The sequence below is a fragment of the Mytilus galloprovincialis genome, chromosome 1 (genome assembly GCF_965363235.1).
Source record: "Mytilus galloprovincialis chromosome 1, xbMytGall1.hap1.1, whole genome shotgun sequence".
In the NCBI taxonomy this organism is placed as follows: Eukaryota; Metazoa; Mollusca; class Bivalvia; order Mytilida; family Mytilidae; genus Mytilus; species Mytilus galloprovincialis.
The window spans coordinates 115,073,235-115,145,323 of record NC_134838.1 but is presented as its reverse complement, the minus strand read 5'-3'; the positions used below and the strand labels follow the sequence as shown (position 1 = coordinate 115,145,323).

The 72,089-nt window shown below is 32.4% G+C and overlaps 2 protein-coding genes across 2 annotated transcripts; both read right to left on the bottom strand.

Moving 5' to 3' along the window:
- Positions 1 to 17,916: 17,916 nt before the first annotated feature.
- Positions 17,917 to 30,919, bottom strand: LOC143052691 (uncharacterized). Its single transcript, XM_076225766.1, has 9 exons — positions 30,712 to 30,919; positions 29,804 to 30,197; positions 28,913 to 29,062; positions 28,420 to 28,606; positions 26,468 to 26,652; positions 25,342 to 25,593; positions 21,477 to 24,231; positions 19,796 to 19,919; positions 17,917 to 19,417 (listed from the first exon to the last, which is right to left on the bottom strand). The coding sequence occupies exons 2-9, from the start codon at positions 30,140 to 30,142 to the stop codon at positions 19,222 to 19,224; spliced, it is 4,188 nt and encodes a 1,395-aa protein (XP_076081881.1). The 5' UTR covers positions 30,143 to 30,197; positions 30,712 to 30,919; the 3' UTR covers positions 17,917 to 19,221.
- A 326-nt stretch (positions 30,920 to 31,245) lies between these two features.
- On the bottom strand, positions 31,246 to 53,179 carry LOC143052683 (von Willebrand factor D and EGF domain-containing protein-like). Its single transcript, XM_076225753.1, has 9 exons — positions 52,882 to 53,179; positions 43,512 to 43,715; positions 42,165 to 42,329; positions 41,570 to 41,635; positions 40,202 to 40,476; positions 38,367 to 38,453; positions 33,557 to 33,940; positions 32,483 to 32,632; positions 31,246 to 31,584 (listed from the first exon to the last, which is right to left on the bottom strand). Exons 2-9 carry the CDS (start codon positions 43,654 to 43,656, stop codon positions 31,360 to 31,362), a joined length of 1,497 nt encoding a protein of 498 aa, XP_076081868.1. The 5' UTR covers positions 43,657 to 43,715; positions 52,882 to 53,179; the 3' UTR covers positions 31,246 to 31,359.
- Between the last annotated feature and the right edge of the window lie 18,910 nt (positions 53,180 to 72,089).

The following is a 72,089-nucleotide window of genomic DNA, read 5'->3' as shown; positions in this document are numbered from 1 at the left end:
GACAGTCAAACTCATAGATCGAAAATAAACTGACAAAGCCATGGATAAAAAAGAAGAAAAGAAACAGACAAATTATAGTACACAAGACACAACATAGAAAAGACTAAGCAACACGAACCCCACCTACAACTGGGGTGATCTCAGGTGCTCCGGACGGGTAAGCAGATCCTGCTCCACATTTGGCACCAGTCGTGTTGCTTATGTTATTACAAATCCGGTAAATAGTCTAATTCGGTAGGTCACATTCGTGAAAAGGAAGAAAATATATTGATAATTAAGAAATCAAGCATCTTGATAATGTCAATTTCAGATTTTTTTTTGTTTGAATCCGAGTGATTCTTTACAAAGTAAGGTTTATCCCTTTTCTACGTTTGCCATTCTTTTTCGTGAAACAATGGAATACCAACTCTTTCAATTTGTCTTATCGTTTGGAATGGGGAATACTTGTGTTAAGTGTAGAAAAGTCAAATGTTTAATATTATTGAAAGATGAAAGAGTCTTAGATACTCTTAAAAATGTTTGGATTTTTTTAGAATCCACATCTGATTCACGCCACTTCTAGAATAGGCATTTTCACAATAACTTTGAAGCCCGGCTTTGATTGCTGATCAATAGATGTTAATAATTTAGAAAGAGTTTTCGTAGAGCATTTGGTAGACCCAGCAATATACCGTTGTTTGTAAGGACACTTATGCAGTTAGGTATCTAATACAGTGATGAAAGATCCAGTTCTTCATCTTTGGTTGAAATTCAAATAGAACATAGAACAGACCTATGATTATCCAGGATTTTCTCTTTGTTAAGTGTCGTGAGGGTATATGTTGAGTTTCCAAGTGAATTGTCAATACCTTATTCATTTATTAAGCAGTTTATGTAATGAGATTTACACACAGAAACGATGCTTTTGGGGCTTTATCTGCGGGGACAGCAACATATTTGTCATGGAGGTAGGACAAGTGGTTTGCAAGATTTTGGTCTTCAAAGATTGACGTAGCAAGGGTATTCGTAGACCAAATCAGTTTCTTTATTCTGATTTGTATCAACGACCTCACAGCCTTTATCCATTTGGAAAGAGTATCAACGTCTTCTTTCAGCATGTTCAGTAATTGTCGTTTGTTTATGTGGTTCATAAGTTTTTCTCGTTTCTCGTCTTTTATTAGGATTAGACCATTAGTTTTCCTGTTTGATTGTTTTTTTTACTTGTAAATTTTAGGCCCCTTCATAGCTAGCTGTTCAGTGTGAGCCAAGGCTCCGTGTTGAAGACTGTTCTCTGACCTATATATTTATGACATCCGGTTTGATATGGTTTGGGTTCTTTGATATCCTGAATCTAAACACGTATTTAGATTTTCGATTATGTGCCCAGTTTTCAAGTTGGTCCCCATTTAGGTTAAAAGTGTCCAAAATCTAACTTTTATTTGATTTCATGCAAACTTGAATTCTTGGGGTTCTTTGATATGCTGAATCAAACCATGTATTTATACTTTAGATATTGGACCATAATAGGTAAATTTAAAAGTTTTAAGTTCTTATACCACATTTATTCTGTGTCGGAAACCTATGCTGTGTCCAATATTTAATCACAATCTAGATTAAGAGTTGTATCAAGCTTGAATGTTGTGTTCTTACTTGCCCTAACTGTTCAGGGTACTACCTCTGTGGTCGTATCATGCTGTGCCCTGTGGAGTATTTTATTATAAGAATAGTACCATGATGATTTTCCCCATATATATGCATCTTTAGGGAAAACTTTGGGGGATTAAAAACATGTAAATAGCAAATATAATCAGCAAGACAATAAAAATAATGTGTATGCCCCATTTATGGGCATAATGTTTTCTGGACTGTACGTTTGTCTGTTCATCTGTCCCGCTTCCGATTAAAGGTTTGGTTTTGGCAGTTTTAGTTTTTTCTGTCATAGAAACGATCGAATGATCAGGCTGATTAAAATGCTGGTAAAATGTCGCTTGCATTCAGTAATAATTGATACTGATAATTTTAACAAAATGTAAGCTAAATGATGTTTTCCTGTGGAACGATATACACACCTCTATGATATTCCATTCATTGAAGATTTTGTCAAGAATATCAAAATAAATAAGAAAAAATAAAAGTTAATTTCATATTCACTTACCGAAGCAGTATGCAGAATTCGCTGTGGTATTTTGAAGACGATAAACATAAAATCCTTGTGAGCAGTTTACAATTTCTATAGCAATCTTGTCCGAACAGATACCTTCCACAGTTTGTAGACATGCCTCTCGGGTCACGTTCACTTCATCTATGTCAGGTAAAGAACCTGTAACAATAAAGTGGAAAATAAAATACTTCGACTCGAGGAATATGTATTGTATTACAATATGCACGGTTAACTCTGAAATAAAATTAAGAAAGGAAATGGAGAATGTGTCAAAGAGACAACAACCCGACCATGGAACAGACAACAGAAGAAGGTCACCAATAGGTCTTCAATGCAGCGGGAAATTCCCGCACCCGGTGGCGTCCTTCAGCTGGTCCCTAAACATATATATATACTAGTTCAGTAATAATGAACGCCATCCAAATTATACACAAGAAACTAAAATTAAAATTAAATTATTACAAGACTTACAAAGGCCAGACTACTTTTGCATCTGATGTTTTGTTTTTTATACTCTTAAAGTTTATAACATATCATGGGTTCCTGCTTTTTTAGGTGTAACACCACCAAATAATGGTATGTCACATCCGAAAATAGGTCAAAAAAAAATATTCCCTTGAATTTGACAGTTGTAGGTAATTACTCCTACATTTTATTGCAGTAAAAGATTTCTGGGCCATGAACATTTGTCTTGGGTATTTTAAAGCAAATATATATAAATATTTTTATTTTTTTGGGGGGGGGGGGGGGTTCTATAGAATATTTTGGAAACTTGAAGTTACATGGTTACTAAAGCGTATACACATGTTAAATAAGAGGGGAAATTTGATTCGTTAACTTCCAGCGATGGTTATTTTCTTTCAAGCAATGAAATGTTATTTGAAATTTTTTCTATAGTACTGGACAGGATAAAACTTTACTCATGCAAGTATTTCTTTATTTGAAACAAAGATAAATTCTGCACAATTTTTTGAAAAGTGCAAATTTATCAAAGACTAATAGAGGAAAATCAATGGTGGTATTACACCTTTATATTAAAACTTGAAAAATCTACGTGTGCCATCATGACTTAATCTACAGTTGATTGGAATATATGTTTTACATATGAGCAACACGGCTGGTGCACCCAGTTGCGCAGGATCTGTTTTCGAGCACCTAAGATGAACGGAATATATATTACCAGGCCATCAGTAATTTTTATTCTAAGATTTCTTATTTGTTGTAAATGAAAACCAACCACTTTTCTCAAACTGTGACCGTTTTTATATCAAGGCGCTTTTTTATTCTCGTTTTAATTTTTTCTCGCTGTATAAGCTGCTTGGTTACCTACCATTGAGCCATATGGGATTAATTGTACCACAATGCAATATACCAGGAGGATACGTAGGCATTTTTTCTCCATTGTCACTTATTACTCTGTACCATGTTTCATTTAACATTTCGTCGCTAATGATATCATCCGTTAATTCGTCAGTAGCGTACCCTGTAGATCTCTTCTCTTGGTCTTGGATTATGGAATACTGATTACATGGACCTATGGTTGTTAAAATCAACATTAATAATTAATAACAAGTTATAAACAAATGCAGTTAGATTTGAATAACATCGTTGATGTATCTTCTCGAATACATATAGTATATGAAGGTTCTTGTTTGGGTTTTTACCGAACAACTGTATACAAAAAAAAAACTTATATAGGCGGTGTACAAAAATTAATAAATAACATTAACATGAGATAATCAAAGTACTGAAGTACTGAACAGCGGATGACCGCAAATTCTGGTTGATAGTCACAGGCACTTGTCTCAGAAAAGATAAAATATCTCAATACCTGAAAGTTAAGTTAAGGTACATACTAGATTTTTTTTCAGAGACAAGTTCCAGTGTGGATAATGAATTAAACCTCATCGTAATAATTATTATATTGTAGTGACATAATTATGGGGCAATCATTTGTTTTCTTTATAATCCGGTTTGTTGTTAAGTATTATTCTAATACGTGTACAACAGTTATTTATATAGCAGATCATCTTTATAACTCTACCGGCAATTTTTCATCCATTTATAGTACCATCATTCTATTCTATTCTAATGATAATAAAGAATCATGGTGGACTCTGTTCTGTAATAATTTGTTTTTCTGATAGGTTTGATTTGAGTATAAACATTCAAATTTCTCCGGCTAATGCATATTTATTGATGCAAGCGATCAATTAAGTATCTTTGATGCAAACTGCTGGTTGAACATGACCCCGACATTTTCTTTATCATATTTATGTTATGTTTAACTTACCTGCTTGACAAGTTTTGACATAATCAGGACAGCAATCCCCTGCGATTAAACAAATCTCGTCACAACAGCATGAACCTTGGTTTGTGTTAACCTGGCAACACGGACTTCCAAGGCAGCATTGCTCTCCTGGTCTCGTTGCACAAAATGATTGGTCAGATCTTTTATACCTGTTAAGATAGTGGTTGAAATACATCCCTCGATCTGTAAATAATATGAATAATGGAGTATTGCTGCACAGTATAGTTATAATAAAAAAAAATATAGATATTGAAGTCAATATTTATAAAACAAATGTTTCCAACACGGACATTACCCATTAGCTCAAAAAAAAATTACGTAATACCAGTGCTAGATTTCTCCGTTGACTAGGTGTTGCGATTTTAGGTTCAATAGCTCATGTGACGTGGGTTTGACCAAACGTTGCAAATTAAGTGTTTGTTTGAAGTCATGAAAAATAAGTGTCGTTTAGTCCATCATAACTGCAATAAATGGAACACGTATTTGACAATTACAACTTTGACGTCGTTCATGTTATTAAGTTTTGTTGCAATGGTTTCATGAATTCAAAAAAAACTTTTCCTAAATTTTTATAAGGTGAATATTGATTTTTTTTAATATAAATTCTAATTTTTTTAGTCTGGAATATTAAAATTTATGTAGTGAATGTCGAATATTAATTTTTACATATCAAATCAAACTATATGATATATTAAATACTTATGAGCTGCACATATGATACTTTAAATTTAAGCACAAAGAGAAGCGTTAATCGTTGTGTTTTGTTGCTGTATATATCATGTCTTCGTTCGCTGTCTTGTACATACATGAGGCAATTGAGTTTTTACTTTGGATTGTTTTACTTTTCATCATGTCAGGCCGTTTTAGAGCTTGCTATCTGCTATTAGGTTTGCAAAATGTTGAAGACCCTTGTCTTATTCGCAATCAAAACATATTTCTTTATTTTATGTAAATATCAATATACTATTTACATTCGTACAGTTTTATAACAAAAACACAACTAATCAAAACTTGCCCTAAATATTTATAAATATATAATGATAAATGATATTTAAACTATAGTTGTATCTTGTTTTGTTATATAGTAGTAAAACCTACCGTTTCCTATTGAACAAACCGTCAAAAAATTTCCAACGCAAAGTAATAACCATATGCTGGTACCTGTCATTTTAGAAATCTTTAGGAAAAGTGAATTAGGAAGCGATAATCTCAGACTTTTAAAGATTTGTCTGTTGAACTTTAATCCGGCATGCAATCATAATAAATAATCACGAAATATACCCCTACATACAAATTATATTACTATGATATTCAAAATCATATATGTATTACTGATGTAAATGTAGATAACATTTAATGATTATTGCGCATAATCCAGTAACAAATGTGCACCTGCATTTGTATTTGTTTAGACTATAGGGTCCTTGTTGAAGAGAATTTATTATAAGACCAAGGCATCTACACAGCATTGCTTCCTCGTGCGTTTAATTTGACCTGACGTAATACATAAACATTTTATAAAGGAAAATTAATCTAATCCCCGATATATTGAATGATTTTAACCGAAATGGAGGGGGTTGGATGGATATGTGATAATAATTGTTCCTAAGAAACTAATTTATTAAATCAAATCAAAGAAATATATTCAGTGAACGTATACATTAGGTTTATTCGACAAATTCTAAAATAAATTGTATTTAACTGACTCGTGACCATAGTTATTTCATTGTGCATTTCTTTTTTGAGAATAAATAGAAAAAATCGCTCCTGCTCTATATATATGCTCGTTATATTTTAGTACCCCAGTTTTTTCTATTCTATATATTTTAGTACCCTATTAATCTCTATTCTTTACATGTAAGCATCCCATTATTCTCTATTTTTATCATATTATTATTTATTCTTTTTTATGTCCATTCTGTAGCCTATGTCCATTATTCTCTGTTATATCAACAACCCATTCAGACACTCATTCGTGTATATGGCAGGCATCATTATATGTCTTGTTATATAACAAACAAAAAAAGAAAGAAAGTGATTTTCATTTATTAGTCTTTTAGCTAGCTGTTTACATATAATTCTCTTTTTCTATCCGCATGATTATTTTTTATTCCCTTTTTGTGTCCATTCTGTGGTGTCTATTATATAAACACCCCATCCAGAACTTGTTTCGTGCATATGGCAGAGCAGACACTATTATTTGTCGAGTTATATGGAAAATATTTAGAACGAACATTAAATCATAGTCTTTTTGCTTATAGTTTACATATTAATTGAATTTAAAGGAGATACTACAAAGCTAATGAAAAATACTTCAATTTTCAAAATATTAGTTCAAATAAATCCTAACAAAACAATTTAAACTAGGCTAAAATGAGAAGAAAAGAGTGTATATTAGATCTTCTTGTGAAAATACATTTGTGGATATATTTTTAATTTAAAAATGGTTGAGGAAGAGCAAATATCGTCAAGTGTGTTTTTGTTGGCAATCAAATATGGTTTTAATCGTATATACCACTTGATCCATTTAAATTTAACCAAACAAAGCAACCCTATTTATCTTCCTTGTTGAAGTAAATGTGCGACAGGGAAAGTTTATATTCAGAAAAGATATAACCTTTATGAAGTTCATCAATTATGATTGGACAATCTGTAGTGAGCCACAGTTTTATAGTGTAATGCGTGTTTCTTTCTGATATTTTTTCATGTCTATACATCCAAGTATTGACACGCGGTAAGAGTACTTATCAGATCCATAAATCAAAGTATTAATCGAAATTGCAGGGTACATATCACTAATTCACAAAAATGAAACTCATTAAATTCGTTGTTTATTATGCATGGTTACTATTGTAAGTATGCCACTGTTCCCTGGGATATATATAGTATCTTGTTGATCAGTTACATGTAGCACGTCTGTTTATTAAATCTTGCTAGAAATACTGATAAATTCAATAAAAAAAAATCAAAAAGAAAATGAAGACATGAATTGCAATATATCCACAATATGATACTAGATACAAAGAAAAAAAGAACAACGTTCGTTTTAACGACCCTCTCCAAAACACAAAATTACAAAACAAACGATAAAAAATGACCCCAAAAAATGCATCTTTTACCTGAATTAGAAAAAAAACAGGGACCCGTTTCACGAAGATATCCTAAGACCTGTCATGAGATATATCTTAGGAAATGTTCTATGATCCTCTTATGACTATCCTAGGACATATCTCAGACCTCGTCTCGAAGCTGTTTTAGGATGATTTTAGTAAGGATATCCTAAACATGTCACAAGTTCTTTTATTTTTCAAATATTAACATGGATTTATAGAAAAAAATCATGTAAATCTAGTATATCTCTGTCATAAATTTTTTAAGCGTGTTAATAATTAAATAATTTGCAAAATTAATACAAAATATAAACTTATGTAATTTATATAAATAATGTATTAATTCTTTACTAAAATACGTATGAACTTCAAATACAAAATTGAGAAAAAGGAATAAAATTAGAACATTTTTTTTGTACAAGTGAGTTTAATTCAATTTATCACTATCGGTTATAAGAAGGTTAAAGGATAAAATCCTTGATACCAATACGTCGAATGTTCATCGTTGACAATTTATGATAACCCGTCAACCAATAAAGATCAGTTGTGAGACATAATAGTGTCCTGTCAGGGGGCTGCTTTTCAAAAGTATCGTAAGATATGTCACAAGGTATACAAGATATATCTAAGGACAAATCTTATGACCATCATATGACTATCGTGTGATATGTCATAGAATGTAAATCAAAGCTGTCCTAAGATAGGCATACCTATGATGGTCTTAATATGACTGTCATAAGAACATATTTACTTTATTTTAAATAACGAATAAAAAATGGTAAAAATATATAAGAATAATTAATGTGAACATATTAGTACTTACCATTTTAATAATTTACGAATGTTTCATTTTTTTTCTCTCTCATTACAATGAGCATGATATAATATATGAAAAGGAATTACAATCTGATTAAATAATTTGTTTAAGGTTCATCATAACAAATGGACAAATATGGCCGTATTCTCACCTCAAAAACTACTCTGTGTACAGGTTTACCTGTGCAGTTTGGAAAGTTTTAAGGCCTGGCATCCACTAGATATAATTTTATAACAGTTAAATTTATTTTGCAAATCAGAAAGATAAAATCGATTTTTTGAATTTCGTTGGGCATTTTTTTCCCTTCCTGCATAAGGTGTAAAAATTAACTAAGTTGGGATACAACTTGAGATGCTCCCTCTCAGGTTTGTATTGTATTGATTGTCTTTGATTGGCATATATAATAGATATCTAAACGTCCAAAGGGCCGAGTTCACTTGAAACTCTAGACTTGGGTTTCAACAATCCAAGTTTACTCGAATCACTCGAGTTAACCGCTCTTACTCCGGTTCCAACCCTGCGTTGGGTGTGTACTGATAGATAATTTAGTGCTAGATGCATGTTGTTTGGTTGTTAGTGACCTTGAACTAGCTGTCAGTAACTTTAAGAAACTCTTAGATAAGTACTTAGTGTATTTCTATTGTTGGAAATACAAGTACCCAGCCACGTCCACTCTGTTTTTATGCACCACCTACAATAGAAGAGGGGCATTATGTGTTCTGGTCTGTCCGTCCGTCCGTTCGTCTGCCCCGCATCAAATTAAAGGTTTGGTTAAAGTTTTTTGTCAAGGAAGTTTTTGATGAAATTGAAGTCCAATCAACTTGAAACTTAGTACACGTATTCCCTATAATATGATCTTTCTGATTTTAAGGTCAAATTATAGTTTTCACCCCAATTTCACGGTCCACTGAACATAGAAAATAATACTGCGAGTGTTTTTTACAGGTATTTCTATGTGTATCCTTCTGATGAGTTACGCCTTTTTCAACTCATTTTTATAGTTCGTTCGTATGTTGTACTATTACACCACTGTCCAATGTTAGCGGGAGGGTTGGGATCCCGTTTACATTTTTTACTCCGCCACATTCTGTATGTATGTGCCTGTCCCAAGTCAGGAGCCTGTACTTCAGTGCTTGTCGTTTGTTGATGTATTACATAGATACATATGAGGTATGAGTGCCAATGAGACAACTCTCCATCCAAGTCACAATTGATTAAAGAAAACCCTTATAGGTCAAAGTACGGTCTTCAACACGGAGCCTTGGCTCACACCGAATAGCAAGCTATAAAGGACCCCAAAAAATTACTAGTGCAAAACCATTCAAACGGAAATTACAAATTTGTTTTTCGTTTAATACTTATACATTAATAAGGTCGTTAGTTTTCTGTTTGAATTGTTTTACCTTTGTCATTTCGGGGCCAATTATAGTTGACGATGCGGTAATGGCTTTGCTCATTGTTGAAGGCCGTACGGTGACCTATAGTTGTTAATTTCTGTGTCAGTTGGTCTCTTGTGGAGAGTTGTCTCATTGGCAATCATATCACATCTTCTTTTTTTATACCCACTACAGCGATCCCTACCACATATTATATAGAAGTGCTCTCTCACTCGTGTAAAGACGTATTTTTAGAAGATGTGGTATGAGTGCCAATGACACAACTCTCCATCCAAGTCACAAAGTAAACAATTATAGGTCAAAATACAACCTTCAAAATTGAGCCTTAGCTCACACCGACCAAGAAGTAAAGGGCCCTACAATGACTAGTGAAAAACAAATCAAACAGGAAAACTAAGTCTAATCTATAAAAATAAGAGAAACGAGAAACACTTATAAAATATAACTGCTAAAGGTCAGTAACTGAAATCATAAAGAAATACATCTCGTTGTCATTTATAAATTGTCTGCATAGTAACCATTTACGAGTGTTAGCGGTTAAATTTTGAGATCATGTTCCTGAAATGGATGAGCACAGCTGAACGTATTACATATTTACACTTATACCTTGATATGAAAGATTGTCGGGCTTACAATGATTTTGTATGATCAGAGTATAAACCCTGAGGTGTACTGAACCGGTACATTGATTCTTAGAATACCCTTTTAAAGGGTACTTAACCGATAGACACGTCAGTCTACGAGAACAAATTATACTGACTGACCAGTGAATGTTCTTACTCCTAAATGCCGCGTGCCTAGCGGAGATGCAGCAAAGACGTATTTCCAAGTCTTAAGTTTTACCTGGCCGGGGTGAGAACCCACAACTACCACACTCGAGGGGAGTACGCTACAAAAATATCACGAGGCGGTGACAGAAAAATTTAATTGTAATACAATTGTAAATGTGTTGCCATTTGTTTTACGACTACCTATAATGACATTAAAATCACCTAAAATATACTTAAATATATCAAATAATTAAGAGTTCCATTTTGCACTCGATAACATCAGTGTATTCACATGTATACGCAATAATGCGTGTTTAAAAGCACACAGAGAAATGGCTCCATGACATAACTTCGGATTCCCTGTAGTGTTATGTTGATAAATAGAGGCAACAGTAGTATATCGCTGTTCAAAAGTCATAAATCGATTGAGAAAAAAAACAAATCCGAGTTACAAATTTAACCTGAGGGAAACGCATCAACTATAAGAGAACTACGACATGTAACAGAAACACAACATTAAAATGTAACACACACAGAAACGAACTATAATATAACAATGGCCATTTTCCTGACTTGGTACAGGACATTTTAAGAAAAAAATGGTTGGTTTTATGGCATGCCAAACCTCCCGCTTTTATGGTTAGTATTTTGTTATGGCAATGTTAAATATAACAGTAAAATGACAACATTACATGACAGGACTACAATACAAATAAATGGGAGAAAATATAGGACAGAGAAACACACGAATAATAGCCAAGAAAAGGTACCAAGGTTAAAAAATTCAATACGCCAGACGTGCGTTTCGTCAACAAAATACTAACCAGTGACGCTCAGATGAAAAAAGTTTGAAAGCGAAAACAAGTACAAAGTTGAAGAGCACTGAGGACCACAAATTCCAAAAAGTTGTGACCAATCCGGCTAGGGTTATGCCTGGGATAAGAACATCCTTATTATTTAGAATAATTCATACTTTTGCACACATTAAATTTTATAAAATGACTATATAGTAGAGCTTTGTCATTAGTATGTATTTGTCACAACTTGCCCCAACCTATGTCACATCCTACCCCACATATGGGGTAGGTTGTGACGTGCGTCGACCTCTATTAAAAAGTCAGCTGTGACCAAAGAAGTAGCTTTAGATGACCCAAACACTTCTCAAAAAATGCATAAAGTGTTGGTTTAGGTTGCGGGGTCTTGCGAAAAAAACTGCGAACAATCAATTCCAAGGTATAGACAAAACAATGAAAAGTGTCTCATTCAACCCCGGTCTCCCCTACATGATAAAACCGAAGTGGTGACTAACTACAGAATGAAAAAGGATACATTACATAAAACAACCTAAATACCAGCACCTTGAAATACACAGCCGAGTTAGCCAAAGCCAGTTCAACGCACAAAGTGACGTCACATTTAAATTTCTAAAACGATTTCCCAAAAATAAAAAAGAATTAGGATATAATTCAAGATTAGATTTGTAAGACTTATGGCTTATATAACATTTATTAATAACAATGAAAATTACAATACTAATTATTATTGCATAGCAATATAATATTTCCCACAGAAATTAGGGAAGGTGCAATATTTATCAAGCAGGGGGGACCGGTGCAAATCGCAAAACCTGTTTGAAAAAAAGTATTGTCCCATGCTGATGTGATAGGAAAAAAAGTTATGTCCCATGACCTCTATTCATTAAAAAAGTATGTGTCCCATGAATATCATGAATATATTGAGTGAATAAAAACACAATCTGTACCTTAAATAACGTAAAGCAACAATATTTATTGTGATATAAATGTTTTTGACAATCATTTTAACATTCTCGACTAGTCTTGACCTTCAAATTTAGTTTTGACTGGTGTAAATCAGCCCAACTAAATTAAATATTGATCTTACAAAATTCAAGCTTATTAGGTAGTTTGATTTATTGCTGTGAAATGAAAGAATTTAATTTTACAATTATAGGTAAAAATAAAAATTATTTATATATAAATTCAGATAGGCATCTTTAATTTTTTTTATAACTTTTTCAAATCAACTTGGATTTTCATCAAACTATGCAGCTATCTTAGATATATATTAAGCTTACTGAATCCCATGTCATTTAGTTTTTTGTTGTATTGCTGTAAAATTTAAGAATTAAAGTAATCTTGGTAAAAAAAAGCTAGGATTTGCTATTAAGATAGGCATCTTTAATTTTTTTAATAACTTTTTCAAATCAACTTGGATTTGCATCAAAATATGCAGCTATCTTAGAGATATATTAAGCTTACTGAATCTTAGGTCATATTTGTTTTTTGTTGTATTGCTGTCAAATTTAAGAATTAGATAAATCTAGGTCAAAAAAGTTAGAATTTGCAGTTCGAACAAAATAGAGATAGTACACTTTACAATTTAATTGTTAAATTTGACAGCAATACAACAAAAACAAATATGACCTGAGATTCAGTAAGCTTAATATATATCAAAGATAGCTGCATAGTTTGATGAAAATCCAAGTTGATTTGAAAAAGTCATTAAAAAAATTAAAGTGTACTATCTCTATTTTGTTCGAAATACAAATTCTAGCTTTTTTTACCTAGATTAATTTAATTGTTAAATTTGACAGCAATACAACAAAAAACAAAATGACCTGGGATTCAGTAAGCTTAATATATATCTAAGATAGCTGCATAGTTTGATGAAAATCCAAGTTGTTTTGAAAAAGTTATTAAACAAATTAAAGTATACTATCTCTTTTTTGTCTGAATTGCAAATCCTAGCTTTTTTTTACCAAGATTACTGTAATTCTTAAATTTTACAGCAATACAACAAAAAACTAAATGACATGGGATTCAGTAAGCTTAATATATATCCAAGATAGCTGCATAGTTTGATGAAAATCCAAGTTGATTTGAAAAAGTTATTAAAATAATTAAAGTGTACTATCTCTATTTTGTTCGAAATGCAAATTCTAGCTTTTTTTTACCTATATTAATTTAATTCTTAAATTTGACAGAGCAATACAACAAAAAACAAAATGACCTGGGATTCAGTAAGCTTAATATATATCTATAATAGCTGCATAGTTTGATGAAAATCCAAGTTGATTTCAAAAAGTTATAAAAAAAATTAAAGATGCCTATCTGAATTTATATAATAATTTTTATTTTTACCTATTGTAAAATTAAATTCTTTCATTTCACAGCAATTAAGCTTGAATTTTGTAAGATCAATATTTAATTTAGTTAGATGGGCTGATTTACACCAGTCAAAATTAAAATTGTTTATCATATTCTGTTTCTGTTAAGTGTTTGCATGTTTCTTGTTTGTATTTTTGGGCTAATTAAAATAAAATGTTTACTACTTAAGCATTTGAAAAAAGTGTATGTCCCATGCATTAAGATAATGAAAAATCATCAGGTCCCACTACTTTGCACGTTGAAAAAAGTACATGTCCCCTTACCAATTGCACCGGTCCCCCCTGCTTGATAAATAATGCACCGTCCCTTAACCAAAAGTTAGCTTCCAATAAATTCCAATATTGCACTAGTGCAATAAACCTTAAAAATTCATGACGTCATCAACGACAAAATATTAGTTTAAACCAATTTTTACTTCCAAACATTATATTGCTATACAATAAAAGGGTTATTGCATGAATATTGGGGAATATTGTCCCTCATAGAACATATATTGCATCAAATTGTGGTAGTAATTAAATAATTAATAGTATTATCTAGCTATGTCGGTGTTTCTTTCTGAATCAAACTGTGAACCAAATATATATCGGAGTAGGTCCGGTAAGGACCGATTTTGGCCTCAAATTTAAGGTTCATCCGACGAAAGATTTTGACCACTTTTTAAACACTTAAGTGTCTATTTTATTTGAATTAATTAGTTTATGTGAAAGATTTTAACAGATTTAGTCATTAAAAACGATCCGATTCAAGCTCAAACATGAAAAATCTACCTAATATGCCGAAAAATGTCACTTTTCAGATGGTTTTTGGTAAAAATGAAAGTGTCCGCATCCGTGTTCATCCTCAACCTTTATATATGTTATGTATTATCATAAAATACAACTTACATTTCAATATTAAGGATGAACACGAATGCGGCCACTTTCGTTTTACTCGAAAACCGTCTAAAATTTAACTAAAATGCTAGAATTGTGAGGATTTCAGTAATTTAGCATGACTTAATGGTGCTAGTACCGGATATATGTGCATTGTATTGTCAAAAACAGCCCATATTTATGTAGCAGAAGCATTCAACTGTACAATAAATAACTAAAGGTTTACATTTTAACAATTTTGTAAAACTGCTATATTTTGGGGCCAAAAAGGGGTCTTACTGAACCTACTCTTTTCGTTGATCCATACTAAAATCTAATAAATGAACTGGATGATTAATTATCCTTACCATAAAATATGAATAGTCACTGTGATAAAAAAAAATATCGTTGAAAATTGTTGTAATATGATATAACTCTTAGAAACTGAATTCAATTTTGAAAAGATATATGCTTATAACTTAAATCCAAATTTAAATGTTATTGGCACTATAGACTTTAAACAATAAGTTTATGACAAAGGACAAGGTATTTAAAGGCCTGTTTTTGGCCCCCCTATTTTCTCATTTATCAAATTCTGCTTTTGAAAGCTACATATTGTGTTAAAATATTCCCTGATGCTTGAAGTTTGTTAGAATGAACTTCAAAACCACTAATTTGAGAAAATGGATGGGTTGAGGGGGTAAACTTTCTGTTATTATTCAAATATTGTAATTATTCTTCACTTTTCAGGTGTTTTGTACAACATTTTTTCAGTTTTTGATTACCTGCGCCATTTGACTTATTTGTAAATCTTACTTTGCTGAACATTATTGCTGTTTACATTTTATCTCTATCTATAATAATATTCAAGATAATAGCCAAAAACAGCAAAAATTCCCTAAAATTACCAGTTCAGGGGCAGCAACCCAATAACGGGTTGTCGGATTCATCTGAAAATTTGAGGGCAGATAGATCTTGACCTGATAAACAATTTTACTTCATGTCAGATTTGCTCTAAACGCTTTGGTTTTTAAGTTATAAGCCAAAAACTGCGTTTTACCCCTATGTTCTATTTTTAGCAATGGCGGCCATCTTGGTTGGTTGGCCGGGTCACGCCACACATTTATTTAACTAGATACCCCAATGATGATTGTGGCCAAGTATGATTTAATTTGGCCCAGTAGTTTCAGAGGAGCAGATTTTTGTAAAAGTTAACGACGACGGACGACGACGGACGACGACGGACGACGACGACGACGACGTGACGACGGACGCCGGACGCCAAGTTATTGGAAAAGCTCACTTGGCCCTTCGGGCCAGGTGAGCTAAAAATGTGTGGCGTGACCCGGTCAACCAACCAAGATGGCCGCCACGGCTAAAAATAGAACATAGGGGTAAAATGCAGTTTTTGGCTTATAACTCAAAAACCAAAACATTTAGAGGAAATCTGACCGGCGTAAAAATGTTTATCAGGTCAAGATCTATCTGCCCTGAAATTTTCAGATGAATCGGTAAACCCGTTGTTGGGTTGCTGCCCCTGAATTGGTAATTTTGAGGAAATTTTGCTGTTTTTGGTTATTATCATGAATATTATTATAGATACTAAAGATAAACTGTAAACAGCAATAATGTTCATCAAAGTAAGATTTACAAATAAGTCTGATGACCGAAATGGTCAGTTGACCCCTTTAGGAGTTATTGCCCTTTATAGTCAATTTTTAACCATTTTTCGTAAATCTTAGTTATCTTTTACAAAAATCTTCTCCTCTGAAACTACTGGGCCAAATTAATTCAAACTTGGCCACAATCATCTTTGAGGTACCTTGTTTGAAAAATGTGTCCGATGACCTGGCCATTCAACCAAGATGGCCACCACGGCTAAAAATAGAACAGGGGTAAAATGTAGTTTTTTGCTTATAACTCTGAAACCAAATCATTTAGAGGAAATCTGACAAGGAGTTAAATTGTTAATCAAGTCAATATACATCTGCCCTAAAAATTATTCAAATGAATTTGACAACCGGTTGTTGGATTGCTGCCCTCCAATTGGTAATTTTTAAAGAAATTTTGCTGTTTTTGGTTATTATCTTGAATACTATTATAGATAGCGATAAACTGTAAACAGCGATAATGTTCATCAAAGTAAGATCTACAAATAAGTCAACATGACCTAAATGGTCAATTGACCCCTTAAGGAGTTATTGCCCTTTATAGTCAATTTTTATCAAAATTTATGTAAATTTTTACCAAATATTTTTCTCTGTTACTAATGGGCAAAATTCATTATAGATATAATTGTAAGAAGCAAGAACGTTCAGTAAAGTAAGAACTTCAAACACATCACCATCACCAAAATACAATTTTGTCATGAATCCATTTGTGTCCTTTGTTTAATATGCACATAGACCAAGGTGAGCGACACAGGCTCTTTAGAGCCTCTAGTTCATCTTCTGATATGTTACATTTAAGGAATAATATGTGCTCTCTGAGAATATTGGAATGTCTTTTTTTTTCTAAACTTAAAGTATGGTCCGTTATTGTTAGTTTATTTGTTATTAATTATTTTCTTTTAATGTTAAGTTTGGCTCCTAAAATAGTCTTTAACATTTTATTTTGTTTAAGTTCTTTTAAAAATAATTTTACTCTTTCATCATTTTGTGCATTTCATGATGAATCTAAGTTTCAAAGCTGTTTTAGAATTATATAACTTTTAAATGCATATTTGTTTGTTAGGTATGAACTAGGCATGATCTTTTAGTATTTGTGCAAAAAGTTAATTTTAAAAAGTTCACATTCACTTATATATGCAGCGATAAAATATTTCCTTATGCATTCAATAACGTCAGTGTATTCACATGTATATATATTTAGTAATGCGTGATTAAAAACAATGACAGAAACTCGACCATACATTACGTCTGATTCCCTTACGATAATCCGAGTAAAATCTAATTTGGAAAATGAAATACTTTTAGCATTTGATCGCAACTATAAATTAGTTTCGTGTAGAAAATTCTTACCAAATTTAGTGCTCTGTAGTTACCATCTTTTCTTTACAAACGCAATCATAATATATACTTCCTGTACATGTCTTAACTTTATATTACTTTGATATGTCATAGGATGTAAAACAAAGCTATCTGATTCTCAAACTTAAATATTTTATCCCCATGTGTAGACCATTTTATGCTAAGTAATTCATATATTTACAGAGAAGTATATAAAATAGATTTATGATATTTTTTTATATACAAAAAAAGGAAATTTCGACAGTTCTATTATAACAGAAAATAGTCAGTGACAAAACGACACGATACATAATTATATTACTGCTGACAATAGAATATAAAATAAGTTAAAAAATACAAAGTACCAGCTAGCACTAACCAATATTATGTGTGAAAGGAGGGTGCATGTTTAATTAAAAATATGTATGGTTTAAAAACAATTGATACAAAAAATTGTTATTGGTTTCAGATGGGAGGTAAAAAAAACAATAAATGCTTTCAGGAATTATTAAAAAAAAATTGAGGTTACAAAAAACAAATCAATATGGTTTTCAAGTATCAAGTATCCAGAACGGTGACAGAACACTTACATTCAGATACAAGGAAGGATTTCTGTTTACATATTTGAACTTTGTATGCAATTGTGGAATCGTCTGATAGGCAGATTTCATCCGTATATCTTGATATTATGAGAAATTTTACCCCTGTCAGATTCAATTTATAAATAAGGTTATAACATGTATACTATCCGTACAACCCAGAAAAAAGCATGTTTTCTAATACATTTTTGACACCATTTTAAAAGAATGTTTCTAACTGGATTATAAGTCAGTGAAAGGTTAGAGTGTCCAATTCCTGAATTTTGAGCTTATCAATTAAAACATGTCTTAATGCAGGTAAGAAGTGTACAACAAAATGTAAAATATTAACATTCACAAATTTTATTTTTAACCTATACGTAGTTGTAACGTATACTTTGTACGTAGGAATCAACCATTTAACTTCATAGGGGGTAAGCTTTTTAAAGCGTGAACATTTTTATTTAGTTTTTCGACGCCATCAATAAAATAATTTTAATTTCTTCAAAATTTAACACTAAAATGGGGAAAATCTGGATTGAAAATATTTTTTTTTTTGTCAAATTGATTAGGATATATTTTAGGAAAACATCATAATCATAATAATTTTTGAAGTTAAATGATTGTTCCCTTCACCAAGAGGGAGCAAATATGTTTTGAAATAAAGCTCAAAGGTAACAGTCCACTCGAACACAAACATATGTTATTTTACTGGGGCACATGCTTTTTTCACCGGTACCAAAACGTAGAAAAATAGTTTATACCTCCTTCAACTCGAAAGGAAACAACAGCAATCATTAAAGCAACACGAAAAGAACATCAACCTGAAGTGGAGGAGAGTGATGTGAACATCTACCAGCGTAGTAATCTTTTCCAAATTCGTTGCTTTGTCGAGCAAGTACATACGAAAGACCATGATGATTGGCTATTGGTATCATATTGCATTATGAACAACAAAACATTTCAGCCACCCTCAGTGACCCTTCAAACTAATATATAAAACATAAATGATAATAATTATAAAATATCACACTTGTACAATATCCAGTTAGGCTGTTGTCCAAGAATCTTGTTTTAGTTGACTGAAAATGTCATCCCTCTCACTTGTATTATGTCTAGCTGCGCATCGAAAATTCAATGAATTCTCTGGAGTTTTCTTTAAAAAAGAACCAGGCTGTCCATTATAAATGCTCCACCTTTTAACTTGATATGAAGAATCATCAGTGTCCATTTCGTCTATATTCCTGAAAGAAGTTAAATGTAACTAAGGTTTGTAAATTGACATCTATAATGTGTTTTATATATACCTTTAGACTTATATAAGAACAAAACAACAAAAGTAAATGAAACCCTACTTGAATCATTTGTCTTATCTTTCACTGCTACTTTCTCTTAAATTTAACTACGTAACATGTACCAATGATGTTCATACTTTTCTTCATTTATTTTGAGTAAATTTGATTATCTTTTAATAAATAGTGACATACTATTAGGCTACTGTTCTCTATTTTGTTTGCCAAATGATAATACACTGTCTTTTATGTTTATTAACTTTTTGAGCGATTTCATTTTTTTGACGTATCTTTACTCTAATGTATTGTATGTTCTATTTTATTTTTTACCTTTTCTGTAAGTTTGTTTTCTTTATCTTCCAGTAAATAAACACTATGATAGCTATCAGAATAAAGATAAATACTGAGCATCCCATAACTATTGGTCCGACATAAGCAACAGCCTCATCTCTATCTGTAAATATAGTTTAATATCTTTACACACATAAAAAAACAAGCAGCTATTTATAATTACGCACTTATTGTTGTTTTTTCTTTTTTCATTATGGTGAGATCTTTTTCAATTTATTATATAATGTCCGATATAAAGTCATAAATCCTTTTGCAACAGGCAAAAATCGTTTGACGAAAAAATCTTCTAGTAAATGATTAACACAACACTTGAAAGAATTTATATGACACCAGCTGTGTATCTTGATTCTCATTTAATAACTTTGCTATAATATAGAATTGAGATTGGAAACGGAAAATGGGTCAAAGAGACAACAACCCAAAGAGCAGAAAACAGCACAAGACCACCAAGGGGTTTTTATCGCAGCAAGAATTTCCCACAACCAGATAATGCTTCAGCTGTCCCGAAGCATTAACATATACTAGTTTTTAAGACCGCTCTGATATTTATACAAATTTATCCATGTCGTTGTCAGTTTATTTTGATCCATGAATTTGACTGTCCCTTTGGTATCTTTCGCATCTCTATTAAGGTTTAAGACCCCTTCTGTAGCCACGTGAACTACGAAATTTTCAAAATGCAATAGTATCAAAACAGCAAAAATAATGAATAATGAAGATAGACCATTTTGTAAATACACCATGGTGAAACTTCATGCAAAGTATTTTTATTTGTTACTTCATTGCGTTTAATAGAAAAATGGTATTTCGTGGACAAGAGTACCAGGGAAAAGGCTTAGATTTTCTATAAAATTTCAATATGTTCAGCATTGAAACAACACAAGGGTACACAATCCTTAAAAAGCCCTTGACGACAGATTTTACTTGTGAATCTTACGTGTGCATAACGATATTCTTTTTTTGTTGTTTCACGTATGAAAATTAGTCATCAACCTCTGAATAGTCTGCCCTTCCACGAAATACTGAAAATCACTATTTTTATATTTTTTAATTAACCATGACAAACAATCTGAAAAATATTTTTAGCTGATAAAAGGTCTCAGAGTACATTGAATAATGCTGTAAAGATGATAAATATAACTATCGGGGAAGGATCGTAATGATGTCATATTGATAAATTTATGATGGTGCCCTACAATGACTTCTATCCTCACGATTGGATATAAAAGTTGGCGTTATTATAACGAAATAGAATCCTGCCTGAAAAGCACATTCCTAACACAAATAGTAATTCTACCGAAATAATGGAATGCACTGTATTTCAAGTGTTTATTAATTCTTTGTGTATTATGGTTATTGTTTACCACCATCTACAATTTCCAATCCTCTTAAAAAGTAGAAGAAAATAAGAACTATATGAATTTGCATGATATCATAAGAACCAACAAAAACCACTGAATAACTGGCTTCTGACTTGAGACAGATACAAATCAAATGCTTGTGAGGGCTCAGTTTTATTTTTATCATGATACAGGTACACACCTTATTTACAACAAATGTCCTTATATCTGCCGTACTGATTGCCGGATGGTGTGAGGTAATTACCACTTACCATGATAAATCTTGAGCCGATAACATTATAAATAACATTCAAACTTACCAGAAACCGAAGGTTTCGCTGGGGCTGGAGAATCTGATGATTTTATGTTAATATTTGTTGTTACTTCAGATGTAGCATCCTTTGTGGTTACACTTAGCGTTGTTGTCGGCCGTGTGGTGGTAGTTATCGTGTCTTGTTCTACTGTACTTAGCGTTGTTGTCGGTGGAGTGGTGTTTATGGCTGTTTCTTGCTCTGTTGTGCTAATCTTGGTGGTCGGTTGATCGGTATTAATGGTTATTTCACGGTCTGTTGTGCTAAGATTAGTGGTCAGTTGATCAGTATTAATTGTTGTTTCTTGTTCTGTTGTGATAAGCTTAGTGGTCGGTTGGTCAGAATTAATGATTGTTTCTTGGTCTGTTTTGCTAAGCTTGGTGGTCGGTTGATCGGTATTAATGGTTGTTTCTTGTTCTGTTGTGCTAAGCTTGGTGGTCGGTTGATCGGTATTAATGGTTGTTTCTTGTTCTGTTATGGTAAGCTTAGTGGTCCGTTGATCGGTATTAATGGTTGTTTCTTGTTCTGTTGTGATAAGCTTAGTAGTCGGTTGATCGGTATGAATGGTTGTTTCTTGTTCTGTTGTGCTAAGCTTGATGGTCGGTTGGTCGGTATTAATGGTTGTTTTTTGTTCTGTTGTGCTAAGCTTGGTAGTCGGTTGATCGGAATTAATGGTTGTTTCTTGTTCTGTTGTGCGAAACTTGGTGGTCGGTTGATCGGTATTAATGGTTGTTTCTTGTTCTGTTGTGCTAAGCTTGGTTGTCGGTTGATCGGTATGAATTGTTGTTTCTTGTTCTGTTGTGCTAAGCTTGATGGTCGGTTGGTCGGTATTAATGGTTGTTTTTTGTTCTGTTGTGCTAAGCTGGGTGGTCGGTTGGTCGGTATTAATGGTTGTATCTTGTTCTGTTGTAATAATCTGGGTGGTCGGTTGATCGGTATTAATAGTTGTTTCTTGTTCTATTGTGCTAAGCTTAGAGGTCGGTTGGTCAGAATTAATGACTGTTTCTTGTTCTGTTGTGCTAAGCTTGGTTGTTGGTTTATCGGTATGAATGGTTGTTTCTTGGATTGTTTTGCTAAGCTTGGTGGTCAGTTGATCGGTATTAATGGTTGTTGCTTGTTCTGTTGTGCTAAGCTTGGTTGTCGGTTGATCGGTATGAATGGTTGTTTCTTGTTCTGTTGTGCTAAGCTTGATGGTCGGTTGGTCGGTATTAATGGTTGTTTCTTGTTCTGTTGTGCTAAGCTGGATGGTCGGTTGATCGGTATTAATGATTGTTTCTTGTTCTGTTGTAATAATCTGGGTGGTCGGTTGATCGATATTAATGGTTCTTTCTTGTTCTTTTGTGCTAAGTGTGGTTTTCTTTTCAGTGGTTTTAATTGCTGTGTGTTGATCTGTCTTTTGATTAAAAATAGCGGTTGTTTCTTGTTTTGTCCTTAAAGTTGATGTCGGCTGAGGGGTGGTACTTGTTAAATCTTGTTCTGTTGTGCTTCCCGTAATTGTCAATTCAGTCTTGGCTACGGCTGTGGGTTGTTCTGTTACAAAGAGTTTTGTTGTCGGTTGACTTGTATAAGTAGTTGTTTCTTGTTCTGTAACACTTAGTTTGGTTGTCGGTTGATCGGTAGTTATGGTTTTGTCTTGTTCTGTATTGCTAAGTGTTGTTGTTTGTTCATTGTTGGATATTGCTGTGTGTTGTTCTGTTGAACTTAGAGTGGTTGACTGGTCTGTAGTTGTTATGGTTGATTCTTGTTTTGTTGTACTTAACGTGGTTGTTGGTTCAGTGAATATAAAGCTCTTTTCACCCTCTGTACTTTGCTTAGATGTTGTCTGTCCATCGATGACAATTGTTGTTTCTTGTTCTGTTATGCTTAGTGTGTTCATTGTTTCAGTGTTTGTAACGGATGTGTCTTTTGTTGTCGAAGAAACAATATCGTTCTTCTTTCGATGCTCTGTAGTACTTTGTAAAGTTGTCGGATCATTTGTGGTGGTTGCCATTTGTTTTGTTGTCTTATCTGTAGACATCAAGTTAAAATTTGTCGTTTTCTTCTCGTTTGTTGTTTTTTCTGAATGATCTGTTGTAAGCTTTTGGTTGATAGCAGTTTCTGTACTTGTCAATTTGATATTAGTAGATGTTGTTGATGGTGTTGTACTTTCTTCTGTTGATATGAAACTGTCTGTAGTTATTGGTTCAGATGTGTCATGTATTGTGTTTGCTCTTTTTATATCCGTTGTTATCAATTTGAAGCTTGTAGCTGATGATTGTTCGGTCTGTTTTTCTGTAGATTTCGTCGTTTTTGATTTTGTTGAAATTTCCGTGGAGATTGTTGTTTCCTGTCCTTCATTGCTGTATATAGTAGTCGATTGCTTGGAAGTGCTTTCTATTTCTTTAATTGTTGGTTTAAATACAGTAGTTGTCTCATCCTTTTTATGTGTGGGTTCAAATGGAGATGTAGTTTCGTCCTTTGAAATTTCTTTGCTAGTAAGAATTGTGTATACTTCTGTTAGTGGCTTTAATGTGGTAGTTACATGTTTTACCATTGTCGTCAATGTCAATTCGGCCGCTCCCTCTCTAGAAGATAAGTCTGAGGTAGATGTTGTGAGTACGCTTGGTGTTGCCTCTCCTGAATTCGACATTTCAGATGATGTCATGGCAGTATTAGATGTTATTTCTGCTATTGACGTTGTCAGTTTTGGGGAAGTACCTCTAATTGGAGTGGTATGTTCACTTGAAGATTCTGTGTTTGGCGATGTCAATTCAGGACAGGTATCCTTTAAAAAAACTCAACATTAAACAAAGTTTTTCTTTAATATCAAATTCTCGACAAGAAAAAATATAAACTTTTGAATATGACAGTCTCTTTAAACAAAATATCTAAATATACTTTCTATCCATTTTTTACTTACATTATTTATCTACTAGGAAAAGGTAAATCCAGTTCTGCATATGTAATAGAATGTGTAAAATTTATTTAAAACAGAATAAACTAAACGTTTTCCTTTGCTGTTTGAACATACTAAGGATTTTTCCTAATAAAAGCCCGGGTTGGTATCACGTGGTTAGGCTGATATGGATCAACTTGGCACACTAAATATATAATATTCATATTGACACGCGACATTTTCCATATCTGTCCAATTATTATCACTCGGTCCCAGGGTATTAACAGGTCCGATATAGAAAAGTACATGTATTTTTAAAGGAGTAGGTCCGGTAAGGACCGATTTTGGCCTCAATTTTCAAGTTCATCGAACGAAAGATTTTGGCCAATTTTTAAACACTTAAGTGTCTATTTCAATTGATTCAATTAGTTATGTGAAAGATTTTAACTGATTAAGTCATTCAAAACGCTTCGATTCAAGCTTAAATATGAAAAATCACTTTTCAGATGGTTTTTGTCAAAAATGAAAGTGGCCGCGTCCGTGTTCATCCTCAACCTTTATATATATTATGTATTATCATCAAATACAACTTACATTTCGATATTATGAATGAACACGAATGCGGCCACTTTCATATAAGACGGAAACCGTCTAAAATTTAACTAAAATGCTAAAATTGTGAAGATTTCAGTAATTTAGCAGGACTTAATGATGCTAGTACCCGATATATGTGCATTGTATTGTCAAAAACAGCCAATATTTATGTAGCAGAAGCATTCTACTTTTCAATTAATATCTTAACGATTACATTTTCACATTTTTCTAAAACTGTTATATTTTGGGGCCAAAAAGGGGTCTTACTGAACCTACTCCTTTGTAACTAGATTGCAGTTATATTTGGAGATTAATTTTCCTGAAAAATATATTATCATTATATAATCAAGTCTAAATGTTTAGATCGATTGAAAATCATTTCCATATTACTATATATGAACTTACCAGAACGATGCATATGATGGATGATGCATTACAAGAATAGCACTCATCGTCATATATTATCATATTGACAGAATCTCCAAATTGATTTCCATCATTTGACAAACTGAGTTCATATCCTTCTGCCACTACTTCTGTTGATACGGAGCGTTTACGTCGAGATGATTGTAGATCCACTGATATCATGAAAGCATTCCTGTACTCTGCCTTAACAATCTCAGCATCTGACGTATATTCATGTGTATTGTTCAGTATCTACAAAATTGGAAACATAAATTTGCATCTCTCAGAAGAAGTATTGACATAATAACTGTTGTATTTTGACTAAAGCTGTTATGTACCACCTTATGTTTAAAAGAGGGACGAAAGATACCAAAGGGACAGTCAAACTCATAAATCTAAAACAAACTGACAACGCCATGGCTAAAAATGAAAAAGACAAACAAACAACAGCACACACGACACAACATAGAAAACTAAAGAATAAACAACACGAACCCCATAAAAAAACTAGGGGTGATTTAACTGTGTAGATATTGCAAATAGTTCACAAGAAAGAAGCATAACTTATAAATCTAAAATAGACAATGTTGTTTTATAAAATATATTGTTGTATAATATCATATAATTCTAAACATACATTATTATGCCTTTTGTAATTCGTTACGCATTTAAAGAGATTGTTTAAATGAAAATAAAACTGTTTGACGCATTCGCTTCGTCCAAAATAAAATTCGTTTGAATCATAAATATTTTCCATAATATGGTAACGAACCACCAAACAACATCTAAAAATAGGACCGCTGTTTATTTATTAGTTATGTAAATGAAATTGTAGAACATAAAATGAACAAATCACTATTACTGACTGTGAGATGGGATATTTTCCACTCCAATTCCTGATGATTGGATGATAGTGGAAATGCAAGAAAAACGATGTTATGAGTAATCCCACCCTGAATTTGGCTCTATAATATATCTACAAGACTTTTTTGCTGGGGTAGTTTGATATTTGACAGAGGTACCATGAAAAAATATATTGACAATCGCCCATCTTTTTTTAAAACCAAAATTGCACGTCTCTTTACACAAAACAAATAGATCATTAAATGGTTTTGGTTACAATTACCTGAAAGTGCCTTCGTTTACACCATACATTGGTTGATGGGAACGCCCCAAATATATTTGTCCTTGTACAGCCACGAGAACGTGTGCTACATAAGCCATTAGTAGGTAATAGTATGTTTGAAGGTGGCGTTGACGTTTGTTTTGAGCAATCATCTTCAACATAACCTTCATAACAAGAGCATATTCCTGCAAAAGAAAACAATCTATTTCACATACTAACATCTCACAAAAGTATTGGTCAAGGAGATTTTGATGATCTCTAGTGTATTGTTCATTGTATATTATTTTTTATTATAGCTATCGCCAGCATATATGTGCAAAGATAAGCCTTTTTACCATTTTTGTCTTTGTGTTTGCCAAACGAATGTACCTTTTTGACCCATCACGTAGACACTTGATCATTTATGTGCTTTATTTAACGCTATGTTTTTCTTCTTTTGAAAACGTCTTAAATTTTTTTCAGAAGTATGTTAAATCTGTAGATTTCAAAAGAAACTATACTTGAGACTCCCTTTTTTGGAAAGTATAGTAGATTAACATTACACCCCGGAAAACTGGAAAATTGAACTATTTAATGTTGTATACGAATTTGCAATGAAGCAACTGATTAGAAAGAGCTCCTTGGGAAACTGGTGTATGTTTATTTTACAATTTTTATAAATTTTCTGTTACCATATGTATAAATTTGCTTGAAATTGTATGCATCTTTTTTGCGTCTTTAGAAACAATTGCGGATTTCAAATGTTTGACTTTGAGCGTTCCCAATGAAGGTAAATCCAGAAAAGCGCTTCGGACGCAACAAATTATTAAACGTGTTGTTTTCCATTTTTTGAACAAGTATAAATTAGAATAATCTGAACGTGTTTATGTATGGAAGGCACAAGTCATGTCGCAAATTATATATTTTAATATTTTTTTTACAGAATAAGGTTAATTTGTTAAAAATTTTCAAATTTACTCAAAATGAAAACAATATTGAAGCCCTAATGTAACTATAAATAACACAACACAGATGATTGATAATCTAATGGTCTGTGAACATTTCTAGCCTGTAATTTTCTAATTCAAAATAAATTTTGATTTTCAAATTCAGTGGGGTTGGACAAAAATATCATACTTTATTCTTTACAGAAAGCTCCCCCACCCCCACCCCTTAAAGCCATTATCTTGATAAATGTTTTATATGTCCGTATGTTGCCGATTTAATAAGATTGCATCCAGATCTTGCCGAATGCACAAATGTATCGATTCATTGTCTGGCCGATGTCTGATATATGTTGGAATGCAATCGGGAGAATCGGGCACTATCGGGACAAATCGGGCTATTTTTACAATGCAAAAGATACGAATATGATTTAGAACTAAATAATTGGGACGAACTCGGCTCAAAGCGCGTCTGAATTGGGACACTCCTTAAACAATATCTGATTAAATAAATGATTTAAATACAGGTGGTATTTACAGCCCCGATTCACAGGAGAAAAACGGTTAACAAATTTAATTCTGAAATGGTCCTAGTATAAAGGCAGTAAAATTCTGAATTTGTTACTAAGAGCTCTTCTCGCTTGGCTTTCAAATATTTGGTTTTGAGCGTTCCTGATGAAAGTAAAACCAGAAAATTTCTTCGAATAAGATTTATTACGTGTTTTTTTTTTTTAATTTAATCTATTTTATTGGCTATATTTAAGCAAAATGCATGACATACATGTAATTAACGAACTTCAGGAACGTGTGAAGTCTCCTTGAAATATGCGGAATCGTATCTAAAATAAAGATATCAATACGCTTTTAAATTCAGTCAAATTATTTAAGAAATGACATTTAAAATCCATATATTTAGACTTCAAAGTCAAAATTATGACTTTTCAAAACTTAAATTTTAACCTTCAACGTCTTAAAATTCTTCCTTTATATCTTTTGTATCGACAATAACATAAACCTGTTTATCCATACCTGAGGTACAGTTTCCATTATCACTGCAGTTGTTAGGACAAATTAGACTTGTGATGTATTCAAGAATTGTTTGGTTTCCATCACCTGTTCCTTGTATAGCTAATGATTCATTTCTGGAAACTTCCATTAAGGCATATGTTTGCATAGCCCCAACTGTATCTTTTATAAATGAGGTGTCTGCCGTAAGCTGGAATAGGTTACAATGTTAAATGGTTAACACACGTTAACTGTATCCTAATGCTGCTTCTACTTATTGTTTGTGTAACTTTATATTTGTTTATTTCTCAAATGCTCAAGAAATAAATTAAAAATGAAATTAATATTTTCTATCAAAATGATCATTGAAATGTCTAGGCATTGAAAATGTATTCTGAAAAAGTTTACCGTCTGTTAAACCATTTTGTTATTATATGCAATTTTTGGATGATTGACAATTACATTATTAAGACGTTACATGTTTCCGACATTGCCAATAATACTGAAATATTCTTACTTTGATATCTAAAATACAAGACTTGATATAATCATCGCTGGTCAATCCACATACATCTGTTAGAAATTCAGTAGGGACTGAATTTTGAATACGTTCAGTACATGTTTTATTTGCTTCAACTTCTGTCCAACCGTTTCTGAATTTAGGATTCTGCAATCACGAAGACAAAAATCAATGGATGTTTAATATTTTTACACATTGAGACAGTATTAAATAAACATTTACTGTATGGAAATAAGGAGATGTGGTATGATTGCAAATGTGACAACCCTCCACCAAAGTGGATGGGATGTAAACAAACAGAGGTCAACATTGAGCCGCCAACAATCAGCCAATCAACAAATATATATGTCAACCACAACAATATATGTAATTTTAAAAAATAACGTCCGTAGTAAAGGTCTGGCCTAATTTTATTATGATTTGAGTTTAATGTCCTGTCTGATAAAGTTTACAAATCGAAAAGCAAACGATAGTCTATTTCCTGATTAAAGTTTTCCTTTAGGTTTTAAAAAAAATAAATAATTGTACTGTTTCATTATAAGATAATTCCTGTCTTTTCTATTTTCTGTCTTCATTTTCTCGAATCTATTTTTGTTATCTGACCTATTTGGCCAAGAGAGTCTATGAAGATGGTTTATACAGGAAAATGGTTCGAAGACAATAGAGCGTTTTAAGTCAATTTTAAATGGTTATTAATTTAGGGTGGGAAGAAGAATCAACCAATTATTTAGTAATGTTAAAAAATATCGATATAAACATTCCTTTTTTTAAGAGGCGGGAATTGATAACATCTTATTTTATTTACAGCAAAAGAAATGAATCTCCTTCCAAACACTGTTCTTCAACTGTTAAGCAATATGGTGTATCGTTTAAGCATGTTATATATACCGTAAAAGTAGTATTCTGAATATCATCGTCGTATTCAAGGGGAGAATCATCTATAACGTCATCATTGTAAGTGGCGCTACGTCGATTTATTTGGTGAGACAAAGACCTTTTCTTCCTTGTATTATAATAGCATGAGGTAACAAAGGGCTGAATAGAGTTGTCATTTTCATTGGTTTCGGATGAACAATGTTGTGTACTCTCTGTTAAGTTGCATCGGACTGTATAGAATTGTTCCAAATTGTCTGTCGGTCCTGCTTCTTTGTCACATACGCAGTATTTGGAAACTGTTACATTTACTTTAGTATTTTCTTCCATATAAATTACAACATCATCGTACATAAAGGCAGGTTCTTTAATAAAAAGTTGTTCATTTGGAGAAGACGAAGAATTTATCCTGTAATAACACTGACAATTAACAAACAATGCACTGACAATCTGAAACAAACTTAAGGAAGGTCAAAGAAATTAAAAAAAAAAACTTATTTTTTATATTGAATTCCAGTAGTAGTGACAAGTCATAAAAGAGGAAAGGATGTTTCTTCAAACTGAACAATTTTGTTGCTATTAGTTTTACAAATTGTTAGAAGTGAACATAATGACATGTGCCGTCCATTTAAACCGAATTAATGAAAATACTTCATTAAAGTTGAAAAATTCCTCTATTTAGAATTTAGTATTTAGATAAAAAAAAAAATCACACGGTTTGGAATATCGTTAAAGTTGTAAAATTATGAACCTATATACATGCATTTATATGTTTTAAATGTTAAGTTTTAAGATTCTACCCTTCGATTAAAAAGTACATATTGTACCATGCTAAAGAAATGAATAAACACAAGTAAACTTGATACACAGATGTAAAAAAAAGTACTACAAATGAGATCGGTTGTCTAAAGAATTCAATATACCGCCATGAATCTGCAAAACTCTTCTCATCACTGATAGGACCCAGATCACGATGTGTAAAATCATCAGAATTATCTTTTGTAACACTTGGCACTCCACACAGTCCCCTTGCTGCATCGATGTCATAGATGGAAGGTTTAATCGAAATTCCCGATATAAATTTACTGTATGGAACTACAGTAAACTTTATTTCTGTTCCTATTTGCAAAGTTATCTGCAAAATAGATTTAAACACAAACTATTAACTATTTACATCGATGGTAAACGTGTTGAATAAAATATATCAACTTAAAAACCACACGAAACGCATTACTATTATTTATTCCTTCATTGGCAAATCAAAAACCCCAAACAAAAGGAATATTTTGTAAACAAGGAAAAAAAATATATCACATAATTTATGTAAATGTATAAAGTAGCAAACATTGCTTGAGCTCGCTACAAACTTTAAACTATTTACAATGAGGGTAAACGTGTTGAATAAAATATACATTGCTGTTTATAGTATGGTTTTTGCATAATTGATAGAAGTATGAAGCAAACTTCTCTTCATCTTAGATAACCATTCTATATTTTCTCAGAATGAGCCCGGTCCGGTTATAGTTTGTCGTTTTGCTTTTTGTTTTATCATACAACACGACAAGCAATATTCAAATACTAGCCTTGTATGTATTTCCAATGTGTTCTATTGACATATCGTTGTCATCACAAGTCAAAAGTTCAGTGTAAGGTTGCTGTAGAAGATATTTGTTGTTTCGAGAGATTTTTGCACATGTTCGTAGAACAAACAACGAACCTCTGCTTCTTATAGCTATACCACAATGGCAAGAAGAACCACTCCAACCATATCCACAATTTGTTAACAAAGTATGTACCTAAAATAAGAAGCGAAATATATATTTCACATTTAATCTTTTAATTTCAAATCATAATTATTGAAATCTCTTTTGCACAGAAATACTATATCATTTCATAAATTTGGTGCTATCGGTGCGCTTTTCTCAATTGACCCTTACCAGGAACGCTCAAACCCAACAATTTTAAAGTACTCTTTCTAAATTTATTTATATGTTCCAATTATTGTAATCATAGGGTATATATCATATAGTAATATATAAAGTATATTATAATGGTTGTGTGGCGTTCTAAACTAGATTTTATGAATTGTAAATGGTTTTTCGTCTAATCTAACACAGCTGGGATGTAAAATAGTTACCCCATTCGGACTTGGTGTGTCAGTGTTAGATCACCCCGTGGGATAACTATTAATTCCGTCTTCGTTTCCTCCATTCATCATTATGGAACGAAGTGTATTACCTGTTCTGTACTTGCACGAGCAAACACGGCGGATACCACATATGAAGCAGGAACAGATTCACCTTCTGTGTTATTCCCTGTTTTCATCTGGCTAATGTTGCTCAGTCTTTTGTTTTCTTTTAATGTTTTTATATAGTGGTAGGTGGACTTCTACGTTTTGTTTTGTCATGTCGTCGTCAGTATGAGTTTTGAATATCCCTTTAATATCTTCCGCCTTTTAGTGAGAACGAAGGATGCATTCCGATGTCAGTTTGAATATTTCAAGTAAATTTACAAACAGCGAACATAAGATGGAAACGCTTTGTCATATTTGTACATGAAAAGGACTAAAGTAAGAGAGAATAATGAAACATCAATCTACCAAAAACACCAACTTAAATATTTCTTATACAAAGTTAGCGTTAAGAATCGTGCGTACATCGCATTTCTAAATTAGGTTAGATTGAAATGTATTACCCAATATGGACCTCTGTCATTTCTGTAAAGAACAAATTCCCCAACTTCCATATAATGATACAACTTTCCATCAAACGTTGTAATATGTGGATCGTTATATGACTGGCAGAGTCTTGTTGTTAACACTGAATCTTTGTCTAAAATTGTGACCTTCAATAACAATTCATTAGATAATAAACATCTTAACTTTCTCAGTTACTTATCTGAAACTGATTTCTACATATTTTTAGTCAAATTGTTGACACGAACAGCTTCTCGGTATTGGTGAATCAGTCTCCTATGGTAAGTATCGGTTGTTGAAGAAGTTTTCTTTCTTGAAAAGCTTTATTTTTAAAAATACTTAATGTTTTGTTTTTTTTCTTTTGTTGTTTGAAGCTAGATAATTTGTTTTCTTGTTTTTCCTGATCTCGAACTTAAAGTATGAGTGGAATTATGAATTACAGTTATACGAAAACAAGACCTTTTGTCGTAAATATCAATTTATGTCATATGCTATTATATGAGGGTTTGAATGGGGTTAAATGATTAAAGAATAATGCCCTTAAAATATGAAGATTAGAGAATAACGGGCAAACAAAATGAAGATTAGGAGAAAAAAGGGTTAATTTTTTGAAGATTAGAGAAAAAAGGGGTGAAAATTAAATGTTTACAGAATAATAGACCCCCCCCCCCCCCCATCCAGACCCTCTTACATGATCCTGAAAAAATATTTTCAAAATCTTGCCCTAAACAATAAGTCTTAACCATAAAAAAAAATCTTCTGTAACTCCAGACTACATTTGTGAATGTTTAATAAAATTATAAGTCCTTAACCAGTAAAATAACAGAAAATATTGCCCAGGATATAGTCTTTAGATCGTGAAAATATTCTATTCAATGTTCGTAATATTCGATGAAGATTTGTTGACAGAAATTATATATAAGTTATAGCGTTCATCATTTTTTATTCTCTTCAACTGATCAAATGTTTAGATTATTACAAGCTTTTCTTGGTAATTTGAAATAAATATACTTAAATACTAAATATTTGAAGAAAAAACATGTAAAAAGGATCACGCGTCATAACATATAAACCTTTATTTCTGGTATCTTAATGTCTCTCCAGATTTCGTTGAAAGGTGAAACAGATTTCGTAGAGATTCGAATAAATGTCGACCTGCCCTGATGGTTATATATACCATCACTGGACCCATAAACCTGTAGGTATTTCGTTTCATTCCAATCTAGGTTTCCTAATTTAATTCCGCAAAATTCTGCTTCAAAAACAATATCTCTTTTAGCGATACTATTTAAGCATGATGCTTCATTTTTACCATACTTAGGTTGAAATATGAAGAAGTTCTGGGCACATTTTGTGCGGATGTCTGGGTGTGAAGCAATACAAGATACTGGCACTGTTGATGTCATTGGTATGGTGATGTTTTCACCTTCGATAACAGTGTACTCAGTTTTCGCTGGCTACAAAATATGAAAGAATGAAAGTTGAATGAATACTACGAATAATTTTTTTTGTCTTACATTCGCTGATTAATGATAACTTTTATTAATTACATTAATATGATTTCATGAAAATATATATACAGGAGAATTAATTGTACCAAAGTTGTGAATTATTTGTGCTTATAAAATAATCCTGTTATGAATTTTCAACATCAACTTTTCTGTTAAGTGTTTTTGTGGTTAATTCTTGAAGCGGATATACAAAAAGAATCTCATTATGGAGAAGAAGTATGAAGTAAAATCACAAAAATACTGAACTCCAGGAAAATTCAATAGGAAAGTCCCTTACCACATGGCAACATTAAATGACAAAACACGTCAAACAAATGGACAACAACTGTCATGTTCCTGACTTGGTACTGATTCTATCTTGCAAAATAACATTATGGGTTTTACATTGCAAAATATAGTGTACACAGACGCAGTGGAGTAGCAAGTAAATTGTTGAGTATTCAATATTCAGTATATTCTGTTACCACACGACTTGAACCAGCTTGCAGTTGAAGATCTTTAATTAGAGGAGAGATAAGCTCTCACAAATAAGTCTTTCAGACTTGCTGGTCTCCGAAAAGCTAAGACAGGAGGTTTCGGAAAGATAATTCAGTTTGGATGTTACAGCAAAAACTGCATGTATAAATACATTCCCAATGAACAGCACTGACCGATCCTAGCTGGTATAACATTTCAAATTTGATAGCGGGAAGATAATTACACCAGAGGCTGCGTATTTACATATATCCCAAATAAAAACCAGTTCGATAACGATTAAAAAAATTTGACAAAGGTTGAGTAATTGAACATGGATGCGTACTAAAACATCTCCTGTGATTTAAACTAGTAAATTCAATACTATTAAAGTTGATAAAGAAAAGCAATAGAGACTGCGAAGTATTGTGTAATACCGGTATAACCCAAATATAAAACTCTTCATGTACTACACCTTTTCATTTATCCCTTGTGGTGCAAAAGTTTTTAATTTCCTTATCCAAAATCTTTCCAAAATCAGTCTATTCTCCCTAGACCAACCAGTATCTATGATGGTAATGGTCAGTCGACTGAAATATCCCTTAGTGTGGCCAGTGGATCTCAAATGGCGACTGAGAGGAAGGTGCTGGCTTGTAAACATAGTCGCTTCGATGGCCGTTTATTCATTTGTGAACTGTCTGTTCTAACTCGCCAACATACTGTTTACAGCATTTACACTGTTTAAGATACACAACATGTGTAGTCTTGCAATTATAATTGCTAAATATGGTGTAGTCCGTACCAGTTAAGTGACATATCATTGACAAATAAAAATTATGTTTGATATTTTGAATCATGCTTCCTGAATGTCGTAAACTAGTTTTAAAGATCGGTAACTTTTCTTTAAACATCCTGTGTCATTTTGGTCTCTTGTCGACAGTTGTCTTATTGGCAATCATACCACATCTTCTTTTTTTATAGTAATCATTATAAAAAAAGAGATGTGGTCTGATTGACAATTGGACAAATATCCACCAAAAATCAAATAAGCAGATGTGAGCAATTATATTCAACCGTACGGACTTCAACAATCAGAAAACCAATACCGTATAGTTGTCTTTTAAAGGCCCTAGCATGACAAATATGAAACAATTCATTTAGGAAAACCAACCGCCTTATTTATGACAAAACAATTTACGAAAAGCAAATATGACAATAAAACCAACGAGGGCAGGTACTTTCAAATGTGACGGGGTTTAACAAGTTAGTGAGTGATCAACCCTCCCCTAATCTGTAAAAGTGGTGTGGCAGCCATCTATATGACAAACACAATAAAAAAAACATAGAAAAAGGCTTCAATCATCAGATCGATACAAAGCAGAAAAAGATCAAACAAAAACCACAGACCGGAGGTGCGGTAGGGTATTAATCTATCCCTCAACCCTAAAAACAAAGAAGACACAAAGAATGAATCTGATAGTACTCGTAGTTACTGCCAACAAGTTCAAAGCCACAATTTAATAATAATAAAAAAAAAGAATCATGTGTCTAACACTTAAAATCATCCAGTAAACACTCAAGATCCAATGGATTTAGTGTAAAGACGTTATTAACTTTCAGAAAAAAAACAAGACCTTGTGCAATACCAAAATATAGCTTTCGGCAGATTGTATTATCGTGACATAACATATTTGTAAAACAATGATATTAAATATGGTTTCAATTTACTTAAAACAAAATCAATATTTATACAAATGAAAACAAAATATTAAAAGATTTAATTGCAGTGTTGAATTGGTAACCTTGCAGAATAACAAAATATTGGGTTATTTTCTCTGGCATTTTAAGTCATTTTTTTCTAGATTCTTGTTCACATTTACTAGTTTGTGTTAAATATTTTTCGGTTTATACGTCTATTTTTGGTCATGTAGAATATCGTTTCCACGTCTTGACTCAGCAATCATATACATGTGAAGGAAATCATACAAATGTTCAGATCTACGAAAATATCTGACATCGACAAAATTCTGCATAAAGAACTGTGTATGTACCTTATCGTCGTCATATCAAACACTATTTAATGTTTAAGACATACATTTTTATAGAATATACAAAAGAAGAGGTTATGATATGGGGTCTAATGATTAGTTTTTATAAAAACAGTTGAAAAATTTTAAACGGTATATCGGTATATGTAATCATGCAATTCTTATTATGTTTGCTAGTGTTGGTAAATATAACAAAAATCATATAGTGAAAGAGAAATAGATTAAAAAACTAAATAAGTAAAAAGTTAAAGAAGTTTGGCATGCCAATAAGATAGGTTTAACCCACCATGTTTTCTTAAAATGTCCTATACCAAGTCAGGAATATGGCAGTTGTTATCAAATAGTTCGTTTCTATGTATGTTGGCGTTTGTTCCTGTTGTTCCTTTGTTTTCTCTTATATTTGATGTTTTTACCTCTGTTTTGGTTTGTTACCCGAATTTTTTTTTCTCAATATATTTATGACTTTTGAAACAGGTATTACTGTTGCCTTTATAACAGAATGTGTTTCAAGTGGGTTATCTAAATATTTAAAATTTTTATGTGTTTTGTATGAAGAAAATGTAACATCATGTTACATATTCAAGATATAAAGCAGATAAAAAGACAGGAAGTATGACAGAAGAAGGAATTATGTCCACATCAAAAAGTTATTTCTTAGATAAAAAGAAATGATATTGAAATTGGTAATTGGTATTACAGACCCAGAAGAGGGACGAAAGATACCAGAGGGACAGTCAAACGCATAGATTGAAAATAAACTGACAACGCCATGGCAAAAAATAAAAAGACAAATAGACAAATAAGGCTAGGCAACACGAACCCCACCAAAAACTGGGGGTGATCTCAGTTGCTCCGGAAGAGTAAGCAGATATATATCACATATACATTTAAAGCCTTAAGAACTTAAGATCCGAAAATAATCAATCTCTTTTGAAATCTGCAGGAGTGTATCCTATCTTATTTATTCTAAACCCTTCATTACTTATAATATATTTTAATGATTTTAAATTATCTTTCTTAAAAAAAACTCGTGTACATATTATTTTGAAGATGATTTTACATTATATGACAAATCCTTTATAGGCATACCTTATAAAAAGAACCCTCGACTTTGCAGATTGTATAGAAAATTGATGCATTGAAAGTTATCTAAATTCAAATGTGCTACAAAACCTATAAAAATGTCACAAGTGAAATAATTCTTGCTGTTTCTGTTCACAAAAAAAAATGATCTGGAATGTCCTGCCATTGTCTTAACGCTGTCGTATATGTTCGTAAGAGAGTTCTATGGATCCGAAATGATCCGGAGATGACGACCAAACACCCTTGACAGTTAGGTGAGTCCCGTTACATTAGGGAAACTTGGACGACTTGTGTAGTCGGATTACAATCATCACGTTGTCGTGTACTCGGTTCAATGTCATGTCACTGTATTATATCTAGTCTGAAGGGACTAGTTCGCTCGTTGTATACAGTGCAAAAACTTCAAATTGGGTTAGAATCGGTTTTGTTTACCATGCGACAAATAAAAAATCAGATTATGAATGGGATAATCGGAACGCTTACTTCAAATCACGAATCAGATGATCTTGATCCGTCTTTTGACAAATTTCAATCGAGAAAAGTCTGTCAAGGACGACAATAAAAATTCTTTTGAGTGGAAATCTTGTTTATACTTATATACTTGTTTACATAGAAGATATAAATATACTCAAAATATATGGTATTGCTGAAAATATCTTTTAAGTGGTATTGCGCTGTTTTTTTTACGTGTATCCATATCTTAAAATACATGTAAGAATCATATGCTCCTGGCATTTTGACTATAAAAAATGCTGAAGTGTATTTCTATTTGTCTCTTTAAAACGTACATAGAAACCTGCTTCAAATATCGGACTAGGATAAAACGGGCTAGGCAGTGAACCGTTCGTGAACCGGACTCTAACTATGCATGAAACCTAAACATAAAAACAAAATTATCTAATAATCCATAGTGCTTGAATGATTAAGGGCATACGATACAGTTACAGGGGAGGTAACGACGTTGCTAACGTAAATTGTTATTTTCGCGACGTCAAACTATGACTTTTCGGCAAAAAGATTCAGTTTTCGACTGATTTTTATAATTTAAACTTATTCAAATTGAAAATGAGTTCATGGACCCCTCTTTTTTAAAAGGCCATTTGGTTTGATTACCCGAGAAGTTATGTGTACCAATTTTCATGAAAACGTAAATGGTGCCAATTTTTATAAATTTTAAAAATATACAGCAAAAATGATGTGTTTTTTTCTACATTCATGAACATTAATAAATATGAGTTATTTCTAAATAAAAAATGTATAAATTTTTAGTTTACTTATAAAAGACAGAAATTACAAATTAACAAAAAAACAATTTGTGTTTATCTTTTAAAATAAAAATGTTATGTCTTTCTTTCGAAAACGAAAATACGGCCGCAAACCCGAATTTTGAGCAAATAAACAAAATTTCGACCTCATTTTACTCAAAAAGTAACACATCAAGGTATATTTTTTTTTATTACATATTTGATTAAATCGGGTGAAATATAGTCTATATGGAAGGTTTTATCAAAATGTAAATACGGGATCAATTCTGTATCGTATGCCCTTCAACAATACAACAGGAATAAATAACAACATAGCAAAAAAAAAAATGAAAATTATATTACAAGAAGGCTGTTCAGAGAATCCACTATCCCTGGGTAACTAAGATTCCTTCTAGTATTTATAACAATAGTATTTATCATGCTTTTTAATACCTTCCATCACATATCAGGTGTAAAATGAGCTTGTTAGATACCTGTAAAGTCATGTTTTTCTCTGGCTGTTTATGACGTCTTTACACTAAATCCATTGGATGTTGGATGTGTACGGATTGATAGTTTAGTCTTAGATGCATGATTCTTTTTATTAGTTGTTAGTGGCTTTGAAGAGCTGTCAGATAACTGCGAGTACTCTCAAATCTGTTCATTGTGTCTTTTTGTGTCGGGATGTATAAGTACCCGGCCACGTCCACTTGTATTTGTGTCCATCTGATGAGTTAAGCCTTTTTCGACTGATTTTTATAGTTCGTTCTTATGTTGCACTGAAATACCACTGTCCCAGGTTAGGGGAGGGTTTGGATCCCGCTAACATGTTTAACCCCGCCACATTATTTATGTATGTGCCTGTCCGAAGTCGGGAGCCTGTAAGTCAGTGGTTGTCGTTTGTTTATGTGTTACATATTTGTTTTTCTTTCATTTTTTTATATAAATAAGGCCGTTAGTTTTCTCGTTTGAATTGTTTTACATTGTCTTATAGGGGCCTTTTATAGTTGACTATATATGCGGTATAGGCTTTGTTCATTGTTGAAGGCCGTACGGTGACCTATAGTTGTTAATGTCTGTGTCATTTTTGTCTCATTGGCAATCATACCACATCTTCTTTTTTATATTGTATATTTTGTTTTATTTTGAATAAAGTTAAAACTATACTTTATATTCAGCGAGTGTCAACAAATTCAACAGACCTGTAACATTATTTTTAATCAGTTCCTTTCCACTGTGAATGTAAATGAAAAGTTGACCTTTCACACCATTACATAAATATTTAATATTTCTTAACTTTTAAAAGAGCACTGAATTAAAAGATTTCACATTTAAGACCTATGAGATTTGGCATTAAAACTGATATTCCCCATACTTACGTTCATATTCATTTGATATTCATTGATCCAATCAGACGTCTTTAAAAATGTGGTATTAATGTGATGAAATTCTATATTTTTGTACATTGTCACATTGTATCCATTGATATACCAGTACACATCATAAACATACGTTCCATTGGCAATATCATTGAATCGACATTTGAATACTGGTAGAAGACTTGGTGTAGGGCTATTATTTGGTATGTTGAATGTTGGTCCATTTATCAACAGGGGCTCAACTTTGGGTGAAACTGTCTCATTTGGAAAGGATGCTGACAATCATATATAATAAAATAACATAAAATACATTTATAGTTATGTTGCAATGCGTCTTCTGATTGACTAACGTCGTTTTGTTTATCAGTTCAAAGACATATTTTATATTTTTATCTGTCTATTCGAAATTACATAAAAAATGTAGTGCACACTTTAAAATAACCCGCTACGTGGCTTATTCAGTGTGCACCACATTTTTATGTTATTTCTTCATTGACAAAATTGTTTTACAGTCATTCCTTCAATGAAAAACACATAATTTTGACTTCGTTTGAAAAGAAAATATTTATTGGTGACTTTTCTCCGAGTAATTAAATTATTGCATAGACATTTTTTTGTAGGAATAGCGAGCTTTATCGCAACCGGTTTAAAGTCGAACAACCTTTATGACCTCGGTGTACTATGTTCCTTGATGTCGAACGACTTTCATTTGTAATTAAGTGTATCCAAAACTTTTTGAAGAGATATTATCTCCTCTGTTACTGAAAGTATATAGTGATTCTTTAAGCGTTGACCAAACGAATACTTTAAATAAAGGCACCCTCTATTAATATTTTGCTCCCGTTATGAAACTACAAACGATACCTTCGAGTACTAAAGGGATATAACAGATCAATCCCTCTTTTCTATTGGAGGGGGAAAATGATGTTACAGTTAAGATATAAAAAACTTATCCTTTCATACAATGTTTCAAAAATTTCGAATGTCCTTTAGAACTAATGTTTACAAAAAAAATGTTTACAGAACAAAGTCACAACATAGAAATTGTGGCAAGTGTAAAACATCATGATTCAAATACATTGGCAGGATATAACCATTGTTTTTTTTATTTTATTTTATAGGGTCATTCTTTGCTTTAAAAATCTTAAAAATCGAATTCAGCAATGATTATTCAAAAGCCTAGACCTAATATGATCACCAAAAAAGGGCGTCGACGATTCAACAAAAGTAACACTATAAAGTATCGAACTTATCAGAATTTTATACAATTGATATGTAATAGGCGATTGAATTTCATTTGTTTTGCGCTGCGATTTTATCTGAATAAATAAGAGATCATGATTAAAAGAAAACAACACGTAAACTTACATAAACATCCTGGATAATAACCAGTTTCTGAAGACAACCCATCTGGACAAAGCACAGGACCACTTCCTGATAAAACAATGATAATAACATAGCACGTAGCATTACATTTTATGGCTGTCTTTCGGTATATGGTTTAAACATACCATCGTGAAAAGATGAAGAACTTTCAAGAATAAAAATATAAAATGTTCATAAATGTAAGTATTGCTCTTTTTTTTAAACATTGTACATAGGCTACTGTAGAAATAGGAAAACTGACTTGTCGGCAAGATACTGCTTGCAAACTTTTTGTAGAAGGCACATACACTAATGCATGCTAAGTAAACCTTGTAAATTGGTTGTCAGTTTTTAAAATTTATGACACCAGCAGATTTAACAGGATGTTTTCTTGATAACATTTATTTTTAATTCAGACGCTATGTATTCTGATTGGCATTTTCGTAAAATGGTGGGCAGACTATTTTATACACACATCAGTAAGGAATAGCATAGCATACCTGTATACGGTGCATTTATAATGTTTCTTTTAGCCGACCCTATTGGACAGCTAGAGGTGTAACTTATATTTACATTTAAATTTGATTATGTGACAAACCAAAACAATAAGCCGAATCTTGTGATGTATTCTTTAGATTGTAGACGTAGAATCCTGCAGGACAATTTACAATACTTATTGTAATTTCTTCCTCACAGTCGTTTTGAGATGTCTGCATACAAGCTGTACGTGTTAAATTTCCTTCCTCTGTGGTTGGTAAAGAATCTTAAAGATATGTATAAAATATGTTCAAATCTTTTCTATTAAAAGGATTTTATTATTATCAAACATGTAGTTTATAAACTCCTTTCAGGAACAGATAGAGCACGAGGAAAACTTGCATGTATAGGATAAAACATAAATATGTCACTATTTCTATGAGAAATGTGTACAGACAAGTTTTCTTTTTCGGACGCACAAAATTGATAGTGTTGTTTCATTCGATACCAAAGAAATTAGAAGCATTTTATTTTCAACGCAATGTTGTGGACCCTATTAAGGTGATAGGTTAATTCCTTGGATGCATAAGTATTTGATATTTGTTAAATCTATTTATGAACATCTGCATTTTGTAAAAATACTATCGAAGTCTTGGAACAAATTGAAGTTCTTTTTTAAAAGCTTTTCAGTTTTAAAGTTCGACCTTTCTTTGTCTACAGAAGACAGCTTTCATTTTGTCTGTGAATGACGGTTTTTTGCACAAAACAGAACTCATCCCTCAACTACGTGTTCCTCGTGTTTTTTGTTTTTTGTTTTTTGTTTTTATTAAGTTTGTAGACTAATTGAACGCGTCTGCCGAACCAAGTTATAAGTCGTATGTAGTCGATGAGTTTTTGTACAATGAAACTCAAATTAATTTATAATCAGAATATGTTGTTAGTTGAAGAAGTATTTCATTTTAACAATTTGTTAAAAAAAACAGCAAAATATATGTTTGTGAAATAGGATGCAAATGTTTTAGAAATCTAGTTGAACAAGATTAACAAATGTATGTTAAGGACACGACTAGTTGTGATAACGTGTGTCAGATCTAGTTTGTTTATACATTTTTGCAAAAGAAACGGGATTTCAAACTCATAATTTGAAAACAAACTGATAACATCATGGTTAAGAACGAAAAAGACAATCAAGCAAATAATAGTTCACAACACACAATATAGAAAACTAAAGACGACTGAGCAACACGAACCCTTAAAAAACTAGGGGTGATCTAAGGTGCACCGGAAGTGTAAAACAATCCTGCTTCATATGTGACATGCGTAGTGTTACACAATTTATATGATTAAATATTCAAATGTTCTCTTATATTCAGCTGAAAAGGAAAATACAATGGAAATGATGTTTTATTGTTATACAACACGTTATGAACGGTGTTATGTTTTCATAAATTACTCCGCACTGTCTTACCGTTGAGCCAGATTGGATTAATTGTTCCGCAGTGTAATACACCAGGTGGATATTTAGCCATTTCTTCGCCATTTTCACTAATAACTCGATACCAAGTTTTGTTAATCATTTCATCACTGATTGGCACGTCAGTTGTGTTATTCATGACGTATCCGGATGACCGTTTTTCCTCATTTTGAATTATTGTGTATTGATTGCATGGACCTAGAAAATATGATAATGTATAAGTTAATGCACTAAGGGACGACATCAAAAGATCAATGTAAGATAAAAAACTTAATTCAAATAGTTTGGGGGTAGGGGGGTTGAACTGCTGCAAGATTTGGTTATCCGACATTGATTTTTACATATATCCATATGGGTCAATCAATTTTTCCCAAATTAAGTTTAGAGGGGGGTTGGGGGGTCAGTGAAAAAACTATGTGAATTAAGTTTTTTATCCTTCATTGAACTTTTGATGTCGTCCCTAAATCAAATACGGACAAAACCTGTTGAATTGCAGATACAGTCACTGGTGATTGAATTCAATACTTATTATAAAATACCAATATGTATTTAGTGAAATAAAAAATTAAGTTTAGATAAAAAGCAAAGAAATTGTGCGTATAATTATTTGAAAATATGTGTATTAAATACTAACATCTAAATTTTGTTTACTAGTAATATATATAAGTTTAAATGTTTAATCTTCTATATATTCAAAGATCTACAACTCATGAGATAACCTGGTTTTGTTAAATATATTACTTGCATCTTAATGTATGAAATATCAGCGACTGCATGTGCTATTGACAAACAATTTTAATCAAACTTCAATGTTGAGTCAATCCTAATCATACTTCAAATACATTAACAATACTTTTAGACGATTGAATTAATCATGTTGAATTGACCAATTCATATTAACAATTTAGGAACTTAGTACTGAAGGGAAAAATTTATCTTCTTCGTAAAAGTAATCGGCCTACAACAAATGGAAGTGTTTAACGACGTTGACTAGCCATACAGCCTTGCACGGTGGGCCCTGGCTTGCGCCTTTTTGGGCATTAAATAATTTAATTTTTACCATATGGTAATCGGCCTATGTTTATGTTTGTGGGTGTGAGAGCTGTTGATTCTAACAGAGAATTCTTTTTTACAGGAAAAATCAAACCATTGATGGATCATCAACATTTTTGTTATGTTTCCTATAGTTTGGGGAATGTTATGATTTAAATTTCGCTTGTTATCTTCTTATTATTCGGGAGATTCATACAAACTTATCTAACTTTGAAATTTACGGGGAAAACTTACCTTAAGCAACTAACATGCTATAGATATAGGAAGATGTGGTGTGAGTGCCAATGAGACAACTCTCCACCCAAATAACAATTTATAAAAGTAAACCACTATAGGTCAATGTACGGCCTTCAACACGAAGCCTTGGCTCACACCGATCAAAAAGCTATAAATGGCCCCAAAATAACTAATGTAAAACCATTCAAACGGGAAAACCAACGGTCTAATGTTTTCTACTAATTGTGTAATTTTATTAAACTTTTAAAACGTATATTGAGACAGTTCAAGTCCTATTAAGGTGGTGGTTTCAAAGAATTTATTCGTGAAGTAATCCACCAAAATTATATATCATGTGATCTAGCACTGGAAAGGATTTCTGACTGGAATTGTTCACATTATCACATTCTTTTTTTGCAATATACCAGCTTCTGCATATGGGATCAACATTTCCCAACCCATTCGGTATTAGGTTCTTGCAGCTGATTCTCAGACTTTATAAAACGTCACAAGGGTATATAAGCAAAAGATTGATAAATCAGGGGGATATCAAAGAACGTCTTGTTCGTTTTCTAAAAAGATTTCATCTTGAGATACCAAGATCTTGTTGATGAATATTCCGTATCAACGTCACTAATTACATATGATTACCTTGAAGTATAGATTTTAGGTACTAACGTTGTTTATCACCAGCCCAGTAGTCAACACTTCGGTGTTGACATGAATATCAATAATGTGGTCATTTTTATAAATTTCCTGTTTAAAAAATTTTGAATTATTCAAAAAACTAAGGATTTTCTTATCCCAGGCATAGATTACCTTAGCCGTATTTGGCATAACTTTTTAGAATTTTTGGATCCTCAATGCTCTTCAACTTTGTACTTGTTTGGCTTTATAAATATTTTGATATGAGCGTCACTGATGAGTCTTATGTAGACGAAACGCGCGTCTGGCGTACTAAATCATAATTCTGGTACTTTTGATAACTATTTACACCACTGGGTCGATGACACTGCTGGTGGACGTTTCGTTCCCGAGGATATCACCAGCCCAGTAGTCAACACTTCGGTCGGTGTTGACATGAATATCAATAATGTGATCATTTTTATAAATTTCCTGTTTACATTTTTTTTGAAATTTTCAAAAAACTAAGGATTTTCATATCCCAGGCATAGATTACCTTAGTCGTATTTAGCATAACTTTTTGGAATTTTGGATCCTCAATGCTCTTCAACTTTGTACTTGTTTGGCTTTATAAATATTTTGATATGAGCGTCACTGATGAGTCTTATGTAGACGAAACGCGCGTCTGGCGTACTAAATTATAATTCTGGTACCTTGTTTTTGCTCAGTTCTTATTATTTTTATTATTCTTCTTCTTTTTGTTTTTCTTCCGCCACGTTAAAAAATGAACTGGACCGCAGCGTTTTTCCAAAACCACTTGTCAGATTTACTTAGGGTTTCATAAAATATTAGATTAATATGTCTAGAATAGCCATCAATCGTTCGTTTGTGCATTGGGGTCTATTAAGGGGTATTTTGAGGGCCCGAAAGAAGTGAGGGGTTAACTATAGAACCCTATGGTATTTTTTTTTTCGAAAATTTTCAAATGAATATAACTTGAAAATTTTAAGTGATAACACACACAGTCTTCAGAAATGATCATAGAACAATAAAACAAATCACATGTCATGATGAAATAAAGGGGGAATCCCTGGGGGGGTCATCCCCATCCCCTTAAATTTGAGAATATGCTATTATCTTGTAAACGGTCCAAATTTCCGCCTCATAACCATATATTTTCTTGAATGGGACGATTAAACAAATTAAATGATGTAAAAGGGAAGTACCTGAGGGTCGCCCCCACTCTGTTCAATTTGAGAATGTGCTATTATCTTGTAAACGGTTTAGATCCCCACCCCTAAACCATATAAATTCTTGTAGGGGACAATAAAACAAATACAAAGAAATAAATGGGAAGTCCCTAGGGAGTCACCCCGACCCCTCTTGTTTGAAAACTTGTAAACGGTCCATATCCCCATCCCTAAACCATATATATTCTTGCATTGAACAATAAAACACATCAAATGAAATATAGGGAGAGTCCATGGGGTTACCCCCCACCCCGTTCAATTTTGACACAAGGTTAATGACCACAAAAGGAAGGTTGGAATTGATTTTGGGAGTTTTGGTCCCAAGATTTAAGGAATTAGGGGCCAAAATAGGGCCCAAATAAGCATTATTCTTGGTTTTCGCACAATAACTTTAGTATAAGTAAATAGAAATCAGTGAAATTCAAACACAAGGTTTATGACCACAAAAGGAAGGTTGGGATTGATTTTGGGAGTTGAGGTCCCAACAGTTAAGAAATTAGGGGCCAAAAAGGGGCCCAAATAAGCATTTTTCTTGGTTTTCGCACCATAACTTTAGTATAAGTAAATAGAAATCTATGAAATTTTAACACAAGGTTTATGACCATAAAAGAAGGGTTGGTATTGATTTTGGGAGTTTTGGTCCTCACAGTTTATGAATAAGGGGCCCAAAGGGTCCAAAATTAAACTTTGTTTGATTTCATCAAAAATTTAATAATTGGGGTTCTTTGATATGCCAAATCTAACTGTGTATGTAGATTCTTCATTATTGGTCCAGTTTTCAAATTGGTCTACATTAAAGTCCAAAGGGTCCAAAATTAAACTTAGTTTGATTTTAACAAAAATTGAATTCTTGGGCTTCTTTGATATGCTGAATCTAAACATGTACTTAGATTTTTGATTATGGGCCCAGTTTTCAAGTTGGTCCAAATCAGGATCCAAAATTATTATATTAAGTATTGTGCAATAGCAAGACATTTTCAATTGCACAGTATTCAGCAAAAGCAAGAAATCTTCAATTGCAGAGTATTGTGCAATAGCAAGAAATTTTCCATTGCACAGTATTGGGCAATAACAAGAAATCTTCAATTGCACAGTATTGTGCAATAGCAAGTATTTTCAATTGCACAGTATTGCGCAATAGCAAGAAATATATAATTGCACAATATTGCGCAATAGCAAGAAATTTTCAAATTTTTTTTGAGTTATCTTTCTTTGTCCAGAATAGTAGTTGAACTTAAATCATTGTTTGATACAATATACAATGTATATTCACTTTTACTACCAACTGATAAATTAAAACAATCTTTACCATTCAGTGATAACAAGCACTTTTTTTACATTTTAATATTTTATGATGATGTATTTAAATGAGTAGTTTTTGTTGCAAACTCCATTAGAAATTTGAATTGAGATCAGTTTTGGAATAAGAAAAAATTGGGGGGGGGGTCAATTTTTCTCATTTCAGATTTCATAAATAAAAAGATAATTTCTTCAAACATATTTTTGAGAGGATTAATATTCAACAGCATAGTGAATTGCTCAAAGGCAAAACAAAAATGTTAAGTTCATTAGACCACATTCATTCTGTGTCAGAAACCTATGCTGTGTCAACTATTTAATCACAATCCAAATTTAGAGCTGAATCCAGCTTGAATGTTGTGTCCATACTTGCCCCAAACGTTCAGGGTTCAACCTCTGCGGTCGTATAAAGATGCGCCCTGCGGAGCATCTGGTTAACTTGTACTTTGTAGTTGGATGTGAGCTCAGGGTCCATATTAAAGGACGTACTTTGATCTATAATAGTTTACTTTTATAAATTGTGACTTGAATGAACAGTTCACTCATACCTCATCTTCTTATATCTATTGAGTTTGATAAACAAATCATTTAACAAATTTCAGCTCGTCAGTCAGATATTGTACAAATAGCAGCTGTTACTGAATATGAAACTTTCTCAGCCTATGTTATGACATCGAAGAAGATAACACCACAGGCATCTGATATAACGAAACTTGCATTCTTTGATGGGCAAATGTACTATGATGAAGTTCCTGTGGAAAGTTCACCACCATTTGAAGTCTTTACTAGTCTTATTGCATTTTTGTCCAAGTTTCCTTCCAAACCAACACTTGTGGGACACAATATAAAAACGTTTGACTGCCATATACTGTATAATCAATTGAATAAATTAAAGATGTGGGATGAATTTTGCCTATATTTTAATGGGTTCATTGACACAAGAATATTGTTTAGGAGTGAATATCCAGGTCGTCAAAGTTACAAGCAGTGTGATTTAGTGTCAGATTTTTTAGGGGAAAGCTATGACGCACATAATGCTTTGTATGACTGTAAATCTTTATTTAAACTGGTGAGATCACATGGAAATTTAGCTTCTCATTTTTGTAAGCATACATTTGATGGAATGTACCCAAGATATTGCCAAAATGACTTATCTTTCAAAGCTCTTGTTGAAAATAAAGTAATGTCAAAACAATTAGCCAAAAAGGCAGCTTCAACTGGGTTGTGCAAGAAGCACTTTATTTTGTCAATTCAAAGAAATGGTATTGATGGACTGAGGGCACTTTTGTCTCAAAAAAATAGTTCAGGTGTAGTACGTGTTACAGCATCAAAATCTATAATTCAGAAGGTGTATGATTTTTGTTATAATGTGAAATGAAGAGTAAATTGTTTTAGATTCCATATGAATCTAATTATATATTGTAGAATCTAAATGATACAATTAAGGTGAATGCTACTAGAGATTAACAGAAATTTCAATCTACACACATACTATGTGTTGCCTCTGTGACCAAGCTTCTTTTATATCAATAAGCAATAATTGCTATTATTAAAGAAAGTCATTTCTTATGATGCCAAATCTTTGACCTTATGGCAAATCAGGTCAATATATATAATATAAAGATTGAAAAATACTGCATTGCACCATAAATGTTAAAGTTAATGTTTGTTTGTGAGCTAAATCTTTGGATAAGAGTTTAGAAAATTATGACTGGTCCTGTAGTCTACTACACATACCTAATTTTTAGCAATTTGATTGATCTGTCAATGCTTAATGTCAGCAAATAGAATTTTAAGTAGTAACATTTTTTGTAAAATTTTATAATGTTGTCTTTATAGTTCTTAAATAATATGAAGGATTTAAAGTCAAAGGAGACATTTTGTTTTACCACAGTAAGAATGATCATATTGTGTACCACACATATGTTGTGTAATCCATATTAGACTAGTGAATGTAATTTATTAGACAAGAACAAGACCACTTAAACTTATATCTACTGTATATATAGTTTATAACACCATGTTAATAGTTTGTTCTGTCATTGTATAATATAACTACATATTTTAGGATTTGTGAGCTTTTGCCATCAGTGTCAATTCTCGTCTTCTGTTTTAAGAAAATTTATAGAAAAATCATATGAAAAAATACAGGTACATGTGAGTATCTGGTTTATTATTTGACCAAGCTTGTACATGAAGGGTTATGATGTAGCACTGTTCTTGCATGTATGTTAATATGTGCTGGAATTCATTTTGCCTTTTATCAAATAAAGAAATCAAACACTATGCAAAGATCAATAAGAGTTGATGTGGTTTAAATTTTATACAGGTTGCAAATATTTTTCTATTCATTAACACATTTTATCAGATTATCTTGACTGATGGTTTTTAAATTTTACTGTTCCTACTGACATTTTAGTTTTCAATATGTAATACAATAAGTGTTTGTTACTTCTGTGATAAATTTTCATGACAGGTAATAAAATTGCAAATGTTAATTTTGATTCAAACATTATATATTCATATATATATATTTATTTATAATATGATACATAATGGACTAAATTACCAGTCTATTATTTTAATAAAAAAAAATATTGCTTATAGTTCGTGCTTGTATTTCTTTTTGTATGTTGTGCAACAGAATAAGTGCAATCTTGGATACATAAAACAGATCCCTTTCATCAGATTGAGCTCATGAATGTGTTTTTTTCAATTTGTTTTATAAAAAAAAATTTGCATGGATGCAAAGGGAATAAAAGTCAACAAAGCCATTTGACATCTCTTTTTCTAGTAAACAAATTTCAATTTTAACCTTTTAATCTCTTTTTTACTCAAATAATAAATTTCACTTTATGTGTCTAGTAGAAGCTGCAGTTTACTGATTAACATATATAGAGGACCATTTCAAATTATTGATCAAACCTGTAAAAAGAATGTGTGTTCAGCAAATTGGTACACAATATAAACCTTCATTTATTTTCCAGCAGAAGCTGTGAAGTGAATGTTGCCCAAACACGTGTCTGTATATAACTATATCTCAGAGCATTCATGTAAATAAGATGTGGTTCAATTGCTAATATAACAACTCTCCACCAAAGAACAAATGACACAGAAACAGGGATTGATAACCATAGTCTTTAACAATGAGCAAAGCCCATAACACATGGTCAGCCACAAATATTTGTTTGCTTTCTTTTGTAAAAATGTTGAAATGTGAACATTAATCAGATTTTTATTGTAAAAAAAGAATGTGATATTTTTGACAATGAGACAACTATTCAGGTGTAGTTTGAAGTAAGCAGCTATAGTCACCTTATGGCATTTATCATTAGCAAAATGGCTTCCACTATAAAATCTGTAACATGGTAAAAACGGTAAGTTGGTTACTAGTACTCAAAATATTGATAATTGAGTGTTGGTACTGTTTTGGTCAATTGTTCAAAAAGAGATGCTAATCCTCAAAATCAACATATTGTACATCAAAATCACCATTTTTTACGTCAAAATCAACATTTTCCCCCAAAATACATGATAACAATAACTGACATGAAAACAAGGTAAGAAGATGACAAGTAGAAAACCACTTGCACATTTTTATGAGACACAAATAGAGATTGATGCACACAGGAAAAAAGGGTGATGATGGTGCTGGGGGGGGGGGGGGGGGGGTATATCTGGATATGATTTGTAACGCCTAACACTACCTTTACAAAATTTGTGATTTTTTTTTAAAACGAGATGAATCTACAAGATCAAATTAATTTTTTGTGTATAAAATCAAGTTTTAATAACATTTTCTAAATTGTATATAAATTTGGTTGAAATTCAAGTACAAAAGTTAGTTTCTCAAAATTTGTGATTTTGTGTTAAAAAAAATGGATTTTACCCAAATTTTGGTCCAGATATCTCAAAATTACTTATGAGGCTTTCCTTCAATATAACACAAAAGTGTTTCAAATAATAATTAGGACTTAGAATTGACCTAATTTAGTTCCTTTAGTAATGAGTATTTACATTAGACTTTTCCCGGGAAATCTGGGTACAGTTATCTCCCCTTTCTGAAAATCCGAAATTATTCAAGCAAATGATGAAATATTTCTTTAAAATGCACGGTGACCCTATTTTTCTTATTATTTTTTTTTAGATCTATATCTTTGCTACAATTTTAGAGAAAATAAGAAAAATCTGTCTCATGGAATTTTTTTCTCAACTAGGGAAAGATTACAAATGCCGATTTCCCTGTAATATCTATGTAAAAAAAAATCGAAAATACACAATACTTTGGATGAGGGTACTGACCAAACAAGCACGGTATCCCCCATTTTTTTTTTTTTTTTCGAAAGAGTATTTTATCAACTGCATTTACGTAAAATATAAAAAAAAATCTGTCTCAAGAAATATTTAGTGTCGATCCATCTTAAGAATGTTCTATTATCTTGTAAATGGTCCAGATCCCCACCCCTAAACCATATATACTGTTGTAGGGGACAATAAAACAAATCAAATGAAATTGAAGGGAAGTCCTTCGGGGTCACCCCCACCACATTCAATTTGAGAATGTGCTATTATCTTGTAAACGGTTAAGATCCCCACCCCTAAACCATATATATTCTTGTAGGGGACAATAAAGCAAATTAAATGAAATAAAAGGGAAGTCCCTAGGTCTTGTTACATATTATCTCTGTTTGTTTTGCTTACACATTGTTGTAGATATAATGGAATTATATTCGACTGTCATACAAGGGGGTGTCTAGCTAGCTATATTATCTGAACCATTTAATTTGTTTTGAATTTATTATAACATAAACTTCAGCTTCAATTTTTACAACAGGTCCCGCGCACCAATAATGCATATTCTAGTATTATGTGTATATGTATCAACGAGCTAAATAAATTGACAAAAAGATACTAATGCTTACCTGCCTGACAAGTACTTATGTAATCAGGACAGCAATCGTTATACAATATACAGGCCTCATCACAACAACAGGATGTACCATGCAAATTAACTCTGCAGCATGGTGAACCTAAACAGCACTGTGGATCTTCTCTGATTGCACAAAAAGCTAGCTCAGATCGTTTATATCTATGGAGATCCCATCTAACCGTTTTTAAACGAACTGGAAAGTATAAAAACACATATATGAATGGTAGAATAACAAAAATTCTAAACTCCGAGGAAAATTCTAAACCGAAAGTCCATAAGCAGATGGCAAAATCAAACGTTCAAACACATTAAACGAATAAATAACAACTGGCATATTCCTGACTTGGTAAAATAAATCATGTTTTTCCCTTTAAACGTTGTCACGGCCCAATTAATCGAAACCGTGTTTTGTTAAGTGATATGATATTCATTCTAAAGACGCGTGCAATAATTAAAGTAGTAGAGACACAATGACATTATCTACCCTTTTCAAAGTCGAGGGAAAAAACCCAAATCAATACAATAAAGCCCTATTGGTTAAAAAATGGTCTCAGACATACATATGACGGAATGTATGCGGCACTTTTTGACAAAAAGTAATTATGCTCCATTTATGGGGCATTATATTTTCTGGTCTGTGTGTCCGTTCGTTCGTTCGTCCGTCCGTCCGTTCGTCCCTCTTCGGGTTAAAGTTTTTGGTCGAGGTAGTTTTTCATAAAGTTGAAGTCCAATCAACATGAAACTTCGTACACATGTGTCTTATGTTATGATCTTTCTAATTTTAATGCCAAACTAGATTTTACCCCATTTTCACGGTCCACTGAACATAAAAAATGATAGTGTGGATGGGGCATCCGTGTACTTAGGACACATTCTTGTTTTAATTTCAAATTGATATCGCCTTGTCTGTTTATTAAGTTTAAATATAAAAATCATGTGTTTGTTTTTCTTATTATTCAAAATCCTGCGTTTTGTCCGTTTCAAGCTAGATCTGAAAAGTGTTCTATGGATTCAGGCACTTAGATGACCGTCAATTTCGAGCTATAGTCTAGAAATGAGACGAAGAAAGCAGTGTCTATTGTTTCTTTAATTTGTAGTTCTGGAGGATGCATTAATGGAACCCAAGAAATATTTGGATTGTTTATAAAATGATCTTAAATACATCTGAAAGTGAAATTAAGTGATATGGCTTCTCTGATCTTTTTATTGTTAAAGAATTGTCTGAAAGAACCCCAACTCATACGAAAGTAAGAAAAGGTCGCACGGACAGGCACACAGTTTGTTCTTGTAGAAATGCTGACAATCTGTTTAAACAATCTCCATCTAAAATCAAAAAATATGTTTTCAATAAAAAAAAACTCCAGCATATTGATTACTTGGTCCTCTGTGAAGTAGTTTTTACCTGTTTGTTCACTATTAACATCATAAGTTATCCCAAAGTTATATATTTATGCGTATGCTACCATTTTGATATTGGAAAGCATTGTAGATTAATTCTTGAAGACGATTTTGAAACTTCACATAGGGAATGGTGGTATACAGGCTTAAACAATCAAAAGTTTCGATAGAACCTTTTTTTAGAGAAAGATCAAGATTTAAAATTATCCAAACGTTCGTTAGAGGTTGTTTAGAATACACATAGGGTAAATACCACTATGCGAGTAAATAGTTTTTAGTATTTCTGAAGACCATTTTTCGCTGCAGACATATGTTTTGTCAATCTGAAGTACAATTCCTTCGTAGAACATGCAAATATACCAGCAATGATCGCTGTTTGTACAGAATTATGTGAAGCTTATGTATTCAATACAAACAAGCTGTTAAATGTTATGTTCATAAACCAATAAAGGACTTATGATTCGCCAACATTTCATCCTTGTGAAATACTATGTTTTAATGATGGATTACGAGTACCGGAGTGCTCATTTGTTCATTAAGAAAATCAAGACATTAGTAAGAGTACGATTTACATTGAAACATAATAAATAATTTTACTATAAAAGCTTTGTTCACATGAACAATTACATATTTATCTTGAAGAGATGATAAACATTTAACAGCTTCTTTGTCTCTGAAAAATGGACTTTGGTTGATCATTCACACGGTTCTTCAACTTATGACTTCGACTTTTTATCACATTCCTGATTGTTTTAACTGATTCTGACAAAGTATCCAGTTTGACTTCTGCTTGTTAAGTCCAAGATCTGACATAGTTCTCAATTGAATAATAATTATTTGTAATGTGTTCTCTAAACTGACAACAAATAAATATCATTTCGGAGATGTTCATGTTGAATTGTGTTAAGATCCACAGTGATAACATGGGAACAGTCACAAGTCAGAGCGTTTTTAATGAATTGTTCTAAATGAAGGTCTTGCTATGCTTGCTTATATTTAAATACTTTAAGTGCAATGGTTTTGGTGTAACTGTACGATACATTAGGAACAAACTGATTTTTAAAATAAAGTGGAATTTTAGATGTTACCTCCTTGTTATGAAATACGTTGCTCATGTTGATTGCGTCCATTACTTTGAAACTGAAGTGGAAGGTATTTCCTCTATTCATTATGTAGAGGTTGCGATTTTACTGTTTTAAAAATACTGAAAAAAGACACATCACAAATGTGGTGGAAGAGCACCGGTTATGATTATGGTCCGGTTGATTGAAATAGTTATAAAGAACCCTGATTTGCGGATCTTTATTATAAGACTGGTACTCTTCAACTTTGTACTTGTTTGGCTTTTAATATAACTATTTGATCTGAGCGTCATTGATGAGTCTTACGCGCGACGGCGTTTTAAATTATAATCCTGGTACCTTTACTTTGATGACTATTTCTGTAGTCATAATGATGCTTGCATTCTGAAGAATTTTAAAAGTATCGATTATACCCCTTCTTTACTACTCTCAGTCTTATGATGCTAAAAAAATGTTATTATGTCTAAACATTGTACTGAAACTAAGATTGTCATTATACTCACCATCAAATTATGAAACATACATTGTCTGTGAAATATGTATATCCATGGCGTATCCTAGGAGGGTAATAAGACTTGGGATGATTTGGCGCGATACATAAATACATACGCAGAAACGTTATCAACTAGATGACAAAGGGGTGATTGATTTATTTGTAAATATCTACACTTCAATTATTCGACATACTATTGTTTCTAAATCTCTTATTTCTCGTTGAATGTAATTCATAGGATTATACAAATATCTTACATGATAGCAAGATGAAATTGTATGATTCAGACAATAATAGCATAAGGTAACACAATTTAGCAATATAATTTATGGTAAAAAAAATTACTACAGTCTTCGAATTTTTCAAAGTTTAAGTTCAACTTGTTTGTTCACATCAAATCATTAAGATTCCTAATTAATCTTAGAAGTAAGACAGTTTTTTATAGTTTATGTTTATGCAGTTCGAGTATTTATGCAGATCGAATATGCGTTCCAATTACAGTTCAGTATAATGACTAAGGAATTCAAAATAGTTGAACTAAATATTTATGTGTCATTTCATGTAGTATTTAAATTGGTAAAGGCGTCAAAGTTGTTTAAAAAAAGACCCATGGAAGTTATATCTATATGAATTGTTACAATCTTTTATTGCATAATATAAACATTTGACGTCTCGCATTCATTTCATTTTAAATAGTAACATGTCAAATATGGAAAAAATGATGCAATAGGTTTTGTTTGACTTGTTTTGATTTTGAAAGATCGTAATACACTATATAAAGCGAGATAATTTGTTTTAAAATGTGAAATAAATAAGATTTAAGAAAATAATACATTCTATATGCGCCTGTCTCAAGTAAGGAGCCTACAATACAGTGGTTCTCGTTTGTTGATGTATATCATAATTATTTTTTTTTTCGTTAATTGTTTTGTACAATCAGGCCGTTTGTTTTCTCTGTTGATTTTTTTTTTTTTTCATTTTTCATTTCAGAAACCTTTATAGATAAATAAAGGCAACAGTAGTATACCGCTGTTCAAAAATCATTAATCGATATAGAAAAAACAAATCCGGGTTACAAACTAAAACTGAGGGAAACGTATCAATTATAAGAGAACCACGACACAACAGAGACACAACACCGAAATGTAAAACATATTTGGTTTATGATGGAGAGATGTTTCATTGGAAATCATGCCACATCTTCTTATTTTTATATGACCTGAGAAGGGAATGACACTTTGGCTATTTTGGAATAAATTATTGTGCCCTAAATTAAAGTAATGTATGGCTTTATCTTTTACTTTTTTCTAAATAACCAGGTAGTATCAGTTAAATAAAAAAAAGTATGGGTTTTAATACCTTAAGTAAGAAGCAATTGTATTATTGTCGCAATCGTTATCCATGCAGTTATTTTGTACACAAAAAAGTATGTACTTTGAAACCTTGTGAAATAAAATTCAAGCAAATTGATTGGGCGTGAATTTGTAATATATTTGCTTGAGAGAAAATAAAGACATCTCATAAAATCAAGTATTGGCTTTCTTTTTTTAAACGATCGTACTTCTTTCTTTTCGTCATGATTAAAATACTGTCATTTATTTTTTGTAATTTTCATTGTTAATGAAGTCGACGTACCTTTATCTCAATGTACATACTTACATCAGGAGCGACCATATATTCTTTCTGGAGTCAATGGGCTTTTAATAAAATCGTCGCTTTTTATGTTTAATTGATATGTTAACCATTAAGTTCCATATTTTATACACTAAAGCTCTGTCCCAATTTTAAAGTTCCACTAAAGTCAAAATATAAGAAACTTCACAAAAATCAAAACTTTGCCTGTATTTTCAACCTTAAATGAATATAGTCCTAAACTATGGGAACACATGTTCATTTAAACATACTTAACATATACACACTATGAAAATTGTAAATAAACTTGAAATTTTTATATTATGGGCAAACCGAATTTTGGGGTGAACACTACATTTTCCAACAATCTGGAGGCCTGTGAGATGACGTAATGTGTTTAAAATTGGTATGGACGAAAACTGTTACATGTAATGCAGTACACTTTTTTTTAAATATATTGTTCACCCCAAAAACCGGTTTGGCCACAACATTCAAATTTCAAGTTTATTTACAATTTTTACGATTATCAACCAAAGTTAAAAAGAAGTGAATGTACGCAATTATAAGCAATCGTACGGCCTTTAACAACGAAAAAAACTCATACTGCATAGTAGGCGATTAGACAAAACTAATGGTCTAATTAAAAACACACAATTATGACAGACATGAACCAACGAAAATCACCAACTACAGGCTTATAACTTTGTACAGGCACATACAGATTGTGTCGGCTTTAACATGTTTGTAAGTGCTTAACCCACCCATAACTTGGAGTACCAGTACAACCTAAGAAAACTAAAAAAATCAGTACAAAACTTATAAGATGGATAAAAATCGAAAAAAATTGTACGTGGACGGGTATTTATATATCCCCAAAACGAAAAGACACTAAGTATAGATTTGAGAGTACTCGCAGCAACGGAAAGCTATTTCAAAGGCAATAGCAACTAGTGACATATCATGTATATGTAAGCGAAATTGTAAGTGAAATTAGGCATTAAGCTTTTAAAAATCCTAGGCAATATTAAAGCTAACGCCTAGACATTAAGTTATTGCTGAAATTTTCAGTCACTGAGCTTATTTCCTGAAATCTGATGATGACTATTCATCCTATCGACCCCGTTGCATGTCGACATGTCAAGAAAATAAATATGACTTGTGATAATAAATTCGACAACTCAACACGGGACAAGGGCAGTTAAGGGCATTCATCTCGACCTCAAGACGAGTTGCCGATATATGTTTTGTCGAATTGTCGCGTTAAGTATGTCGACATGTTGTGTTAACTATCTAGACAAGTCGATTTAATGCTTCCATAATGTCGACATATTGAGATAATATGTCGACTTATGGTGATAATATATCAATTTGCCGAAATAATTATCTGGACAACTGGTCATTTCGATGGCAGCTGTATGCCGCCTCACTTTATTTAACAAAAATTTCTATGAAGTTTTCTTATTTTTGAATTATTGTTTGATGCGATTTTAAACAAATAAATAACATATTTTATCAGTGATTTTATTTCCGGTCTCTTGTGGAGAGTTGTCTGATTGCCAACCACACCTCATCTTCTTTTTATATTTAGGATGAAACTGGGTCCTGTAGTTAAGTCAATGTATGCATGTCAATTTTACAAAATTCATTATTCTGCAGTAGTCAATATACGCATATGCAAACACATTTTATTGGATTTAGAGCATGGTTTCATTAAGCGAAAGATGCACGTCATATTAGAATACAATATTTTATTTTTCCATTTGCTATTGTCTTTAACGCCAATACTGAGGACAGCCGTTAGAACATCCAAACTAAGATAATCCTAAGATAGCTCTGATGTGCATGCTGAGACCTGTCGTAAGTCGGTCTTAACTTCATCATAATTATTTATGAGTTTGACTGTCCCTTTGGTATCTTTCGTCCCTCTTTTATATTAGACTATTTACCGGCTTTGTTATACAAAAGCAACACAACGGGTGCCACATGTAGAGCAAGATCTGCTTACCCTTCCGGAGCACCTGAGATCACCCCTAGTTTTTGGTGGGGTTCGTGTTGTTTATTCTTTAGTTTTCTATGTTGTGTCATGTGTACTATTGTTTGTCTTTTTTTTATTTTAAACCATGGCGTTGTCAGTTTATTTTAGATTTATCAGTTTCACTGTCCCTCTGGTATCTTTCGTCCCTCTTTTGTATCTTTAGAATATCTTATAGGACTCATCTTAGGACATTTTCGATAAACAGGCCAGCTTACATAATGTTAATATGTAACAATTTTTTTTTTATCTAAATAAATAAATGTCTATTATTTACTCCCATCTATATTTTAGGCATTAAGCTTAATGCCTGCACACATTTTTCAATATTTAAGCTTAAATCCTAGGATATAAAACTAATGCCTAACATATATAAGACTAAAATATCACATTCTAAATCCAATAGATTTAGTGTACAACGTTATTTATAGTTAAAAGAAAACATGGCCTTTTGCAATGCCAGACTATTGGTATCGACAGATTGTAGTAAGTAAAAGACAATAACAATCAAAACCAAAGACTAAACAAAGACTCACAAAACCAATGGACATTTACATCAACAGTTATAAATAATAAATAAGAAACAACACGAACTACACTAAAAACCGGGAGTGAAATTAGGTGCTCCGGAAGGGTAAGCATTTCCTGCATCGTATACGGCACCCGTCGTGTTATTTCTTTGTTCAGTTCGGTAATGACGGAAGGTTATTATGACTGAGGAAGAATATCAGATATGATTTCTGACACACTTTTGTCAAAATGGCCTATCAGGTCATGATGGCGACCGTAAAATTTCTTGAGTGATGACCTTAATTTGATTGATTCATAGCCCTGTCTTAGCAACTTTTGAGAAAGCAGTATTCCTCGTTCAACAAAATCATCGTTCTTTGAGCTAGCTCTAGAGTAACGTATCAATTGAGACACATATACTCAATATGCTGGTGCCGCTGGAATGTTGCTACACAGAAATGGAAAGTTGTCTATAGGAAAATTAAAATCATCGCGTTTGTCATAAATTTTGGTATTCAACTTACCATCAGTAGTCATTTCGAGAAAAATTAAGCAAATTTATCTGTATCGGTAGTATCTTTAACTTCAAGTTCACTTGGATATATTAAGTGTAAGTGATCACTGAATCTATTAGTATTAAGAGACAGTACATCATCAATATACCGAAAGGTGAAATTAAAAGACTGGGCCAATAAGTTCTTTTCTCCTTTCTGTACAAGCCCTTGGATAAATTCTGCTTCATATGAACACAAAAACAAATCTGCAAGTACAGGAGCGCAATTGGCACCCATTTGGATTCCAATAGTCTGTTGGAAGACCAAACCAAATTCAACAAATATGTTGTAAGTTTAGTATGTGGAATAGTGGTATAAAGAGGTAAAAATCAAAGGTTTAAATGTTGGTACAATGTTTTAATGATTAAGATTGTAAATTCACCAATAGCATGAAAGTACATATGTGTATTATTTTATATTATGGTTTTAATTTACTGATAACAAAATCAATATGTATACCAATAATAACAATATTCAAAGATTAAATTACAATGTAGAAAAAGTAACCTTTAAGAACCAGTTTATTTAAAGGATAAGTTCTCGGTTTACAATAGCCCCGTGAATTTTAGGATGTGCTATTCCGTTTGAAATAAGTTTTCTACAGGTATTGCTAAGATCGTAGACCAAATATTTGTATCTATGAAAAAATTTAGTAAAGGTTTTAAGTAGTTTATGGTAACAAAATCAAAGAAATTTATAATTTACACGAAATACACAGATGACGTTCATTACAATCTCAGGCGTCACTACCATTTAACAAATGAATGATTTCACTTTAAGGCATTTCTTTTTTTTTTAGAAGTTCTGCGTTTATCTTAAGATTTTTTTGATAAACTATGTTAACCCCTCCCCCCCCCTTCCCCCCTCCTTTTTCAATTCAAATAGCATTGTTTGTGTTCATTGTTGTTTACTTCTTTTTTTATCAAATGCTTTTCCTCGCACTTGCATTGTGCTGTTGAAAAATCTATTGTATTTTAGTTCTATCTTTAATGGAACTAATTAAAAAGATACAAACAATTCCATCTTGATTGAGTTTAGCTCATGTTTTATTTGTAAGAAAACAAACTTACCATACTCCTTTGAAAATACTTTCGAAAAATATACCAACAAAAAAGGTAACAAGCTAGTAAGCCTTGCCATTCTTAAATGAACTAAGATTCAGAACCAGGAAGATACTATTAATATATATATACCTACCACTTGTGGCATATTTTCACGATCAAATATTTAAACATTCAAATATACTCGGGTGAACAAATAAGTCAAAACAATTTTATATTCTACGCACCAGAATTAATAAACTGTTCTGTCTTTTTTTATCTTGATATTTGCATGAAATTACTATTAAGATAACATGTGTTTTCTTTGTTTCATGTGTTTAATACCAGTAAAAAAAACAAGTTACCGTCAAATATATACGCAGCAATCAATGGTCAAAAGGATGAATTTTCGAATGGTGATAAAATTTAATGAAATGACCAGCACTGCAGGCTATTTGATATATTTACAGTAAGTGTGCTCAATTATAATTGTCTTTTGAATAAAAACAACATTAATATTAGTTCAAGGTTTGTACACATTTTTAAAAAAAAAATGTCGGAAGATATAAAGAGGACGTTCAGGACAAAACACTGACAATGTCATAGCAAAAAAACATATGAAGACGTTAAGATAACCATGTAGACGAATCGCCCGTCTGACGAAACAAATTATAAGCCTGGTTTCTTTGGAGAGTTTCTTTATTATCGTAAAATAATAAGACAAACGCAAATCTAAGTAAACAACCCAAATAACAAATAATTCCGAACTCAGTGAGAAAGATTAAAACAGCTTGTTTCAGTTTATTGTTTGGATTATGGTTTGATTATGTATTTTATTTGCAATTCAGTATAATGACTAAGGAAGTTAAAATATTTGAACTTGATATGTATGTGTCAGTGCATTCATTATTCTGATTGGTTCAGAACTATGAAAAAGTAGATATATCAACTTAAATCGTCAATAAACTGTATGCTACAAAACTTTTGTTGTATACGATTTGAATCAAATCCAAATAAAATGATTAAAAGATGAACTGGTGTTACATTATAAAGAAGATATAGAAATAAGGTTTGAACAAAAATACCGAACTCCAAGTCAATTTAAAAAGGGAAAGTCCATAAAATCTTAACATAAAAATCAAACGTATATATCAACAACGTTAGAAATGGATAACCTGCGTCATATTCATTGACTCGATATAGGAAGAAAATGGTGGGTTAATTCTGATAATTGGTTTATGTAACAGGACCAAGGACCAAAAAAATGAATAAACATACATCACAGACATACAGTAAACTGACTAAAAAATAATCCAGTAAACATACAAATAGATAGTAACGTGATGCAACAAAAACAGTTATTTGCAGCTGATTATCAACCTGACCAAGACACCAACACAAAAGTTTGTGTAGTTGATAAAAAATACAGAAAATACAAATAAGATTGTTGTGCACGTATTTTGCGTCATGGATGGATACCCCATATCATGTGTTTTTTTCTACCATAGGTCGTACTAGTATACACTTCTTCGAAAAAAAATGCAAGTTGAAAGTAAATATAGAATGGTCAACAAAATGTAGAAACATTTTGCGTCCTTATGGCACCTCTGGGCCAACCTGTACTAGTAATACACCCAAAACCCCGATTGGTGGATGCACAAATATCGAGTCACGACATGAGTTATTCGACCAATACGATTTGTTTTTATTATGAACGCTACAAACCAAAACAAAGAATTGAAAGCCATCAATGTATAAATACTTACCAACTGGAGGAGCTATACTATGATCAAAGGGAACACAAAGAATTAGTTTAATTTACCCAATTGAGGGAGATTGAACCTAGGTTCTTTTTTTTAAATTATTTTCTAGATTTATATGAACGCATAGTTTAAGATAAGAGTGTTAAAATCAGGTCAGTGTCTGACAACTGAGCTGACAACATCCTTGGAGACTAAGTGTCGGTATCTACAGAGTGCTGTCATATCGAAATTTCAAATTAAAATCTAGTGAGTTTGAAATTCTGAAAAGTGTAAATTAAAATGCATCGTTAAATCAACCAAATACCAGAGAACATGTTACGCTGAAGCATTGAGGAGCATCAATACCAATTAATAAAGCATTACATGGGTATTAGAAGAAAAGACACAAGTTCTGCCAACAAGTCAGGAATATGACAGTTGTTATCCATGCGTTTGATGTGTTTGGACTTTTGATTTTGCCTTTTGATTTTTGATTTTCCTTTTTGAATTTTCCTCGGAGTTCAGTATTTTTGTGTTTTTACTTTTTTCTGATAAATACTATAATATTTGTTTACATCTATGTCATTTGGAATCTGTTGGAAACAGTTTATTTATTATTATGAACATATCAATGATAACTCAAGTCAACACAGAAGCCGAATTATACAGGTTACTACCAAACAATCATTTTATCAAAATAACGGGCCAAATGGAATTATGCCATACTTTGTAAAAGCACACATTGGAATCTTCTTCTAGTTTCCCTAATACGATTCCGTGCACTAAAGGGATACATTTTTGACGTTTTAAAATAAGTTTCTTGTTGACGCAAAGAAACTCATTTGACAGGAAAATCTAAGTGACTTTAGTTCTATTATGAATATTCTGAGCTTGGGTTTTTATATATATAGTTACAAAATGAAATCACTAGAATTCTTTGAAAATCTAACTGAAAATATTTCAACATAAACTTAAACAAACTTCTCATTAATATCTGAACTATGATAATAAACCAGGAAGAGAGTTTGAAATAAATACCTATCATATATATATATCATTAATAATGCACTATTAAATGTTTAATCGTTCAAATATACTCAGTAGCCGAAAAGTCGTCATGACAATTTTGGGTCTATGGCTTCAATACAAATGAATTATGTTGTCTTTGACTATTTTCCCAATCGTGTCACTAGCCTATGTAACATTCGCTCAAAACAAAAGTATTAAAAGTTCGCAACATCTATTTTCTTCGAAGCTTTCCCCCGTTAATTCAATATTCGAAAAGTCATTATTCGAATGGATTAATATAGCTTATAATACTTCACGGTAATATGCAAATTGATTGGTTATTATGATAGAGACATTCTACTCTATCTTATAGTTTGAAATATAATACCCTGGTGGTATACAATATATTTTGTTTTATCACACGGTTATTTTTGTTTACGAAAATTAGTATATAATGCAATTTAAAAACTGACATTTGTTGCCGTATATTTTTCTAATTTAAAAAAAAAAACATGGAAATTGGTACAAATAATCTTCATGCATACTCACGCTAAACGTCACTTTAAAAAAGAGGGGTCTATGTACTTGTTTTCTATCAAATGATTAAAAGCAGGTTTGTCATAGATTGAAGAGGGGAAAGATACCAAAGGAATGTTACAGGGAGAGCCATGGTGTAGTAGTTATTGCATTGGACTACTAACACAAAGATTCCTGGTTCGATCCCAGCACCGGGGAGAAATATTCAAAAGTGAATTTTCGTTTCTCCCTTGACACCATTTGCGAGTTTGGTCTTGATAAACGATGATAGTCCGTCGGAAGGGGACGATAAATGGCTGACCCGTGTTCAGAAAGAGCCATATCTCTTGCACGTAAAAGAAACCCTTTTACATTTCGAAAAAGAGCAGGCTAATTCCGCTACAAGAAAGCACTCGCACCCGCAGAGTGGAAAGGGATAAATTTAAGTTGCAATCACTTGTTTTACAATCCACTATCAATAAATACGTGTAAACTAAGGGAAGTTACAACTCATAAGTCGAAGTCAAATTGAAAAGGTAAATAAATAGCCAAAAAAAAACGAAAAAAAATACAAACAAGTCTATAGAGGACAACATAAAAAACTAAAGAATGAGCAATACAAACCCTTCCAAAAGTCAGGGGTAACATCAGGTGCATCGGAAATTTGAGCAGGCAGTTCCTACTCTACATGTGGCATTTGTTGTGTTGCTCGCGTATGCGCAAATTCTGGGATAAGTCTTATTTGGAGATATTAAATTCAAGGAAAAGAGGACTTAATGTAATTTCTAATAATGGCACATGTCCCTCGTCTTCTTAGAAACAAATATTACATAGCGGTCAACCCTCTCATGATTGCGTAAAGTTTTGATTGGATGACTTCAACTTTATCACATGAAAATCTTGCCTTTCTTGTAAGCAGCAACCTTCTAAAAATTAAATCATGATAGAAAATTAGGGATTGGCAACCATATAAACGTCATTTATCCTGTATGTTACGATCAATTGAAATAGTGGATAATTTAATACATCTGTTCATAAGGAATTTGAATTACTCGATCAAATCACTCAAAAAGCACGATCCCGGCAGTTCACTTTACCTACTGTGTATCCAGCTCCTTTTGTATTACGTTTTTGTCTCACATTAGGCATACTACTAGTATCATCAATATAAACAAACAAAGTGCATCAACATTAAAACTAACGTACGTGAACAGAAGTGCTTAGAAAGGGTATTAGTATCACCTAAATTTGGATAGCTATAGTTTAATTCAGTGGTTGACCTTTGTTCTTATCTTTCGTATTTCTTTTTCGTAAATTGGGTTGTCCAAAATTATGCTGTGAATGTAATCATTTGGGTTGTTAAACATTTACATGTTATTTGACAAGGACAAGATTTTGGCAAATTATAAGTCCTTCATGGGTTCAATGAACATTAAATTGAACAACAAACCGGAGGACTTACCTTGCTTGTAGTGGATACCTATAAACTTCACAAAACACCGATACATTGCCGGCTCATATGCATGTTCGACTAAAGAATTGTCCATACCATTTACTAAAATTATGTCGGCAGCGAAAGCAGTTCTTCAGAAATTCTGTGAAACTGTTTACTCTCGTAGTGATATTAACCATATGTGGATTATGAAAATAATTCTAAAAAACTTCTTGATAATTTTAAAGTTCGATCTTTTTTTGTTCAACCCTTTATACCGCTATTCCCAATGTGAAATTGACAAATCGTCTAAAAGAAATTACCCACCATGCTTTTCAACGTAAAATGGTAGCATGCACTATAAATTTATTACTTTGGGGTACCATACGGCATATTTTGCTAATAGTGAAATAAGAGGTAAAACATGCTACACAGAAATAAGTAATCAGTATGCTGAAGTTTGACAACATATTTTTTGAATTTGAAGGTAGACTATTTCAACCAAACGTAGGCATTTAAATGGGAACGAACTGTGCACCTCTCCTTGCGACCTCTTTTTATTTTAATATGAATCGGAGTTCCTTCAGAACGTGTCAAAAATAAGAAGATCAAAGAAGCCAGGTTATTCACATTCAGGTATATTGATGATGTTCTCTCCATTAACAATCTAAACTTGGTTCCATTAATATATCCCGACAAATCTAAAAAGAATGAAGAAAAAACAACAAACACGGCTTCCTCCGCCTCATTTGTAGACTTATACCTCGAATTTGACATACCCGGTTATATCAGTATCAGAATCTATGATAAATGAGACGATTTTAATTTTGAAATTATCAATTTCCCCCACCTTTGTAGCAATATGCCAACTTCACCTGCATATGGAATGTGCATTTCCCAACTTATTCGGTATTCAACAGCTTGCAGCTCCTACTAAGACTTTTTTAAACGTCACCAGTGTCTAAGCAGAGAGTGGATGAACCAATGGTATGTCAAAGAATGTCTCATCCTATTTCTAAAAGAGCTCATCGGAAGGTAGCAAGACCTTGTTGAAAAAGTATTCTTTTATTTGTCTTTCTTAATATTACTTTAGCTGTTTAGTCTGTTTTTTGTGATATCCATTTTACGTGGCTCAGTACTTATACATCCCGTCATTGTGTTATTGTTCAATGATAATTTGTGTTATTTTTGTCTTTCAATCTTAGCTAATATGCTTCAAATATATGCCTTTTGATGTTTCTTTTTCACATATGACGTGGCTCTGTAAGTCCCGTCATTGTGTAAATGTGCCATAGTAAATTTTTGCATTCCCTTTTTGTCCTTCTTTGTTTCATATTTATAGTTTTTATAGAGATTAAGATTATATCACAATGTTGACTGGTGAACCCCTATTTTTGACATATTATGTCTGTTTGTTTTGTTCATACATCGTTGCCATAGAAATGAGAGGTTAAGCTAGCTATAAACCAGATTTTTACACTATTTTCTACAATAGAAAATGTATGTACTAAGTCAGGAATATGTTGTCCATTCGTTTGATGTGTTTGAGCTTTTGATTTTGCAATTTGATTAAGCCTCGGTCACACCTTACCGGAAAGCACAAACGGACGCCTAACGGATGAAAATAAAAGTTGTGTGTCCGTTGACAATATTGTTATCCGTTGGGAGTCCGTTGATGTACTGACCAAATAAAATGGACGCGTAACTAATGCATAACGGACACCGAACGAATCGTACCAGATACAACGCATGAACAAGATATACGGAAAAATTAATGGCGACAATAATAATACATGTAAATCGCATAAATATTCAAAATGTTTCTATGTAACTGGTTTTGGTTTGATCTTTAAAATGCCGACAAAGGGCAGTGTCTGACCTGAATAAGATCTGCTTGATAGTGAAGACGTGCCCTTCCTCTCTGATCGATTATGAATAATAAGAATTCATGAACCTTAAGAATTCATGAACCTTAAGAATTCATGAACCTTAAGAAATATGACATACCAATAATTGGCATTCCTGACGCGAAATTTTCAATTGGCATTTATCCGTTTCAGGTCCGTTCATCATGCGTTTTGTCCGTTATACGTCCGATAGAAGTACGTTTCACATTCGTTCAACTTTAGTTTTGTCCGTTAAACGTTTGGTAGAAGTCCGTTGTTAAATTTGTCTCCTTGTATAACGGACAAGTAAAGGATACACAACGGAAACGAAACGGACGAATACCGTACAAAACAGACGCTTAACCGGACGTTCAACGGACAGTTCATTCGTTGGACGTTCGTTCAAAGTTTTGAACATGCTCAAAATTTTCCATCGGACAGAACGGACGTCGACGGATAAAACGTACGCTTAACGGACATGCAACGGATATGGACGGACGTCTAATGGATAAGAACAGACGTCTAACAGACATGAACGGATTGGAAAATAGTTATCCGTTAGGCATCCGTTCGAGCTATCCGTAAAGCCTCGGTCACACCTTACCGGATGGCACGAACGGACGTCTAACGGATGAAAATAAAAGTTGTCCGTTGACAAAATTGTTATCCGTTGGGAGTCCGTTGATGTACTGACCAAATAAAACGGACGCGTAACAAATGCATAACGGACACACATCGGATATGCAACGTACGAGAAACGGAAACGTAACGGACAAAACGGATATCGAACGTACATCCAACGGACGAGTACCGCATAAAACGGACACCTAAAGGAAGCGTACCGGATAAAACGGATGAACAAGATATACGGAAAAATTAAAGGCGAAAATAATAATACATGTAAATCGCATAAATATTCAAACTGTTTCTGTGTAACAGGTTTTGGTTTGTTCTTCGAAATACCGCCTTAGGGCAGTGTCTGGCCTAAATAAGAGCTGCATGATTGTGAAGACGTGTCCTTACTCTAAGATCGATTATGAATAATAAGAATTCATGAACCTTAAGAAATCTAATTGGCATTTCTGACGCGAAATTTTCAATTTGGCATTTTTCCGTTTCAGACCCGTTCATCGTCCGTTTTATCCGTTAGACGTCCGTTAGAAGTCCGTTGGTGAATTGATCTGCCAGACCTCCAACGGATGTATAACGGACACGTAACGGATACAAAACGGAAACGAAACGGAGGAGTACCGTACAAAACGGACGCCTACCGGACTTTCAACGGACATTTCATCCGTTGGACGTCCGTTCAAAGTTTTGAACATGCTCAAAATTTTCCACCGGACAGAACGGACGTCGACGAATGAAACGTACGCTAAACGGACATACAACGGACATGGACGGACGTCTAACGGATAAGAACGGACGTCTAACGAACATGAACGGATTGAAAAAAAGTTATCCGTTAGGCATCCGTTCGAGCTATCCGTTAAGGTGTGACCGAGGCTTAAAGTCTTTCCGTTTTGAATTTTCCTCGGAGTTCATTAGTTTGGTGATTTTACTTTTTTCCATGTTAGGGTCTCATTTAGGGATGAAATTTTGCAAAATCACAAATCTGTCTTTCTTTCATTTGGTATTTAACCTCAAAGAACACAAAGAGAATTTACCGTCATTAAACTGGATAATCAAGATGCTCGACTAAATAAAGACAACATTAGTATACCGCTGTTCAAAAGTCATGAATCGATTGGGAAAAAACAAATCAAGGGTTACAAACAAAAAAAGATGGCTTTCAAAAATATTCATTTTTTTAGCCATAGGATGTCAGTTTCTTTTCGATCTATGAGTTCGACTGTCCCTCTGGTATCTTTCATCCCTCTTTAACCAAATCTTAGATTGTGGTTTAAAATGGATGTCGTCTGTCTGCTAACTACCGAACGTCACATATTCCTGAATATGACTGATATACCAAGTGTGAATGTGCACGACGTATCTCGGTATTGTGTACATCCAACGTTCATGTATTCATTTTTGATGTTTCTCTTATGGTTTCAGTTGGAAAATGTACTATATCTAATCGTTTGTAGTCCAAAAAATTACAAAATTGCCTTTTAATAGGTATTGTGAAATAATTGTATGAAGTTTAAGACTGCATGTTCTTTACGTAAGTTCGTCTTTGTTTATGATGTCTTATGGTGTCTGTCGTTGATGAAAGATGGTCGTCGTTGTTCTGCATGTTGTTATTATTTAATTTGTTTGATCGTTTATTTGTGGTGAGTCTTCTTGCTTGTGTTTGTGTTGTATTTCTGTCACGTAATATTTTTTAACGATGTCTTATAAGAGGAAGGTTCGGCTAGTCGTAAAATCAGGCTCAACCCATCATTTTTTTCTTAAAATGTCCTGTACCAAGTCAGGAATATGGAAGTTGTTATCAAATAGTTCGTTTCTATGTATGTTGGAGGTTGTTTTTGTGGCACTTTAGTGTTTCTTTTGTTCATTTGTTTTCCTCTTATAGTTGATGTATTTCCCTCGGTTTAAGTTTGTTACCAAGATTAGATTTCTTTCACTCGATTTATGACTATTAATACTGCTATCTTGTTGCCTTCTTAGCTTATTCTATGGTGTTGTTAAAGATTGAACTATGAAATATAGTTGGTTATACCAAAAAGAATGAATGTATATTTACGATTCAATTATTCAGAAAAACGAATATTTTTAACTTTCCATATCTCTGCACTAAAAAACATATACCTCTCATCATTGAAGAGTACAATTAAATACCGGAGGTATATATAATATATGATGAAATTCATCACCAACTTCTTTATTCTTTTTACCTAAATCACATTCCTTTCTGGTATATTAATAAAATAATCACTTTTAATTGGTAACTTATGACTACTTTCATCTAAATTTACATAAGTTGTAAATCAATATTCAATACAGTTAAAAAATTTCCGTACTAAATTCAGACTTATACAAACATTGACCTATAATAATGGTTTACTTTTATAATTTGTATTTTGGATGGAGAGTTGTCTCATTGGCACTCACACCACATCTTCCTATATCTTTATACAGTCTATATTTGAGCCTTCCAATCGTTTCCAGACAATTTATGGTAAAATGTATTCGGGTGATTACCGATAGCTGATGATATGGTGTTGTCTCCCTTTGCATAGATATGTTATCTTAGACTGGCTGAAAAATGTCCATGGTTTGAATAGTTTTTGATAAAAGCTAACGATGGTTATTTGAATCATTAGGGTATTTTATAAGTTGTCAAAAGATCTGAAATATAATACTGTTTTTTTATATATACATTTTTAGTACGTCTGGTAAATTCATTTAGATTAAAATTCAGAAAAAATGTAGAATTACTCGTCTGTATTTAAAAATTTCAAATGATAGTGTCTTTCTATTCAATTTATAGACTGGGTTTCTGGCTCATTTGTCGCGACCTGGAGCTAAGATTTGGCCTGGAACCTAAGCTATTAAGCGTGATGTTTCGATGGGTTTTTTTTTACCTGTAACACGACATTAAGGACATTAGCGCTCCAAATATGATGATCGTTTTCGCTTAACACCTGAATTAAATTGAACGGACATTTACACTTTTTATTAACAGGACAGTTTACTTGTGATCTTAAACAAATTTACCAAAGCCAATCATATTCTTTGAAAGGTCTTCTGAACAAACGACAAAAAAATACTCCAGATGAAAATCGTTATAAAATATGATTTTTTATGGGTTTTCCTTTCATATTGAAACTCTTCACCATGTGTCCATTCGCGACAAAAGAGATGTTTTTTTTCTATTGTGTACTTTCCTTTATTATGTAGCATCTGTTCAGCTTCACGTGCATATTGAGATT

Excerpts from the sequence above, each read along its gene's own strand:
- LOC143052691 (XM_076225766.1), bottom strand. The coding sequence starts at position 30,142 with ATGTACGATGATGTTGTAATTTATATGGAAGAAAATACTAAAGTAAAT. Across the intron at positions 29,063-29,803 it reads TTCAGAATACTACTTTTACG|AATCCTAAATTCAGAAACGG; the intron begins GTATATATAACA and ends TCGTGATTGCAG. Across the intron at positions 19,418-19,795 it reads AAAACAAACTTACAGAAAAG|GAATATAGACGAAATGGACA; the intron begins GTAAAAAATAAA and ends AACTTCTTTCAG.
- LOC143052683 (XM_076225753.1), bottom strand. The coding sequence starts at position 43,656 with ATGAATAACACAACTGACGTGCCAATCAGTGATGAAATGATTAACAAA. Across the intron at positions 41,636-42,164 it reads AGATTCGGCTTATTGTTTTG|GAAGTGGTCCTGTGCTTTGT; the intron begins GTTTGTCACATA and ends TTGTTTTATCAG. Across the intron at positions 32,633-33,556 it reads TTAAGATACCAGAAATAAAG|GTCACAATTTTAGACAAAGA; the intron begins GTTTATATGTTA and ends TTGTTATTGAAG.